At 43.0% G+C, this 72,089-nt stretch overlaps 1 protein-coding gene across 1 annotated transcript; it reads left to right on the forward strand.

Annotated features, from left to right (window-relative positions):
- Window positions 1-4,370: 4,370 nt before the first annotated feature.
- Window positions 4,371-40,032, forward strand: TGFBI (transforming growth factor beta induced). Its single transcript, XM_032776093.2, has 17 exons — window positions 4,371-4,532; window positions 9,617-9,715; window positions 20,509-20,573; window positions 22,570-22,727; window positions 23,815-23,979; window positions 25,324-25,470; window positions 26,278-26,419; window positions 28,150-28,362; window positions 29,102-29,239; window positions 29,533-29,678; window positions 30,101-30,237; window positions 31,070-31,200; window positions 34,222-34,346; window positions 34,706-34,808; window positions 36,625-36,704; window positions 37,857-37,881; window positions 39,232-40,032. Exons 1-17 carry the CDS (start codon window positions 4,411-4,413, stop codon window positions 39,270-39,272), a joined length of 2,037 nt encoding a protein of 678 aa, XP_032631984.1. The 5' UTR covers window positions 4,371-4,410; the 3' UTR covers window positions 39,273-40,032.
- The last annotated feature ends 32,057 nt before the right edge of the window (window positions 40,033-72,089 follow it).

Here is a 72,089-nt window from a genome sequence, read left to right on the forward strand (position 1 = left end):
TAAACTTACTGAGCATTTATGTTTTGAGTCCTGGGCAGGCAAACTGCAGCCTTACTCTAGCCAGCCTGTGGGCATCTATCTCCAGCCTAAGCATGTGCAATGCTGCCTCACTCTTGGCATCTGGGTGTCTACTTCCCGCCTAAGCCCCAGAGCAATTCACAAACCAGGAAAGATAGGCATAAGGCTATCCGATCCAACTGGTATGTGTAGAGGCCTCATGCTGGATCGGGCCCAAAAGCACCAGGATGGTTGGGGATCCTCCCTTATAACATTTAGCCTTGTAGATAAGGTATTCACCAAAGATGTGAGAGACCCCTTGTTCAAGTCCCCCAACCTGAGAGGGAGAAAGGATTTGAATAGGGATTGGCCACTTCTCAGGTGTGGGCTCCCATGACAAGCTACGGTAGAGTCTGATGTGGGGCTCCTTCAATCTCGTCTATTGAAGTTCCCCTTTAATTAAATAATTAAATAGTGATTGGGCCAGTGACAAACTCAGATTAACGTCATCGCCTTGTGGTTAGGGCACTTACCTGAGAGGTGGCGGATCACCATTCAAATCAGGAAGAAGGGGGAACTTGGACTGGAGGGTCTGCCACAACCTGCAGCCTCCGCCTCTTTTATGGAGGTAGGTGGTCTCAGAGCACACCTTCTGGGTCAGGCCCCACCAAGCACCTACCTTCCTCCAATTCATGAATTACAAGCAGAGGTGGGTGCCCCCATGCACCCTAGACTTAGGTGCCTGTCTCCCTGAGGGGAAGGCGGCTTAACACACACCACTCTGGTTGGTGACTCCCACTGATTAGCTTAGGTGGCTCCCCAGTCTATGGGACCTAACTCTCCCCATTCATTCATAGATGCCTATGTGCCTCACGCAGGCTTTTGGTGGATGGTGGTGGTGTTCATGTGATTTTTCCAGCTGCCGTGATGCTCAGCATCACAATTCCTCAGTCCCATTGTGGAGCTGGGCCCCGGGAAGTGCTAGCTGTCTGTAGTGTCTTTGCTCATGATGTTTCTGTTCTGTTAGAGGGTTTAACTTCTCAGGGCTTTATGCAGGCATCTTTCACTGGCGTTAAATTAACTAAACAAAATGTGCTGCAGTTTGGTTTGTGTTCTGGGTTTGGTTTTATTCCCCATTTTTCATTCTACTATTACATACGTGTCTGACCAAAACTGTGAATGGCTTTATTTAGTCCGTAACATTTTGTTAACGCTATTAACTATAAATGTATATTTCAAATACTTCCTAAGAACAGGTTGCATTTTCTATAAATGACATTATTCTGCAGACTTTTCAGAGTTTGTAAAGAAAGCTAATATTGCTACAACATCCATACTGAACAGATATCTGATCTCAGTATTACTCTATGTAATTACACTTTACACTTTACACTTGCTTTACACTTACATGGTGCTTTATAGCCATGGATCTGAAAGACATGGGGCATAAAGCTAGTCAAGTCCCCATTTGCAGCAGGCTGTGTGTGTCAGGCGCTTGCAAAAGGAAATTAGGATTAGCTAGTTTCCTCCTTCAGCAAACTCTGGATACATCATAGGGAGCTGTCTGGAAAGGGAAATTTACTAGGATTATATGATCCTAATCAGTTTCCTTTTATAGCTTGATCCAGGTGTGAAAGCAAGAGTTTGCTGCAGAAGGGCATCTGCAATATCTTTAACATATGGAGCCAGGAAAATAGGCGCAAAGGGTGAGTGTGTGTGTGTGTGTGTGTGTACATGTTAAAAAAGACATAAAAAGGAAAGGAAACAAAAAGGAAAAGGGGCGGGGGCCCCAGAAGAGGGATATTAATAAGGAAAACAGGAGAGAGAGAAAGGAGCAGGGAGAGTAAGAGGATAAGACATTAAATATCAAATACTGAATATAAATATTACCAATGTGAATATTGTACTTAACCTTCATCAGTGTAATAATATCTGTGGTCTAGAATTTTAAAGAGAGAGCCAAATACGGTTCATCTCACTCTTGCAAGTGGTCTGATTGATGTCTCTGGCTCACATCCTCAAATATATTTAGGCATTTCAATGGAAGTTAGGCACTTAAATACCTTTGAAGATATGGGTCTCAAAGGCCACCTCAGTCAATGGGGAGTCTTCCCATTGACTTTAAGGGGCTTTGGATCAGGCCTCATTACACCCGTCAAATGGGTAGGGGAGTAGGTATGTGTGTGGTGAGTGCGTAAGAAAGTAGAGTGCCAGCCCTTTTGGTCCACTTCACCCTGCTTGGTGCAATATCACAGTATATGAATCATCAAACACTAAAGTGGTTTAGAGCCCAATCCAGCAAACCCTAGCAAGCCTACAGCCATGAGTTGTCCCACTGACTTGGAACTAACTATGTGCAGGATGAGGCCCACGGCACATTGTGATCTTCTGCCACCCACAAGACTTTGTCTTGTTAAGGGAACATGCCCGGGAACTAGAATTTGAACAACTGCTTTGTGTTTCCTGAAATAACAAAATAAATCAGTCTTGACTTGTGGCTGGCATCATCTGTCTCCAGCTCATGCATTTTGACAGCATGAGGACATACACAGTCAGTTCCCTATGGAATGGTGAATGGTCTCCTGTATCACCATCTCTAAGGGGACCATCTCTAAGCTGAAAAAGATTGATGAAACTAAGAAACAAGGGTAGAAGGGATGAGGAATTGGCAGGGGACAAACTTAGCCCCAAATTCCATTTGCATCCTCTGCCTGTGCTGCTTCCTGCAGCTCCCATTGGCCTGGAGTTGCGAACCGCGGCCAGTGGGTGCTGTGATCGGCCAGACCTGTGGACGTGGCAGGTAAACAAACCAGCCCAGCCCACCAGGGGCTTTCCCTACACAAGCAGTATCCCAAGTTTGGGAACCACTGCTCTATGGTTTCATTTGGCTGGTTCGATTTTTGGTTTTACCTTGTTTGTTTAGTCTGCAAAGGTACTAAGGTGTTTTCTAATTTCCATTGTCACCTGTTGATGGTGATGGGAATTTTCCATGATCTTACAAATGTCCAAAGAATAAAATAAATGAATGACTATTTAATGGCCTTCCACATCAATTTGTTCATTTGTTAGACTGTACTCCACTGAAGTTAAAACAAGCAGAGGCTGAAAAGTCCTCAAAAATTCTTCGGTGCCACTATATGGAATGAGCTCTGTATAAATGAAAGTTGAGGGTAATCTGGGAAAACATAGCACTTGATGTCAGCACTACTCCCAACAAAGATTAAAGTTAAAGGGAGATTAAATACTTTCTGGAAATGAATGTGGCTATATTGACTGCATGTACTTTATAATTACCGGATTACTGGACAATAATTATGGCCAACCATGTATTACTTGTTAATTCTAGGCTGTTGATCCTAATTAAGTGTTTTCCATTCTACTTCTCCAGAAATCGGTTGGAATCGTTTTTCAGAAATTCTCCTGAAGTGGCCACCAACCTCCTGCTCATCCTACGCAGCTCACACAAAAATGTCAACAATATTTATGATCTAAACAGTTCAATCCTTCCAGCCTTGAGATTTGTTTACCACAGAAAAAGCTCTCCAAATAATGTTTTTATTGCTGAAAGCTTGTTCTGTTTGGCTTGGTGATACCTCTTGAGCCGCACCAAATTCCTCTCTTCTTTTAAGCAGCTGCCGTTTCTGGCCATTGCTTAGCTGAAAAATGTGTATGAAAGCCTTTGTATGAGTGCAGGTTCATATAGGACTGTTTCTAGAGTATTCATATATGAGTGCATGGAAAGTCGATTGGGAATGTATTTCCATTCAACCTTAACATCTATCTGCTATGGCTAAAAGCAAAGGGTAAAAGGAGTGCAAGACAGAATGATGGTAATTCAAAAATAACCCCCCAGGGGTGGTTCTGGCAGCTGGGGCTCAGTGGGCAGGGAGGGGGGTGCTGGCCATTCCTTTGTGCTGAGGGCCCAGGAGTGGACGGGTGGGAGAAGCTGGGTGGCAGCGACAGAAAGGGGGACAAGCTTTAGGAGGGATGGAAGAGTAGCTTGGGGAAACGTGGGCTGGAGGAGCCGATCCAGAGGGAGAGGGCAGGGGCTGAAGGGAGGGAGACGGGCTAGATCAGCATTCCCCCCTCTCCGCTGGCTTCGGGGAGCAGGACTCCCTCCTCGCTGGCTGCTGTGTGAACGCTCCCGCTCCGGTTTCAGTGGGCTGCCAGAGGCGGAGGGCGCAGCCTGCTTCCCTGCCCGGGGCTCTGCCAGAGCAGTTCCCTCTGGCCGCGGCGGGGATGGGGATGGGAGCTGCGCTCCCCGGCCCTGGGGAAGCGGGGGCAGCGCGATCCCAATGCCTGGCCCGGCCCCGCCCCCAGCCCGGCCCTGCTCGGTCCCGTATTTAACCGCGGCTGGCCGCCCCGCCGGGCTCTCACTTCCCCGCCTGCTCGGTACGGTCCTCGCGGCGCGCCATGGAGCGCGGCGTGCTGCTGCTGGCGCTGGCCTGGGCTCTGGGGGTCTCCCTGTCCGGGGCAGCCAGGAGCCCCTACCAGCAGGTCCTGCACCACAGCCGGCTGCGCGGCCGGCAGCACGGGTAAGGCGGCACCCGGGCCGGGGGACGCGCGTCTGCAGCCCGGGATGCGGGAGCTCCGCACTTCGCTCCTCTGCCGGCCCCGAGCGGGGGGACTGGGTGGGCTGGAGAGTCCCGGGGCGCCAGGTTCCGCCAGGCGGTCGATGGGTGGGCTGGAGGCCCGTGCTCATTGATTCATCCCTGCAGGGCAGGGCAGCCTCCGTCCCAGGTGCAGGTAGTTGCCTCTGTCCCTGAGACAGGACTAGCCGCAAGACAGCGCGACTCTAAGGGAAACGATCCGCCTTCGACAGTTAAGGGGGCAAGGTTTATTTATCCCCCTGTGTTTGCAAGGACTGGGGTAGATGCTGCTTAGTCTGTTTAATCATTTGTGTTGATACAATCAGACTTAGAAATATACAACGAAATCTACTCGAATGCGATGCTACCTGTCATCAATCAGGACTCTCAAGTGAGTGTATGCACACCCATACGTAACATTTCCTGTATATGTGTGTGTGTGTGTATGCACACTTTTTGAAACTTAGAGTGTGGTAGGATGAACACATCATCTACAACCTGGAACAATGGCAGAGACACCAAAAGTCAGCTCATCTCCAGTAGAGTTAACCACTTAAATACTGCAGGATGTACTGTTGTCACCTATAGACAAGTTTAATCTTTCTGTGCCCCCAAAGTAGGAAATAATTTGTTGAAAAATATTGACCATAACATTTTAATGGGAAATCAGAAATTCCAAATGTGTAAGCCACCTCTATTTGCCACCTAATATGTCTCAGAGGGGTTTCAGTAGCTTTATTAATGGTTGTAAGGCATCCTGAACTGCTAAGAGGAAAGGTACTTACATACAAGTAAAGTTACATGGATGCTGTTATGCTGAACAAATGTTTGCAAAACTAAATAATATGATACTGTATATTTAAATATAAACAGTAGTGAGACTGTGTCACAAAATAACAACAACAGCAACAGATTGTATGCATGACTTATTTTTCCCTGTGGTGCCTTGGTATTGCATGAGTCATTTTAGACCAGTTTACATTGTTATATTTATGTATCACTCATAAAATAATTTCTGTTTAGAATGGCCCTTCGTGGCTGGGACTTTATTGTCAGTTCTTGTCTATAAAGACTTTGGCACAGTTCTGACGCTAGGCTACTCGCTCCTTGGAGCAGGGACAATCTTTTAGATTTGTGCCTGCAGACCACCAAGAATGTTATCCACACTAACATCATGTAAAATCAGCACTACAGGATCTAGACAAAGCATGAGAAAGAGAAGGTGTTTGTAGTGAATTTTACGTGGAGTGTTTACATGATCTTTTAATTTGTCTTACATTTTGTTGATCTGCAGAGTTGAAGTTCTCCATGTCTAATTTTGGTTTAATTTTATTTTTACATATTCTGCAGTAATGTCAGGCAGATTTTAAAGGGCTTTTTTTCTCTCTAATCAACTGTTGTGTTTCATGCAAACATTTTCAATAGATCTTGAAAGCATTCTTGACAAAAGTAATCCGTTCTTTAGTTGTATTTCTCCTATGACTCTTCATTCATGGAGACAGAGGAGAATGTTGCCAGTACAATCAATAGAAGTTGAAAGAACAGGAGTACTTGTGGCACCTTAGGGACTAACAAATTTATTTGAGTATAAGCTTTCGTGGGCTACAGCCCACTTCATCGGATGCATAGAATGGAACATATAGTGAGGAGATATATATACATACAGAGAATATGAAAAGGTGGGAGTTGAACACTTCTGCCACTGCTTTCCTAGCAGCACTGGCATCTCCAGGGGAGAACAAGAAGCAAGTGTTTATGAATGAAGTGAATAACATGCTGCTGTCAGTTACCCTGATGTAAGTGGGGCTAGGGCTAGGGATAGCTCAGTGGTTTGAGCATTAGCCTATTAAACCCAGGGTTGTGAGCTAAATCCTTGAGGGAGCTATTTAGGGATCTGGGCCCAAAAAAATAGTTGGGGATTGGTCCTGCTTTGAGCAGGGGGCTGGACTAGATGACCTCCTGAGATCCCTTCCAACTCTGATATTCTATGAAATTCTGCATAACTGAAAGCAGAATTGGGCCCACAAGTCCCTTTCTCAGGGACAGAGCTTTATAAAAACAATTGAGTTTTATCAGCATCAAGTAGGAGCAAAGTAAGTATTTGGATGCCAACGTATGGCTGTGTCAAACATGTAGCAATAGAGAAACAACCAAAGGTTTCTTGGCTGTAAAGTGCATTCATGTATCATTAGCAGAGAACTTAAAAGGGCCAGATTCTGTTACCCTTACTCATGTTGTATATCACCTTGCTCCAGGAGTAGTTCTATTGAAGCCAATAGTACTCATTGCATAGGGAGATACTTCTCAACAGGAGTAAGAGAGACAGAATCTGGAGCTATAGAAATAAGTGACAATTTATGCACATTTTAAAAAAAGTGAATGGGAGCAGATCTGTCAGTGGGGCTGCGGTTAAGAATTGCAGAAGGTAAAGTAACACCAACATAGAAATATTTGCTTGGGAAAAGTATTATGTAAAATAGGCAGTGACTTACTCCATTGAAGGCAGGTAGGTAAATCATATATTTTTTGGAAGCATCCACTGTGTACTAGGCTCCTTCCAAACTTTTAAGGACAGTCCCTACTCCAAGGATATCAGTTAAGGACCGACTGGCGAGCAGCACGTGATCGATGAAAGGAAACAATTTATGTATGTCCACTTGTTTCACTGTAAATTGTTGCACAGCTGAAGTAAGGGTAGACAGAGTAGGGTACTGACAGATTCATTTAAATCTAAACTGGGCAGAACAGTATAATATACACTGCATCTACTCCAGCATTATGGGAATCACTGAAAACACAGAGCAGTATTTTTTATTTCTTTACTGAGGCTTGAGCTGCATGGCATTGTACTGATAAATCAAAACTTGAACAGCAGCGGCATGTAGCTTCAGTATTTTAGCTTAAAAAAGGTTATTGGTTAATATGAAAACAGTACAGTACAAAGTATTTCTTCATCAGCCTCTTAACAAGTAGGAGACCATTCCAAAGGATGCAGAAGACACAATTAAGCAAGTTCTCCAGTAGCCAGACACACAAAGGATGAATCCTGGAGGGATTGTCCAGTCAAATAGACGCTGAAATCTAGGAGCTCTTTGGCTGGCATGTGTTAGTAACCAGACTTGCTCACTGAAGTGTGAGAGTAGTCAAGAGAGGCTGAGTCAGAAGGTGCAGGAATGTCTGTGGGTTGTACTTTTGGGGCAGGATCCTTCACTGGTGTCTGTTGGCATAGCTGCACTGAAGTCAATGAGGCTAGGCCTGGCTACCCCAACTGAAGAACCAGCAGTCTGATTTATTTTTAGTTGCTTTTAATTTTTTCCCCTGCATGCCACATTTTGCACGTAAAATGCAATGAACACTTTCAAGCAGAAATGCATTGTTTTTAATTGGAAATGGCAGAAATTATGGAAACTGTGAGTGTGAGCTCAATACTGTGTGGCACTGAGAGCCCTCACCTTCAATTGACTTCAGTGGGTGGCAAAAGTGCCCGGCACCTAGCAGGGCTGGGCTCTCTCTATAGATGAAAGCTGCTGGGAGATTAACAAAGACTTTCTGAAGAGAAGCCAAATTCCCACTGAGACTGGCAGTGGATTTAGCAAACGTAGTAGAACCTCGCTAATTCATATACTAATGACTGGGAGACCAACCACTGGAGAACTGAGCTTTTGTGCAATAGTGAGAACATGAAGCACACAGGTGGATGAGGATGAATCCATACTACACCACAAAATCTCCTGTGTTTATTTGGACAAGGAAGCATTGTTCGTGATACCTCAGAACATATGTGCAAACAGGCTGTAGTAGTATATTTTGCCTGAGTAAATGTAAGTAACAGGAGACCACTGTGATTTGTTTCTCCCCCTGCCCGGAGGTTTATGGCTCAGTGAATTACAGCTCAGCTGATTCCTGTAAGGTGCAGAGCACCTCTTAGGGGAAAGTGCTGGCAGTCGGTGTTCCACAGGAGTAGGCCATTAGTGACCTGGTGCTGGAATTGTTGGCAACTGATTGAGGCAAGCAAACAACGTACTGGAGCCAAGCTACATTCAGAGCTTGACACCCTGCATGTGCTGAGCTTCCACAGCTCCTGCTAACTTAGCTCTGAGTTGTGGGTGTTGACCATGTCTACGTATCAGGACCCGGGGCAGAAGTTTGTGCGGGCGACAGCCCATCCCTAAAGGCAACAAACTGTACTGCCAGCATTCACCATCCTTTTGTCCATGCCTTGCTACTCCTGAAATCAGCATAGCTTAATGTACAGACCTAGATATGGACCCTATTCATCAGTTAGCAGGGACGCTTTTTGGAATGTGCTCGATCCTGTCAGATGCTGAGCACTTTGGCCCTGAGCCATTGACTTCCGTGGGATTAGTCATGTGCTTAAAGTTAAGCACATGCTTAAGTGATTTTCAGGATTGTGGCCGGAATGCTCGGCCCCTTGCAGGATAACGGATGCATGCTATCAACGTGCTCGTATTAATCCATCGTTTAGAGTCTATGAAAAAGTTGCTGGGTTGAAACAGTAGCACACGTTAACCATTAGTAATGCAACAATTCTCATTTCATGTACAAAATAGTTCTAGTCTAATCTTTAGCTAAGGATCCTGATATTTTTAATTAAAAAGTTATTTTTTTTGTTACATTTATTTAAATATCTTCACCCTGTTATCTACTCTGTCAAGTCTTTATCCAGAGCTTATTTTCCTTTGAGTTTGGTGTCCATAGTGGAACCCCTGATGCAACTGTGATTTTTAGCTGTAATTTTTTTATTGTTGAGGGGATAGAAAAGGTCAGGTTTTTGCATTCAGGGAAGAAAAATCCTGGCTTGATGAAGGGAGAACACTTTCTCGGTTTAATTTGTAGTAGTCATTATGCATTCTGATCTCTTAGAAAGGTAAATTGCAGCTATAAAATATTCCTCCTTCATAAAAATCAAAGTGCTGCTTTCAGACCTACTGTCAATGGGGTCTCTTAATGTTATAGGTCTGAATGAAGGAGAAACTTACAGTATCTTTTCTGTCTTTCTTTATCTATAGCCCCAATGTGTGTGCTGTACAGAAGCTTCTTGGAACAAACAGGAAATACTACACAAACTGCAAACAGTGGTACCAGAGAAAAGTCTGTGGAAAATCAACGTAAGTACTGGAGTATCTAGAAATCTCACTAAAAAGCTTCAGTATGGATACACACATCAGGATTTTTTTTTGGCTCAAAACAAAGTGTTTTTATGAAAAAGAAACTGCTGTTGTTAAACATGCTGGGCATGAGATTACAGTGTAGGGCTTCTTGTTGAAATGTACTTCAGATCAGTTCAATTAAATGCTATTGTCAGCATTTTAATTGATTTTTTTAAACAGTGCATTTTGGGGGAAGGCACTCACACTTATCAGCCATCTTATCATGTGCTAATTGGAACGACTGGTCAGACAAACTCCTGCTAGACTCCCAAGAGTTGAGAAATCATTGCACAGGTAAGGGCCACTTGTGCTGAGGCCTTAAATGGGATTTAAGTAGTGTCATATTCTTGGCAGTGATGTGTTAATTTCACTCTTTGTGAATAAAAACATGAGGAGCCTTCTTTTTCCTTACGCATTATACGTTGAGTCTTCAGCATCCATTCCCAAATAAATCTTTCTGTCTCATGATTGCCCATCTGTAAAATTTTGATGGTGATCCTCAAGCACTTTGGTATGTTAAGGATGGAAAGGGCTGTATATATCCAAAGCCCAATTATTTATTATAAATTGGGATGTGTTTTTCTGCACTTACAGAGCTCTCAGTGCTGTATTGAAGTATGTACAGGTGTTATCTGGTACCTAACTGTTCATCTCCCAGATCTAGACCTCAGAGCTGATGGATATTGGGAACAATATAAAATGCATCTACATATGTAGATTTTTGGGTGAAGGAGACAAAACATAGTGAGAGGGTTCGGTCAGATTAAGACAATAATTTTCCAATGACTCTTTCAGGAAAAATGAATTAGGCTTTCAGATCAGTTCTGTGCCCAAACCTGCAAATATTTATTTTCAAGTAACCGTTGCATAAAGTAATCTATGGAACTAGCTTCAGCACTTTCTTTTGAAAGGTGCAGTCATCACATAATTAATAATGTGTATGCCATGCTTGCTGCTGGGCTTGAGATGAAGTCTGTCTGTCTCTTCCAAGAGACACAAGCCTTTGCAAGGTCACGCAAGCCCCCAAAATCATCATTTGGGTCTGAGAAAGCTTCACAAGCTTCTGAGAGACAGATTCCAGTTGGAGGATTTTATATGAGCTAGTTCTGTGTTTTCTAGGACCAATGTTAAAGGTTTCTATGCAAATTAAAAAAAAAAAAAAGCAGGAGTTGAAATGAAAGGATTAGCAATTTCTACTTGACTGAGCTTGTGTAGAAAATCATTTAATCAAGAGAACTGACATCAAATCACACAGATGTTTGTGAGAACAGTTGGGAGAGTATTTTACTGCCCAGTCCAGTATGGAACCAAGTCTTTTGGGATGTCTTAACCGTTTCGAGTTCAAATGAAATAAGCTCTTTCTTTGCTAAACAGCAAACTGAGAGATCTTTCACAGTGTCTACCTGAACGGACAAACTGGAGTTTAAGTTGGCTTCTAAAGAAAACAGTAGATTGGCTCAACTGGATGTACTGAGCCTCAGTTCAGTTCCCTATGTTAATTGTATAGTTAAGAGGTAGGAAAAGCAGAAATCGCCACGTAGCACAGTTTCTGGACTTTCAGCATATTTCCAGTTGATTCATCTAAAGGAGTGGATTCCTTAGTCTTTACATGGAGGTGCTATAACTCATTAAAACTGGAGGAAGACTATATTGGTGCATAGGAGGCTAAGAGCCCATCCCCCAGTTTGCTCACTCCTCCGCTGACCCATCCTATCTCCTCCCTTCTTCCCACTCTCGCTGTGGATGCTGGATGAGTGGAGACTGTTCCACCAGCTTTGCAGAAGTGGCTGAGACCCCTTGATGCGTGGGGTGGAGGGCAAGTCTGATCTGGCCCGTAATTAGGAGATATAGAATTATACATTTAAAAGGAAATACTCATTTTGGTTTCCCTTCCCCTTTTTTCCACATAGTAGATGTGACCTCCACAGGGAAGTATCTCCAGCAACCATCTCTGATTAAAGCTGCAGTACTGAAGCCAGCTGGGAGTGTATCAGGGAAGTAGGCCTCATGCTGTAGGCAAATTGCATTAGGTGCTTGGATTTTTACCAAACATTGAAATAAGATCCCTGTACCCATCTTGCCAAGCATGTACTTACGAGAGATGTCAGTGGAAGACCATGTTTCCTGGAGAAAGCAGAGTCAAGATCCTCCATGTGGATCAGAGAGGAGATTGTCGTCAGAATGAGAGAGGTAGACAAGTTGTTATAGCCCTGAAGCAATAGTAACTTCCACTCCCAGTAGGATCAGCAGGTTTACTTGCTTAGGTCCTGTGTAATGCAATGAAAGGACCTGATTCTGCCACCCTTGCTTGCATTCAGTAATACCTGAATTCATGAGCTGTTCCACTGATTTCAGTGAGCCTATTTGCAAGAGAGCCAGGCGTAACTCTTTAGAGTGGCAAAATCCATCTTCTAGGATTACCCTGACAGTCCATTCATTGCAACACACACACACACACAAAACATCTTTGCGAATGCTACAGCAACTGGACAGGAAGAATGCTGTATGTATTTTAAGGCCATATTAAATGGCTCTTATTAACTTAAATGCTGAGTAATATTAGTTTATCTTTGATTTCTATGTAACTTGTTTGTGATCTTGAGCATTAGGAGCTGAGTGGCTCATTTTTCTAGCCAAGCTTCCTTTTTTACATTTACAACTTGTACGTATTTTTGAAGCTGCAATTCCCAGTGGGTAGACTTAGCGTTTACACATGATTTGGTGGAGTAGTTACATCCCTGAAAGATCTACATTATTTCTGCACATCATTGCAGGCACAAAGGGGGAATCCAGGTTTTAAAAAAATCTGGCCTAAAAACTTTTTGATATATGTATGTTGCCCCTCCTTCATTTTAGAAATCACATGATTCTACCTTGATGGTTTAAAACACAGCAGTAGTACTATGTTAGGGTCCACTCATGCAAATGCTGCTGTGGATTGTCTCATAGATATCAACAGACGACTAATGGTAGTAAGCACCTGCCTGGTAGTAAATTTTTGCAGGCTTTCATCCTTAATTCATATCAATTTGGACCATTGCTGTAGAATACTTGAGCATATATGCAATACGTTGTATCTGATGAATAATGGACACTTCAACAGATGTATCAAATGTGACTCCAACCATCTTGTCTGCTTCTTTGGCGTTCTACTCTTTGCTAAAGAATTGAGTTGTGGTGTTTGGAAGAAATGAGATGATGTGGGATAAGACACTGGGCAAGATGTCTGATATTACTTTGACTTAATGAGCAAGGTCTTTGTGTTGACAATTAAGCAATTTTCCGCTTTTGGTTATGTAGTTAATCCAAAGGCAAAGGGGTATTTTATTTATCTATCTATTTATATTTTCCTAAATCCAATGGCAGCACTATTAGAGCCTTATGCTTTTTGAATCATGGACATAATTAAACTCCATAGTTTTCTGTTAAGAACAAAGAGAGCACGCCTAGATAACTTCACTTTTTTAAATCCTTCAAAAATCATTGATCATATGAAGCTGCCCCTTAATGCTTTCCCTTGTTTTCATGCTGATTTAACATTCTTCTTTTGGCTGACGTGATTTCTTCAGCTCAGGAAAAGAACAAGTCTCTGGTTCTGGTTCTGGTTCTCGTTATGAAACAAAACATACGAGTTTAATTACAGAAAATTATTATAAATGGATCTTTATTTGGTAGTGTATGCTTGAGCTTATTTTTATTACCTTGAAAAATGCACTTAAATTTTCATTTTGGACCCGAAGAACACAACAGTGTGAAACAATGACTAATAAAAATGAGGAAGCTCTGTGTAAGTTTTACTGCGTATTGAATTTTACAGCAAACCCTTTGGAAACTAACATCTGATTTAATAACTATAAAGATTGTACTTGAAACTACTTGATTGGGAGGGCAGGAAATTGCGGTCAGAAGGCATTACAGAACGTATGACAAATGCTCTTTGTAGGAGGGCGTTCTGACGGGTTTGCTTATTTAACCTGCATAGCTGGCACCAGCCTTGCTGAGACGTAATGATCTGTAACCAACGATCAGACATCATAAACCTGTACTGTATTTGGCAAATTCAGGTGCTGTCAAATCGCATACCACTGGCTTGTTCTGTAAGTTGTGAAGTGTATTTCATGATTTTTGTTGTAAACTATGCAACATGTAGCCGTATAAGAATAAAACTGAACTGAATGCTTACACTGACTATAAACGCTCATATGGGACTATGTACAGAAGGCAGAATTTGGTCCTGTATTTGGAACCTTCCATTTGCTAGAAATATCGCTAAAACCCCTTGTTTCACACTTAACTTTCTACAGTTTCATCTGCCTTGACATTAACAGTACAGCTACTAACAACTGCTGCATTGGCACTTTTTTTCACTCTTAGCCAATGTCTCCTTTTGTTGTGTACTGTGATATACTACAGTCTTCTTCCTGCCGGCCTGACATACCATAGTTTCATTCTCAGTGGCATCATGCCAGGGTGACCTTTTACTCCACGATAGACCTCTAGCAGGGTTAGGAGCACTGCAGAGCCCATCCAGTGTATGACACTGAATGGGTTAAAACCCTATCCCTGACTAGGAGTAGTTTCATCAGGTATTTGCTCTACCTGGGTCACAACTGACTGTAGGAGAACATGGCTGACTTAAGTGAGTTAGCAGGTCCTAGCTGGGAGATTGCCCAGGCATTTGAAAATACAGCTGAGCTGAGGTGGAAGCAAATGACCTCATTGTGTTGAGCAACGGGGAGGTTTTGGGAAGCCCTTATCCTCTAAGCACTCATCAGTGTTGTGCATAGGCAGAGCATGATTTTTTTGTGACAAGCCCAGGAGGGTGTAAGGTTATTTTCAGGTCCAGCCACAAAAGACCAAAGATCAATGGGTGTAATTCATCCCTGGGGTAACTCCACTGAGATCAGTAGTGTTACTCCAGGGTTGGATTGAGCCCACAGTTCTGTACTGGCTTTTAAAATGTACTTATGTGGCAAGCTCCAAGCAGAGGCACAAAAATTTAGATTGAAGATTTCATTAACAAGCAGACTCCCTCCCCTGAACAGCTCCATGCCCTCCCTGTCATCTCCACTCCTCACCCCAAAGGCAAAAGCTGGAGCAGGCAGATGAGTCTTATTCCATGCCCTGAAGCACTGAATCTGGCTCTGATGGACAGAGAGCCAATTTCACAGCCAGAGTCTTCCTCCTAATAATACCTTCCCTGCTTGTGTAATCCACACACCTCCTGGGTCTGATGTTCTGTCCCACCTAGTGGCAACAAGACCACTTAAGGTATGCCCACATTACCTGCCGGATCAGTGGGTAGCAATCAGTCTATTGGGGATCGATTTATTGCGTCTCGTCTGGATGCGATAAATCGATTTCCGCCGCGCTCCCCGTTGACTCGGGAACTCCACCAGAATGAGAGGCAGAAGCGGAGTCAACGGGAGAGCTGCGGCTGTCCATCCTGCACCATGAGGACGAGAGGAAAGTCGAAATAAGATACATTGACTTCAGCTATGCTATTCTTATAGCTGAAGTTGCATATCTCACATCGACACCCGCCCCCCGCCCCAGTGTAGAGCAGCCCTTAGAGAGAGATTAGTGAGTCTGCTCTACAGCCTTAGCCTAAGAGGCAGTTGGCTCTTAGCTCATGCGGTAGAGGCTCATGCACTAAGCTTCAGAGGTCCCTGGTTCGATCCCACCTGCTGACAAGCTGGGTCTGTTGGTGTTACACTTGCAGCACCTAGCTGTTTAAAGCCAGGGCCCACTAGTTGATCTCAACTGCTACAGTGATGATCTACCCCAGTTGAACAATTCATATGGTCTAGAGGCAGTTGCTCAGATAGCCAGTATTTCAACCATTTAGGGCTTTTATGGATGAAAATCAACATGTTGGATTGTCCCCAGAAACTAACAGGAAGTTAGGGGAGGCTCTGCAAAAGAAGTGCTTCATCCAACAGCTTTGAACAGCCCACCTTCTGTACTGACTGAAGCATCTAAGAAGGTATTGCAGGAATCCAGCTGAGAGGTCATTGTGGCATAGCTACCACAGATATGAACATCCTATAAAGACCTAGATAGACCGATATGGCTACAGCAAATTCTGTATTGGAGAGGAGGAATGTACAGCATTTTTTTCTTTTCCAGTTGATATGGAACTGGCCACTCTGCAACAGAAGGTCAAAACTCTGTCCCTGGTGGTTGGACATCGATATCATGCTCTAGTCTGTCGCCAGTTCCATTGGCCAGTGAAAGTATTTGGTGTCCTCTTACTGGCTGCTGATGTCCCAACCCTGCCTCCCCAGGAATGTTGTAACAGCAGCAGTTTTAATGTTCAATATTTTACACAGCTGTAACTTTTGCATGGTGCCTTACAGAAGTGAAAAAAGGATGACATTTGCCTGGAAGAGCTGACCCTCCACATAGGCCGGACACAAGAGAGGATGGCTGCAGGTGACAGAAAGGGAGGAGAGAGGGAAGAGAGATAAAAAGATGGGAATTATGTTAGGATACATCATGTTTTTTTAAAAAAACAGAAAATGAGGTAGTGAAGAAAAGGAGTTTGGAGAAAGACAGCCAGGTGGGAGGACAATGGACATCTTTGGTGCACAGGGTGGCTGGTCCAGGCACATAGGTCTGGTAAGTGACACCTTCCTGTAACTGCAAGGAGGAGAGATTCACGCAGGGCAAAGGCAGGCAGTGGTGCTATAGGAGCTGACACTAAAGCCATTACCACATTCCAGTTAGCATCTCCCTCTGTTGAGGGGCACAGTGGTCCTCCCCTTTGTGGGAAAGAGGCTCCAGCCTTTACCTGCTGATATAACTTCACCATCCTCAGCGGTCTTTTCATCGCTGGGGGCAGCCTCCAGTGGTGTTACCCTGGAATGAGTTTAGACCACATTCTGTGATGTGTATCAGCAGCTTCCTGCTCTGTTAGTCATAGCTCATTAATCTCCAGTCAATCTGTAAATGAACCTTTTAACGACGACATCAGAACTCAAGAATTAATTATGCTGAGCTTTGGAATGATTTCTGTTTAATCAGCTCCCTGCCTTTGATTATGGTTCTGAACTGAAGAACTGTCTAGACTTGAATTAGTGTCTTTGGTGGAAAAAGGGAAATTAGAGTTACAGGGGTGGGAAAGCGGCGAGGCAAAAGTGTATGTTACTACTAATGAACATGGAAAGTAGGAGAGCTGAGAAAAGTGGACCAGCAGGGTGTTAAGATTCCAAGTCCTCAAAGGAAAGGATTGCTTTAAGCAAATTCTTTCCCATGTGGCATATATAACGTCTAGACATTCAGTCTGAATTTGCTTTGTAATTTTGTTAGGAAACCATGACAGTTATTTGCTGCTGTCACAGAAGTGCAGGTATTTGTTTCACTTACTGACTCCTAATTACCCAGAGAAATTCTGTTTAAATTCAAGGCATTTTCACTGTTTTTTTTTGTTTTGTGTTTTTTTAACAGTGTTCAAATGATGGCAAATATCTGAGGGCTTTGGGTTTTGCTTTCTTTTTTTAACCCAGCTCCCTGAAAGTCAGCTCTTGGGGGTGGGATGTTAGACCTGCCTCCAATCCAATTATACACTAAAATTCTGCAGAGAGGGAAAGGGTACATTGTAAGAAGAGTGTCTGTTCTTCACTATGGTGACACAAGATCAAATTGTTTTGTCCCCTTTTAACAGCTGTAAAGGTGACCAGCAAAACAAACTTCAGAGAAAAATAAACTGTTCTGATTTTTTCTCCCTGTTAATATAGACATGTATTTTCATAAGGAGAGCAGATCTGAAAACGCTTCTGCCTGCACTTATTTCTTAAACTATAAAATGGCACATGCAATGGGCTAGTTCCTCAGTTGATGTACTTTGCTATAAGTCAAAACAACTACATTGATTGACAACACATGAGGATCTGGTGGGTTGTTTTGTTATAACAGACAAGGCGGGGGAATAAGTGGATAGTGGTTCTGTAATCAATCAGTGGTTCAGTCCTCGCTATAAATCTTTGGGACTTACTAATTGCTATTGGTGACCAGTTCACAAATAGCAGTAATTTACACAGCTGCTGTAGATGTAAGTTTGCCACTTCCAATGATTTTTCTGGCCCCTTATGTCAGTGTGTATGAGATATTGCAGACTCCCTTCCCACTCATCGTAAATAACTGCAGTTGAACTAATCTGCTGTAGCAATTAATAAAGTTGCAAAGCTTTGGGTGTGAAGGAGCTAATAGCTTTTCTAAAGGGAAGGCTTGGGCTGACAACAGGGCTGAAAGAAAACATGAGGCTGCTTTGTTAAGGGAAACCTGACAGAATTGCAGCCTGTTCTCCAAGCAGTGATTACATGTGGTTTACAAGCCCAGGAGATATCAGAATAGCTTGTTTTAATGTGCCAAAGTAAACTGGCGCTTGCAGCTTCATTCCTTACCAAGTAGACACAAGGGACTGTTACTGAGTGTTCCAGACATTGTTTGAGACATTGTAACTCCAAGCCAAACAAAGTAATTAAAACTACTAAAATTTAATAAAAGGAGTTTCTTCTGCCTCATGTGTCATAATATTAATGTACAGTGTCAATCAATTTATACATTTACTCCCCACCCACAGAATTCAGTTCTTGGCTTTATAGAAGAGAAACAGTGTCTGAACAATTATTCCTAGTTCTAGAACATATGGTTGCACCTCCTGTGAGGAAGCAACATTGCATGGAGACCATGCTTGAATCCTGTCTGTAGGCTTTTGGTGCCCTAGTGTAGTATAGTTGTAAGTATCTTGGGGTTTGTTATTTAATGACCCCCACAGTGAATGGGAAAGGAATAAAACTTTAATAAAACAAACTGGCAAGTGGCTCTGGTGAACTGCTGCATGCAGCCATGTGCAGTGTTCTCAATCCCTGCCTTCAGGGTACATCTCCAAATTCTGTGTTCATAATACTGTCCCTTATGAGGGAGCGTCTCCAAAAGTATAATCTTCTACAAACATCTCTCTACAATAGTTATCCTTGCATGTATCAACCACCATTGTGCTATTCACTAGGTGGTGGTTTAGGATGTGATATCTTGCTCTAAAATGAGGTGTCATGTATACTGCACAGTGATTAATTTTATGGGATTGCATGAGTAAGGAGTGAAGGACTTGCTAGAGGAGGAGGGAGGTGACCAGGTAAGGGCTATAGAGGTGTGATCTGTTTGTATTAGGGGGCACTGACTCCCCTTCACAGGAAATGAAATACACAATGAAGCCTGTGGCCTTAATGAATATGAGGGGAACAACTAGCTATTAAAGTGTAAGCAAAAGATCAATCAGTGCCTGTTTACCATCCTTCCTTTTTCCTTTAGTAATTCTATTGTTATGACTATTGAAACTGAGACTTCTTAACAATGAGCAATTCAGAGAAGGAATTTTGTCAATTTCAGTTCCCTGGTGTGGGCCGGGGGAGCCCAGTGGTGGAGCTGGCAGGGAGACCAGATGGAGTATACAGTGTGAACGCATGTGCTTCCAACTTGTGGACATACACCTGCTGTGTTGCAGACTAAGCAAAATCCAGTTGGTCAGTAGACTGGGATAGACCAAACCCAGGTCTGGTCAAGTGAAATATAATTACTTGGTTCCAACCAGACAAACTGCTTACCTGTGTTATTAGGCATGTTGACCTGCCTTAAGCCAGAAGAAAATGGCTTCTCACCTCTATTTTTGTGTTTCACCAATTGTCTACTTGGCTAGAATTCTTCTTTGGGAATAGAGTGCACTTGGCTAATTAGATGATTAGGTGAAATGGATTCACCAGTATATTTTGTCACTCCTCTCTCGGGGACAAACTGATGTGACCAGCACTTAAAGTCTGGGTGCACTGTCAGCATGGATGTGCTGAATATTAAGACTGAGTCTCTTCATTTTCTTGCAAATACCATTGAATTGCACTTGTGCTCTGTAGCACGCTTCAGGGAAACATAGCCAAGACCAAATTTAGGCAGGCCTCTTATTGCTATATCTCTTTGAAAACTCATGTCTAAATTGCCATCCACTGTCACTCATAGATCTCTTTTAGGGGTCCCTACATACAGTATAAGTATGATTTGCATCCTACACGCTTTACTTTTTTAAAATGAATCAGTGTGACTTTTGAGTTCCAGGCTGTTTTTAGACAAGTCACCTTATTTGTATTTTAAATAAATAAAAATCTTCATCTTGTGATAATAGTTACGAATCAGTCACCTTCCTACTCTGTCAACTGACATTGTAAGATTGTTTTCAGCCCTCTATTTGGATATATAGTGAACAAATTCTCAAGGGAAATTTTGTTTGCTTTATGCCGAGGTAGAAGCTTGCAGTCCTGAAAGATAATGGTCAGGTCTACGCTATAGATTTATATTGGAAAAATCCACCCCCCGAGCCACGTAGTTATACCGACCTCACCCCCGGTGTAGAGAGCACTATGTCAGCAGGAGAGCTTCTCCCATCAATGTAGCTACCGCCTCTCACGCTGATGGGAGAAGCTCTCCCCTCAGAGTAGGAGCAGCTTCATTTAAGCGCTACAATGGCCCAACCTCATCAGTGAGCTGCACTGGTCCAGTATTTTAAGTGTAGACCCGCCCAAAGAGTAGCTAGTTATTTAGCCAGGAAGGATTTGCTTTATGCCAAACCTACATAGGAACTGTTGTCAAATGAAGAGTACAGCCATTGTCCCTCCATGATGATCTTGGGCTGCCTGAGTAGAAGTGGCATGGATTGAAAAACGGTTTATCTTATCTGCGTTATCTATGTCCTATTACAGAGTGATCAGCTATGAGTGCTGCCCTGGATATGAAAAGGTGCCTGGAGAAAAAGGCTGCCCAGCTGGTAAAAATATGTTCTATTTCTATAGATGCTTTATAATTCTATAGCTCTAGCATAGACAGTTGTTCAGACTGAATTTGATTCTTGGGCATTGTGTATGATTTTTGTACTCTCCTGTCCATGGAAGGGCAAACCCACCAAGCGGAGCACTAAGTTATGGGGCACATCAGCCCCAGTACATGCAAAGTTTTGACAGAAATGTTCTATCCACTTAAAACTATTAAACGCAATTATTCTAAGTTAAGATGGTTTGGCTGTTAGAAAATACTCATGCCAGTGGGTAATATAACTCAACTGGAAATTTAATATAAAACTATCTACTGTAACACACAGTTTTTCCAGAGCATGCTTATTGTTTTAGTGAGTATGAATTTAGCAAAATATATTTGATTAGAGGATACAGTTTAGTGATCTCAAAAAAGGTGGGAAAATCCCTGGATACAGTGTAAAAGTTTGTGCTTTGTCATTGTCTTTGAATCTTTCCCTACCCAATCTTTTTGCTACTGTGGGGGTTGCAATATTTCATTTTAAACGCTGCACATCAAATTCTTGTCTGGTACCCATTGGTGAAGCTCCCCTGAGATCAAGGTACGGTGCAGATTTATACCAGCTGACGATCTAGCCCTGTGGAATTTGGGGTTCATGAAAGGGGGAGGCTGCTCGCATTGGATTTGGTCAGGCGTATTCATTAGTGTGTCCTGCAGGAGGCAAGTTTACCTGGTGGGATGTTGTGGCAGCACAAGGTTCCGCAGTCTCTGTACAGGGCCGCCCAGAGGAACCCCCGCTTTGGTGGTAATTTGGCTGCAGAGGGTCCTTCCGCTCTGGGACCCGCCACCAAAGTGCCCCAAAGATCTGCGGCAGGCCCCCCCCCCCCCACCGAATTACCACCGTAGCAGGACCCACCGCCGAAGTGCAGCCGCGTCTTTGGTGGTAACTTGGCAGCGATGGGGCCCTGGCACTTCGGCAGCAGGTCCCGTAACGGAAGGATCCCCTGCCGGCGAAGACCGAGAGCAGAAGAAGCTCCAGGGGCCTGGGCCTCACAAGAGTTTTCCAGGGCCCCTGGAGCGAGTGAAGGGCACTGCTCCAGGGCCCCCAAAAACTTTTGTGGGGGTACCTGCAGGGCCTGGGGCAAATTGCCACACTTGTCCGCCACTCCCGCCCTCTGGGTGGCCCTGTCTCTGTACTAGTGAGGTGCCTGCAGCTAGTCAGGTCTGGAAATGGACAGTGCTTGCCCAGAGTTGGTGTGGTTGGAGTAGCAGGGGATGCATTGATTCAATATATCCCACAGGCAGCTTCTATGAGGGTGAAGGGGTCCCAAGGGAGTCAAGGGAGATTAGACCAACCCAAAGGGAAGGTGATACCACCACTGGCCAGGGAGATTCCACCTGGGACACAGTGTACCCGCCAGTTTACATCTCCTAGTACCAAAATGTACAAATCTAAACCTCAAAATGTGAGCCCCCATCTCTAAATGTGAATAATCAGGGAGAAATGTAAAACCTCAGGTCTAATGACAGACCATGAGAAACTAATAAACCTCTTTGGTTCTTGAGTTTCTAACCCTAGTTATATGGGGCCCAATCTGGACTGTTGTTTTACACAAGTATAAATCCAAAGTGACTCCATTTAAAGTTGTTGATTCTGGATTTATACTGGTGTAATTGTGATCAGAATCTCACCCAGCCTTAGGCCAGCAGCGAAGGATAAACTAGTATTCTAATACCAACAAATATACATATGAGAGGGGGGCCATTTCAGAAGAATTCAGGGCTGGGGGATGAAGTTGTCAGCATACAGAACATTGTGTGATTGTATTACATCCTGCTATGTCTTGTGGGAGGTGGGAAATCGACCTTTGGCTGAGTTCGCTGATGTGTTTCATTTCCAGATACGTTTTTGCCAGCAGCTCTATTTTCATTCAGCGAAGTGCAGGGAGATAGGAATAGCTGCAGGCTGGAACTGCTACCGTGTTATCAAATTTGATATTTTCTTCTTTCAGCATTGCCACTTGCAAACATCTACGATACGCTGGGGATTGTTGGAGCCTCCACCACACAATTGTACTCTCTCAGCTCTAACCTGAAACCAGAAATTGAAGCACCTGGAAGTTTTACAATCTTTGCCCCAAACAATGAGGCTTGGGCTGCTTTGCCTGCTGTAAGATTAAATCCATCTTCCTTCTTGTTTCTCCCCGACTCTTCTAGATTCACAGCACTGAGTCCTCATAATAGGTACAGCCCTGCCAGAGGCAGTGTAAGCTTCCAGCATAGGAATTGCCCTGCTTGATCAGAGTTAGGTCCATATAGTCCAACATCATATCTCTGACAGCCTCAGATGCTTCAGAGGAAGGTGCAAGAACCCTGGAGTAACAGATCTGCTTCCTACGCCATCTTAGGCCTCATGACAATTTCTAACAGTTAGAGGATGTCTGAAGCTCTGAAGCATGAGTGTTAATGTCCCTCCCACAATTTTTTTATGGATCTTTAATTAAGATCACTCTGGATATTCTTGTTAGCCATATAAATGTCAAGTCTCTTTTTGAGTTCTTGGCCTCAATGACTTCATGTGACAGTGAGTTCCATAGTTCAATTACACATTATTGGGAAAAAGCATTCACTGCAAGTCACAGCAGTGCGCCTCAGCCCTGAGCCGGAGAGACCATTCCTGGGAATGGGAGAGAATTCAGACTCGTTCACCTAGTGTGCTGAGACTACACCAGATAGGTACATTTTAATAGTAAATAAACAGATATTGGGCCAGGGACAATCTTTTCATTATACGTGCACCTGCTGTGCCTAGCACAATGGCACTCCGATCCTTGTTTGTAGACTTTCTAGGAGCTACTGCAATATAAATGATTGTAAATTAAAGTTCATGGCTAGACGCATACAAAGTTATGGCTAGTTATATATGAAAGTATGGCTTTAAAGTCCAAGGCAATCGTGTCCCTTAGGTTTGCCCAACTTTCATTTTAAAACAGACATTTGAAGCATTGGTTCGCTGGCGTCTATTTAGAGCAATAGTTTTCCTCAGCAAAATTTCGATAGACAGATTATTGAAAAATGTTGCCAGGGAACTTTACGGTGGTATGGAGTGTTGTAGAATCCATTTGGGAGTCAAGATCCATGCTGGAAGATCCCTGTGCAATATCAGGGCTCCGGCTATTGAAGGAATTCTATTTATACTAGATTTAATGGCACTAAGTAATTTTCTGGCAAAATTTTGATTTTTTGCTTATTTTCAGGAAATGTTGGATTCATTGGTCAGTAATGTTAACATTGAACTGCTAAATGCTCTTCGCTACCATATGGTGAACAGACGGGTCCTAACAGATGACCTGAAACATGGAATATCTCTTCCTTCAATGTACCAGAATATTGATCTCCAGATCCATCACTATCCTAATGGAGTAAGTTAATTACTTGTACTGCTGTAACAATGGGGACCAGATCATCAAATGGAGTAAATTGATGCAAGTCAATGGATCTTTGCTAGTGACCCCAGACTTCTTGTACTGTATCTTTTTTTGGTAAAATATTAATGATAAAAAGACCAAAAACTCTGAGGAAGAGGGTCTGATGCAGGAAGGTGATCGGTGCCCATTGACCTCAATGAGAATTGAAGGTACTCTGCATGTCTCAGGATTGAGCCCCAAATTAGCTGAGAAGATATTGGCACAACACTGTAGACTCAGCTTAAGTCTCTTCTCTCGCGGAGCTCTACTTAGTGCAGCTTGGGGTGGAGCGTCTGAAGGAGCTGATTCTCAGCAGAATATAGATGCGTGGATATACATAAGAAATAGATATAACATTGTTCTGTATATATAAATACCTGGTTCAGTATATAGGTGCACAAAGAGCTTGTATACAATTTTTATACACAGATGATGTTGCAGTAATGTTACACTCAGGTAAGCACGCTGATGTTACCTATTTCCTTATACTTCATACTATAGTGAGAATAGTTTTTCTGCAGTATAATTATGTCAAATGGGTTTTAAGCTTCTGATTACAGAACTATATAGTAGTAGCATTTATCGAAAAGTATAACTTCAGAGTCATTACAGTATTAAGTATAAAGCAGCAAAGAGTCCTGTGGCACCTTATAGACTAACAGATGTATTAGAGCATAAGCTTTTGTGGGTAAATACCCACTTCATCAGATGCATGAGTATTAAGTATGAAACTAAAAGGCAATTAGATTCATTATGTTGCTAGTCTTCTAACGTATATGATTTAGAGGTATCATAAAGCATAATCACACTGTAGTTTGTCACTCTGATAAAGGGTAATCACTTCTTTAGAATATATATGAATGGCATCTTTCTAGATATAGGGCCTAAGCCTGCAACCCTTACTTACGTGAGTAATTCTTATTTACAGGTACACTGAAGTCAGTGGATTACTCATTCGAGTAAGGGTGGGGCCTATAGTACAGTACAACTTTAGCATGGCCAGTAATTTTTTTTATTATTATTTCCTGTATATTAGGACTGGTTAACCAAGCTGCATGCTGTTGAGTTTCAGATGCAGTGAACAGTAGTTACCTATAGAGGAATGGTTTGTAAAAGAGCTCCTGAGAGCAGATCCACAGAGACACTGTTGCTTCCTGATGGTTAATAGCATCGCATCCTCTCTCCACCGATTTCTTTAACTTCTCCTTGTACTAATGCAGTTTGTGGATTGTGGGTTTTTTGGTTTTTTTGTTTTTTTATTAATGGAACTCAATCCCCTCTGGATCGTTTCCTCTGCAGATCGTGACTGTGAACTGTGCCAGACTTTTGAAAGCAGACCATCATGCCACCAATGGAGTGGTCCATCTGATAGATAAAGTCATCGCCACCACAACGAACAGTATCCAGCAAATTGTTGAGACCGACGAAAATCTTGAAACTCTTAGGGTGAGTTCATCTCAAGGGTTTACAAGTGTGTTAGTTCATGCTTTCATTCATGATTTTCAAAGGTGTCCAACTCCCACTGAATTTCATTAGGATGTGTGTAACCAAGGACTTGTCTGCACTTTAAAGTTTTGCTGCTTTGTCTTTGCCAGCAAAGTGCCTATGTTGATATAGCTTATTCTGATTTGAAATCTGTATCAGTATAAAGCATCTCATACTGGTATAACTGTCTACACAAAGGCTTTTACTGGTTTAACTCTGTCAATAGAAAAAAATCACACTGGTTACTGACTGTTATTTTGGTAAAACTTTTTAAATGTACACCAGGCCTCGCTCCCTTATTTCCTTTTGAAAATCCAGGCATTAGATGTTACTGTTCAGAAACATTGACCCAATTGATTTAATAAATAAAGTATTAATTGTTAATGCACATCTTATATATTGAACTTTAACATCTAAACATAAACTGGCATTTCCCAGTTAACCAGGCTAAGGAGCTGAGCCAGTGCTGTTTGAAGTCACTCGGATCCTTTTCATTGACTTCAATAGGTATTGGAGCAAGCCCTAAACCACTGGTTAGGAAGTCGCACCACCATCCCCCCGCTGTGTTCCAAAGATTGCCTGCCTGAAGGGTGAGGCACTGCTAAGTACATAAGGCCAGATTTTTAAGAAAAGATATTTTGGTGCCTATGGATGCAGATAAGCACCAGATGCTTTTAAAGGTCTGCTCCTTAGCCCTTGCCTGGGGGTGGGGGGAGAAATATTTTTCCTTCTTTGTGTTCTAGCCTCTCTCCTCCCATTTCTTTAAAGGCTGCTGTGGCTGCATCTGGTCTTAATACCTTGTTAGAAAATGATGGTCAGTTCACACTCCTGGCTCCAACCAATGAAGCTTTTGAGAAGATCCCATCAGAAACACTGAACAGGATCCTTGGGGACCCAGAAGCTCTCAAAGGTAAATGACAGTTTACCAAGTGTGTTGAAAGGAAAAGTGTTTTTTGCAGCTCAGGTAGATAGGTAAGAGAACTGACCCTTGATACGCTCTGACATAGGCTGGAATAATCCACTTGACATTATCTTTTTTTTATGCTAGATGGCACATCCTTTTCTTTAGGACAAAACATGGGGAACTTAAGGTCCACATGCTGCCCCAAGCTCTGTGTGTGTGTGTGTTAGCTGGGTATAGGAGAACTCCACAGGGGAAAGAGAGGAAGCCATGCACTCCCCAGAGCACACAGTGATTCGTGGAGGACTTGAGGCTGGGATTTTCAAAGGCATTGGGGAGTTTCTCCAACTCCTTTAGAAATCTGTGCCTCAATGGGCAAAAAAATCATAAGACACACAAAGCAACCAATCCTTCAGCTCTACCTTACTGCTGCAGAGCCAGTGTGTGCGATTGTACTGGGAACTCTGCTCTATGGCATGAAGAGGGCCAAGGTTCCTTGCACAAACAGCCTGTGCCCACACTGTGAAGTGGAACTACAGCTCTTCTGCTGTGCAGGACAGCCTTTGCACCCAGAGAGGGATGGGGCAGGATGTGAGCCAAAAGAAATTACTATCTTCAGATCAAAACGAATGCACTTCTTAGGCTGCTGTGTAAAGAGGGGAAAGTGTTTCTCCTGCTATAAACATCCAGGCAGCTTAATGATTTTTTAGAGTAAAAATATGGGCCATGCTACCTTGCTCATGTGATCGGTCCCACAGCTACCAGTCCATCTGAATGGCCATCTGGACACAGACCCTTGTATCCAGCCAAGTCCTGCTTATTGTAGGACCTTGAGAGTGGGCTAAGATCCACCTTTGCTCTCCCTTCAGCCAGTGACCACTTCAAGTTCCAAATATAAGTTGCAACAGTCTCTGAGATGCTGGTGGTGGCCCCCTAGGAGCTGTTATGCAGCCTGGGATTGCATGCCATCCAACCCCAAGCTCTGAGATTGAGAGGAAGTAATGCTGAGCCTACGAGGGGGGGGAATCCCTAGTTGTATCCCTTTGGGTTACTGGATTAGCACAGAGGGGAGTTTGTTGGGGCTTGTATCTGGCCTTTATCTATCACCAGCGGAAGGTTGTTAATTTTTACTAGAGAAGTTAAATATCTCAGGCCGAAACCTACCCTCAACTATAGCAGAGTAAATCTGGAGAAACTCAGTGATGTCAATATAACTCCTTCTGGTATCCAGAGAGTTACATCAATGGAAAGCATTTAGACCCATATCTTGGAATAGAATGGAGCATCTATTCACATTTCACTACTTCCTCGGCAGCTTTGAGTGAAGCGTGGCGTCCAAAGGAGGATGGCTGCTATTACACTGAATTATGGTCTTCTGCATCTTGTGGAGTGAAGATTCCGCTACTAAAACCCATAATAACATCTGCCTGTTTACGCGAGTGTAGAGAGAGAATTCGATTCTAAATATTTACTACTGTAGCAAAAACTAGATTTTATTCTGTATAAAAACTCAAGTACTGTAAATTACTCCTTTTGTGCAGGTTTTGTCACTTGCAGGAGTCTTAGTCCATAGCCTATAAAATCTTATCAATTGTTGTAAGCTCTTTTGGGGCAGGTCTTTGTATGTTGCCTAGCACAGTTGGGTTCTGGTCCTTGACTAGGGCTCCTGGGCACTACAAATAATTTCTAAGCTGACTTTTTCCACGCTTCCATTTACCATGTGCGTTTCTCTCTTCTAGACCTGTTAAACCATCACATATTGAAATCAGCCATGTGTGCTGAGGCCATTATTGCTGGCTTGTCAATGGAGACTCTGGAAGGTACCATGTTGGAAGTAGGCTGTATTGGTGATGAACTCACCCTGAATGGAAGGTCTATCATTGCTGAAAAGGATATCCTAGCTACCAATGGTGTAGTCCATTTTGTGAATGAGCTTCTGATTCCAGACTCAGGTAAAATCATTGATCCGTATCCTGGATTTTTTGTTGTTTGGAGCAGTACATTTAGTGGGGTTTCATATATTTTGAGATAGAATATTTGCTGGGCAATGTAACAAGCATGCCTGTGCACACACCAATATGTCTGCCCACCTAAGCTAGTATTTGTGCATACAAATTAGGTAATTATGTATGTCATTAGGTTCCCAATTACCTGACCTGTATGTGCAAATACAGGGTTTTTCATGATCCTTTAGGGAGGCTAACATGCACCTTTACACTGATGTCCTTATGCTCCTCCTCTCCAACCCTGCTTTGGAAATCTTTTTTTTTTTTTTTTTTCAGTAGAATGTTGTATCGTTACAGTTTAACAGAGTGTCTAATTTAAAATTCTAAGGTTCTTTAATGAAGGACTCATTGGAAATAATTCAACAGGAGGCAAAGAGAGGATGGGTGTTGTAGTCAGTCAAAAAAAAAAAAATCAAAGCTGGGACTTTCAGAGAAACCTAAGAAAGTTGGGACATCAAACTCCCTTTGAAATTCAGTGTCTGCTTTGAAAATCCCAGGATGACTGCCTTGGAAATAAGTAGTGCTCATGATTGATCATTTTTGCATCCATTTGCTTTCCAGCAGTATGCATTGCTCCTTAATATGTATTTCTAATTACAAATAGATGGTTCTCCAGGGTGAAACAAATTAGTTGAAGCATTTAATATGGTTTTAACAAGTGATTTCTGTTCTTTTTTTTCTTTAGCTAAAACTTTGTTTGAGTTAGGTAAAGAATCTGATGTTTCAACGTCTATTGACCTGTTTAGACAAGCTGATCTCAGCTCTCATCTCACTGGAAATGAGCGTGTGACACTTCTTGCCCCAATAAACACTGTGTTCAAAGGTAAACTTTGGAAATCTTCTAAATGTTCCATGGGTTCTGATCATAGACCTGCTTCTGGGAGGAACCAGAGTTGCATGTCAGATTTTTACTGTTAATGATTGCGTTCTTCATTGAGCACATATATATGCCCGCACGCGTGCTCTCTCTCACATAAGCTGGTTCTACTAGGGGAACAGATTGGTTTTGAAACTGAAAGGCGACATAGATACCATATTTATTATTTAGATCCTTGTGGAGTCTTAATGATAGTGTTAAAATCAATCACTGTGTGTTGAAATGCTTTTTTGCTGCAGATGGGACTCCTCCTATGAATCAGAACACAAAGAGTTTGCTTCTAGATCACATTCTTAAAGAACAGCTTTCTTCTAAATATCTTTACCATGGACAGACGCTAGAAACTCTGGGTGGCAAAGAACTGAGAGTTTTTGTGTACCGTAATGTGAGTGTCTATTTAACTTTCTTAGTCTGATACCGTATTATTGCTCTAGCAGGGCTGTTGCTCTGTATTAGTGTCTCACTGATAACGCATCAGGGGTGAAATACTGGCCCCAGTGAAGTCAATGGGATTTCTTCCATTGAATTCAATGGGGCCAGGATTTCAAAGCAGATCTGCAAACTCAGTGTGGGATCTGAGAGTCAGGCTGCATTCTTTCTTATTCATCATCATCTGTAGCAAAGATTCTGGAGGCCAAATGGTACCCTCAGTTATACATGTGCAAGCCTGCTAAGGGCTAATTTACATAATATAAAAAATTAGCTTGAATGAAGTATCAAAGTGAAAAATACAAACAATGTAACAATTACAATATTCTGTCCCTTGAAGTGTATTTTAATTTATTTTGTCTGTGTTTATATTTGCAGAACCTCTGCATTGAAAACGTCTGTATTGCTGCCCATGACAGGAGAGGAAGGTTTGGCACCTTGTTTACGGTGGACAAAATGTTGACTCCACCAGTTGGAACAGTCATGGATGTTCTAAAGGCAGACCAACGTTTCAGGTGTGCAGTCCCATTGCTTAATGCACCTAGTGGAAAGTGCTCCGATACTGTGGTGGTGAGCACAATATCAGAACCTATAGAGAACAGACAAGGTGACATTTTGTTCTTGCTGTTAGTCTTGCAGTAGCAACAGAGCTGTCAAAGCAATTCCAATTAACTGAGAGTTGAAGTCATTGCTATATATAATTTGTTAATGAAAAAGCATCTCAATGCATGTCTTCCTAAGTTATAAACAGCGTAACTTTAAATAAAAAATGGGGTTTAAAATTCATTTAAGTACCAAGTGAATCCAGAATATCTCATGTCTCCCAATTTGTTTCCAATTATCAAAGGGCCATAGACCAACTCATTGGGAGCTGGACTGGGATTTAAAAAGAATCATTTGTAGGTGAATGCAGTCAGAATGTGATTCAAAGCCCCAGGGAAAGACTGCCATTGACTTCAGTGGACTTTGGATTAGGCCTTAACTTCTTGTCCGTCAACTTTTCAATTAAATTATTTGCCAGAACCTATTGTATTTTGTAGCTTTAAAATTATAATTCTTCTTGGAAATAACCTACAGCAGTTACTCTTCCACTGAATGTATCTTCCATTAGAATGATGATGATGTGGGCTTAAACAAATGAAGCCTACAGCCAGTGTTTAATTTGTGCCAAGGCTGAGCCGTGGCACCTTTAGGCTGGGTAGCTTCTAACCCTGGCACCTCTGGGCTTGCTGCATCAGTTATGAATGTAAAAAAATTGCTTGAGCCCCTGCATGTAACTGCTTCAGTCCCAGCACCTCTTTCATTACAAATTAAGCACTGCCTACAACTGTGTGTTGTGTCTTGCAGTACATTGGTGGCTGCCATCCAGTCTGCAGGTCTAATGGAGACATTAAATAGGCCAGGTACCTTCACAGTGTTTGCTCCAACAAACGAAGCTTTCCAAGCTATGCCACAAGGGGAACTGAACAAACTTATGGGTAAATATCCATAGATCTGATTTTTAATGTTGTGTAATGTTGAAGGACTGACAAGGGTAAATATGCCTTCAATATCGCATTCTTTGATCCTTAAAATTCGTGCGTCTCCCTGTCCATTGAAAGCTCTCCTCCTACATAACCAACTCATATGCCATGCCCCAACAGAAAGCTTGTGATCTGTACAGCAAGCATCAAAAAGTGGCCTTAAATTTTCCTGTGAGGCAGATATAAGGTCTCTGGGAACATTGGGGATACAATGGCATCTGTATGATTGTTCAGAATATGCAGTGAACACTCCCCTGCCTGGGCTTAGCTCTGCTGGCAAGTGTAGACTGGTTGAGAGCATGGAACCACAATTGCTTCACCTGACCATGGTGTTTCTAGCAATGCTGTTGGCACTTGTGGTCTCTGGTCCTCATATGCCAGCAGTGCAAGAACTTTGAACCAGCCTGCAGGGAAAGAAGAAAACAAATCTGGCTATAAGAAAGAGACCAATATTTTGGACTAGGAAAAGATAAAGACCAGGAGGAGACTGATGTTCTGTAAAGCAGGGGTTCTCAACCTTTTTCTTTCTGAGGCCCCACTCAACATGTTGTAACAACTGTTACAACAACTGTGTTTTCTGCATATAAAAGCCAAGGCCGGCATTAGGGGTGGCAAACAGGCCAATTGCCTGGGGCCTCTGTGTAGCAGGGCCCCCCCCAGAAGCTACATTGCTCAGGCTTCAACTTCAATCCCAGGTGACAGGGCTAAAGGCCTCAGGCTTCAGACCCATGCGGTGGGGCTTCAGCTTTCCACTCTGGTTCCCAGCGAGTCCAGCACTGGCCTTGCTTGGCAGACCCTGAAACCTGCTTTGTGCCCCCCCCCCCCTTAATGGCCCTGGACCCCTGGTTGAGAACCACTGTGGTAAAGCAAGGCTTGCAGACATGACATGGAAAAAGTATGGAAACTTTTTTTACAGCCATCTTCTATATAAGCAACAGAATGTTGTCCCTTTGTTTTGAGTTAAAATGGATGTGGTTTGGAAAGAATGCTGGGTATTCATTTAAAACCCAACCAAACACTGACCTCATAGTCTGTAAAGTGTCTGTATATGGTAGCTGGCTATCCTTTTAAGTGCATGGAGCAGTAATCTATTACATCAGCCTGTGCAGTCATTCTAGTGTTTATACGTATAAATATTTCACAAGTGTTTCTGCAACTACTGTAACCAGCTCCACGGGTGAAATATCCCAGATGTGAGTCCTTGAAATGTTCTTGGTTTTTTCTAAGCAAATATTTAGCTGATGGTTCTGAAGGCGAAGTGAATCATGCTGGTGAGGATATGCAGTGTGAACTGACTCACACAGACCACAGAGGAAAAGACTTGCAACTTCATCTCAATAAGCTACTGAAATAAAATATACATCTTGTTAAATCGGCTGCTTCCATTTTGGACAAAGGCCCAGATTTTTAAATGGATTTAGGTGCCTACCTCTCATTAAAATCAGTGGAAGTTAGGTGCCCGAATACCTTGACAAATCTGACCCTCAGCATCACATGTTCTGTCTGACCTAGAGTTTAGTTGTTGGCACTGCATCTCTAAGGAGAAAATGAGAGATTGACGTCCACTATTGCCCCAGTCTGTGGCTAACCAGGGAACAGATTGCAAGGAATACATCAACTTGGTTCTTCCAGGGCCTGATCCAAAGCCTAGTGAATTCAATAGAGATTCCTGTTTGACGTCAGTGGGGTTTGGATCAGACTCTGATACCAATGTCTGTGAACTCTGATGGTTCCATGAAAATAGTGACTTTTCACCTGGTTCACCTAATGCCACAATTTAGCTCATTATGAGAAAGCTTTGCATCTATTTTAAAGTAATATTAATATCAGCAACTCTGGTGATATGTGAACTAGCAGACGAGATTCTGAGTTCCTCCTTTTTTTTTTTTTATTTTAAACCTAATCAATACCAGGAAATAAAGCAAATAATATAAAGAAACACTTAATTTTGGAGAGAGAAGACGAGGGGCACGTTCAAAAACGAAGTGACTGGGAGTGGTTCTGTGTTGTCATCTTGTTAGATTTCATAAACTAAGCAGGGTCGGGACTGATCTGTACTAGAATGGGAAACCAGCTGGAAGCAGTAGGAAATATCTACGAGTGACTATTGACCCAATACTCAGCATGGGGTTTGAGGGCACTGCACTACTGACATAGCTATCTTTTGGACCATAAACTGGTCTTGACTACAGTTGGGTGATGTTTTCCAGATAAAACTGCCCCCCCCCCCCAAAGATGCAGATTTGGGTCGACTGAAACATTTTGTGAATTTGTGTCGATTCCTTGAATTGTTTAGGTTGAAATGTTTTTCTCCTCTTTAAAAATAAAATATCTCAATTTTTCAACTCAGAACAAAACAATGTTTTGCTTAGAATTTTACTTCAGTTTTATTTTTAAAATTTTAGAAAAACTCAATTACACACTTGGTTTTGGGTCAAGTAAAACACTACTTTTGATCTGGAATTTAATTTTTTTTTTAATTTGTTTAAATTGCGTTGAAGTTTTTGGTATTGGCTCAAACTGAAACAAACTTTATTTGATTCTCCCACCCCACTTTGGCCAGCAAACAGGGAAAAATTGGTTATTTGCACAGCTCTAGTCCTGCCTGTTTGTGGTTAAAGATCCCAGGGCACTTTCTGTACAGATAAGTGTTAACTGTCATGTTCTATCTATCCAGCTAGGATATTTCCATTTTACCTCCCTAAATTATCTCTGTACTTTGAACTATCTATGATATTTTCCATTTGATGCCAGAGGTGATTGGATTTCAGTAGAGAGTAAAGTAACTTTATATGCATATGCAGTGGTCCCATGTTGGTCCTGGGATATTAGAGAGACCAGGTAGTGAGATAATCTTTTAATAAAAGATATTACCTCACTCACTTATATATGCATATGGCATTTATTTCTTAAAACTAAGCCAGTCTATAGGGAATAAGCTGTAACATTATCCTGTAAATATGTTTCTTCTGCCAGGTAATGCTAAAGAACTTGCTACCATTCTGAAGTACCATATTGGGGATGAAATCTTGGTCAGTGGAGCAATTGGAGCTCTTGTGAGATTGAAGTCTCTGCAGGGTGATAAAATTGAAGTTAGCGCTGTAAGTTTGTGTGTGGTTTTGGGGGGGAAGGGGGATTTCCTTTTGTCTTTGTTTGTTTGCTTTTTCTGGTTTGTTTGTTTGTTTTTGTTTTTTCTGGTTTGTTTTCAACAGTATGGTTATGCTAACTTGGACAGTGTCAAAACAGCTTCCAAATGGACATATGCTCTCACTAAATGGCATCACTGGTTCCTAGCAGAGAGATGTGTAACCTCAGGAAGCCAACGGTCTTAACAGAGGCTACTATTTCTTGAGATCTCATGAAAAGCCTTCTAGGGAGAAAACAGGCTAACTTTATTGTAGAAGATTGGAGTTTTTTGCCCTATCCATTAAATGATGGTTTTACTTTTTTCCACTTCCAGAAAAACAATGTAGTAAATGTTAACAAGGAACCTGTTGCTGAAACTGATATCATGGCCACTAATGGTGTGATTTATGCTGTGAATGCTGTCTTACAACCTCCAGGTAGGTCAACATTTCTAAATATATAAAGCTGCTGACTAGGAATTTCAGTGATGTTTTGCACTGTTTATAAAAGGAAATCTTTTCTCTGCAGAACGTAAGAGAAGGGGTATTCTGTGCAGGTTTAGTATGAAGCAAAATTTGTATAGCTGTATTTGCTATAGCAAATAGACTAGTTCTTTAAGTTCTACTAGCAGAATAGGTACAATTTTTGATATTTTTGTGAGCAGCTGTGCAAAATACCATCAGTCATACAGTCTGTTCATTTTACACAATGCAGTTACACTATAAAATATCAGTATCCAGTGATTTTTAATCTATTTTACCACATATGGTGTCAGAGTTGAAACTGTTCATTTGGGTTCTATTCAGGTTCACACTCAAGTTTGATCCCAGTTCAGCAAGCTACATAAACATGTGCCTAGCTTTAAACATGTAAGCAGTCCTGCTGAAGCCAGTGGAACTTAAGATTGTGCTTATCTTTAAGCACATTTCAAGAGTGGTCCTGTGGTAAACGTCTGTCCCAAATCTGGACTTTAGCGTACAAAATCTGGGTGCTTACTGTGAACCTTCCCAAGCTTATACCCAGCTTTGGACTATGTCACTGCCACCTAGCCGATTTCCAGGGTTTCGGCCTCCCTCCTCTGGGCCCCAAACCTGTCCTTGGGACCCCTCCAAGACCAGAGAACCCTGGGCTCCTCTTAATATCATCCAAGCCAGCTTCCCCCCACTGTCCTGGGTGTAGCCGGTGCGATGCTGTCCTATCGCCTTTGAATTCAAGCAGAGAGGCAATCTACTTCCCCGAGCTATGCCGTCAAGACCTCAGTCATAGCTCACACAAGAGAGGACCCCTCCCTTTGTCCCGTACCTTTCCCGCCTGGGACAAATAGAAAGTAAAGACACAGAGCTTGGGCTTTTCCCTCCCCTAGCCTGGCTACAGAAAATCCTCTCTCCGTCTGCCGCTCACAGGAAAAGAACTCGCCACAAGTTTAAAAGAGAAACATATAAAAAGAAAGAAAATACAGGACAATAAACTGCATTAAGAGATCAATACAGGCTCTGCTTATAAGAAAAATATGAAATAATACAGTGCGATTTAAAAGATAGCCGCAAATTAAACAGTCCAGCAAAATAACACCATGTAAATACAATCAAAGCACATCACAGCCGATTACTTGTTCCTGCACTCACACTTAATAGATAGAGATCATGAAAAAAAGAAATGGAGTTAGAAGAAAAGATGTACGTCACAGCCGGAGAAAACAAAAAGACCCCGAGTTTCCAGTTCCCTCCCAGACTTTAAAAAAAAATCCAGGTCTCTGATTGGTCCTCTGGTCAGGTGTTTGGTTCCCCCTTTGTTCACCCTTTACAGGTAAAAGAAAATTAACCCTTACCTATCTACTTATGACAGGTCCTGACCAGGGATGAATCAGGGCCTTCGTATGTTGTGCTCCTGCTCTGAAGGAGCTAATGGTAGCGTAGTGACTCTGTATAGCTATCGGCTACAGTGAGCAATTTGTAAAGGACAGTGGGACTATCTGACTATTATGTATTCATCAATTAAAGTACGATAGAGAATAGGCTGTCACATGAATATTTCAAATCAACCCAAGTTACTCAGAACCAGCTGTGGGACCACTGCACACTTCGCTCTCTGAGGAAGGGGGATGACCTAGTAAGTATTCTAATTCAGTGGGTGCTGTTGTATTCACGTGTGATGTTGTACTGACCTGTGATTTCATGCCTAGCTACAAAACACTAGTAGAGAGAAGCAGGAAATATTTTAAATATATTAATGATGTTTGAATTATACCTTCAGCTTTTAGACCTCAAGAAAGAGGAGATGAGCCTGCAGATCCTGCACTAGAAATCTTCAAACAGGCATCTGCATTATCCAAGGTAAAACAAAATTTTACCTGAAATTAGACCTATTAATTTTTAAGCATCATTATATTTATTCAGTTTTTGATTTTTGAAAATACTAATTACATAACACTCTGGACCCTGAGCAGTCGTCTTTCTTGCTTACAGTTTAAAAAAATACATTTGATAACATATTGCAGATAAAATCCTGGTGCTGCAAGACAGGTGCCAAACCTCAACAGCATATGTTGTATTCAAATGTCATTTACATCACTTTCCCTGCTCCTTTGTTCAGATCCAGCAAGTTCTCTGTTGCAGGGATCTTCCCCTCTGCATTTGTTTGTAATGTGCCAGGCACTCCTAGATAATTGTAACTGTAGAAGTAAAAACCAGGAAGTAACATGTTTAACTTGTTGACCGATGGGAGAAGTAGAAGATTCTTATCCACCATTAAACTATATATCATACCCCATAACTATCTCAGACCTTCCCTCAGGAAAATGCCTTGGAGAGGAGAAGGACCTGACACTGATCCTGGATCTGTAGTGGCAAAGGTCTTTTAGTGCACTGGGGCAAAGAGTTCCATAATCGTGGGACCTTCCACTGAGAATGCCTTTCCATCAGCCTCTTGATGGCACACACTAAAAAGCTCTAACTCCCCAGCTGATCTCTTTGGACCTGGTGGTAGATGGAGGGGAGTTGTCTCAGGTAACCAGAACCCCAATCATATAGGACTTTAGAGCTTGATTCTTCAAAGGCAGGTGCTTAACACTTGTGAACAATCATCCATTGAAGTCCGTGTGTAAAGTTTAAGTACATACATACAGAAGCCTGTTCAGGATTGTGACCTTAGCCATCATAGTCAATACTTTCACTTGCCCTCAAACACAACTGGGAAGTCAGCGTTTGTCTTTAACGTGCTAGTGTAATATGCTTCCTGCAGCTCACATCACTAAACGCAGGATGCAGTTGTATTCTGCTCAAGCTATTGCTGCTGAGGCTTTAATATTAAAGCCGGTTTAAAAAAAAAAAGGCTTGTATTTTTCAACAAATCCTTTTTTGCTGATAGCTTTGAAATATTTTGACTAGCTCTGTTCAGTTATACATGGAAAATATTGATAAATTAGTTGCTATCCAATATAGATAAGCGTCAGAATTATTTTAGTTTTAAACATTCTTTTCTTACAGGTTTCCCAGAGGAGCGCTCGGCTAGGTAAATAACACATCTTACTTCCTCTCTTGTATTCTCTGGGATGTTTCCAATTTTACTAGCACTTTGTCACCTCTGCTTTCCCTTTTAGGAGTAAAATTCAAATAGGTCTGTTTGCTATTGTGCTCATGGAACTCTGCATATCATCAACTTCCATTCATCACTTTAAATCAATCCCTTCCCCAATAGACTTGTTCTGTTAGGCTGCCTTCAACCTATTTCATAAGTGCTGAATAAAAAAAAAAATCCATGTGGAACCTGCAGTTGGAGTTGCACTATGATTCTCTAAAGCAGGGATCGGCAACCTTTGGCATGCGGCCCATCAGGGAAAGCTGCTGGTGGGCTGGGACGCTTTGTTTACCTGCTGTGTCTGCAGGTTCTGCCGATCGCAGCTCCCGCTGGCCGTGGTTCGCCATTCCAGGCCAATGAGGGCTATGGGAAGCAGCACAGGCTGGGCTACCTCTTCCCCCAGCCTCCCTTGGCCTGGAATGGTGAACCACAGCCAGTGGGAGCTGCGATCAGCCAAACATGCAGAAGCTGCAGGTAAACAAGCTGTCCCGGCCCGCCAGCGGCTTTCCCTGATGGCCTGCGTGCCAAAGGTTGCTGATCCCTGCTCGAAAGGGATCCTTAGTATTTTCCTACCCACCCTGATGCTGGTGTGCAGTCACATATTGTAGGTGTTACAAGGCCAGACCATCAGTTAGCATAAGTTTGTTTGTTCGTTTGTTTTTGTTTTTGTTTTCATAGAGTTCAAGGTCAGATGGAACCACTAGATCATCTCATCTGACTTCTGTATATCATAGGCCATTTAAATTTCACCTAGTTGCCGTTATATTGAGCCTAATAACTTGGGTTAGACTAAAGCATTGCAGGCCTCTGGAGATGTAACTATTTGTGTGCCAGAGGAGAGACCAAGGTGCAACCATACAACTGCAAGCTTAGTATTAATGATGTTCCAATAAACAGGAAATGCAGACCAGAAATAAAACTGTTGCCTCCTCTTATTGGACTTAAAGAACCAGATCCTTGAGAGGCTTTGAACACCTGCAACTCCCTGTGCAGTCAGTGGAAGTTATAAGTGCTCACTGCCCCTCAGGAATGAGCCCAAAACAGGCACTGCGAGCATACCCAAGAGCCCATTAAAATCAGTGGGAATCCTTCCACTGACTTTAGTAAGAATTGCTTTTGCTTTGTGCTCAATGGTTCTAGGCAACAGCAAATGTATATGGCTGGCTACTGACTTCTTCTGTCCAAGTGAGAATTATTATATTGTGTGAATCCAGGGGAAATGGAATTAAATGTTGCTGTGCATTGTATTTTTCACATCTGTGTCTTCTTCCTTTCCCTTTTCAGCGCCTGTATATTCCAGGTTATTAGCAAGGATGAAACAGTAAAGTGAAGAACAATCAGCTTTTGCTGTGGTTTTAAGGGAAGGACAGAATTTGTTTTTTAAAACCAAATATCACACTTAAGTTTATTTTGTTTCCATTTGAATGGATAGGAGGAAAAAAAAGCCATATTTTTTTAAACCATTTTTGCTTTTTTTTTTTTTTACCTTTTTAGGAGCTGTACATTAAGGCTAACACTTTTCAGAAGTAACCCCTGATTCTGGATGCTTCAAGTTTAGGTATCCAACCTGTGGTAGTTGTGGGCCTTATTTTTCAGAAGAACAAGTACTGATTACAGCTCTGGTTGAGGAAAGCACTTAAGCGTGTACTTAGGTCCGTCCCTGTTCAGGACAGTTAAGGGCTATCCTGAACAGGGACACTTTCCTGAATCAAGACTTACCTTCATCTGACTTCAACTGCAGTTGTAGATTCTAAGCACCCCTGAAAATCAAGATCAAAAGTATGGTCTTACTTTGTGCACCCACCCTCTCCCCCAAAAAAGCATCCGAAGTCTGCCACCTTTTGAAAACATTCACCCTAATGACCAGGCCATGATTGTACATGATCACTTTTCAAGTCAATAGATCACCTAGGTGCCAATCTTATTGATTACACAGTGATTGTTTTAACTTATCCTTTTGTTGAACTCACTAAATGTTTTCTGAGCAATATTGTGTTTTAAACCAAAGAATACATCTTCCCCCCGTCCTGCCCATGTTTTGAAAGTCTTCCATGCAAGTCTGAGTTGAGGCTCTTTTTTTTTTTTTTTTTTTAAAAAAGCCTTCTGTTGATATTAGGGGATTTGCATGATATAAACTACGGTCTGAACTGTTCTAGTTTTGTTTGATTTTGTTTATGCATATGGATTTGACTTTGCTGTCTTGGTTCACAAGAAGACTGAAAATACATATCTGCAATGAGATTTCTCCCTCTCAGAAACCTTCAAATAAATGATTCATTTGTAATAACTTTTTTAAAAAAAAAAAAAACAGTAAAATAAAAAACATATGACCAACGATAGCAGCATGATTTTTATTGCTTGAGGGTACAGTTTGACTTTGGACTTGCTGCGAATCTAGGTTATATTTGGCCTGGTAGATACTGTGGGCCAAATCATGTCTGCATTAGAGTGGGGCTCAAAACAAGAGACCCCTTCCTCTTTTGTTTTCTCTTGCTGCAGTTCTCTCCCCAAATCCTGAGCAGCCATAATTTGGCTGGTTGCACCGCAGAATGGACTGGAAGGTGAGAGTAGTCCTGGCTGCTTGTAGGAGTAATGGTCCCTCTGAGTGAGGCTGGAGCTTGATTCCCCAATCATCAACTGGCAGGGCAGAATTATTTAGCTCTGAATGTAAAAAGAGAGGAGAAAAACCAATCGGTTTGGAAACTCCCACTTGTTTCTGTTTTGAGATCTTGTTCCTGTTTACAAGTGGCTTGTTGAAAGGGATCATCTCTAACCTTGCACTGTACTCCTGAAGAGATCACCTTGCAGGGTTCTCACTCCAGGGTCTCAACACTCCACCGGGTGACTGGCTCCATTTTCCAAAGCAACAGCATTTTGTGGTTTTTAATTTTTGAAGGGCTGCAGTTCCATGCACAGGAAGTGGGACATCCAGCCCCTGCAGTCAGAGTGGTACAGCTCACCTCCACCCCTGAGATTTCGTAGCAGTTTATACACCAAGGCTAGCCCTACATGGGACTAGGGCAGCTGGCTTGAGGTTCGGTGGGTGGCTTCAGGTGCTAGTGTAACTCACATCTCCTGGGTGGGGTGTTCTGTCCCATCTAGTGGCATCGAGACCACTTAGAGCTGCAGCCTTAGCTAAGGGCTATATGGCTTTTAGCTCATGCAGTACAGATTCATTCACTAAGCTCCAGATGCCCCAGGTTCGATCCTGGCCGCCAATGACCAGGGTCTGTCCAGTGTTATACTAGCCTTCTACAGTGCCACCAGGTGTCAATGCTGAGGGTTATATTCAATCGCTCCACAAGCCTCGGAGGATCCTGAGACACCTGCAAGCTCTGACAGGGACACACCAGTGGTGATCACATTGCATCTGAGTTTTAAGTCTCTGGAGTCAGCTCAACAGGTGAGGTGGGTGGAGGCTTAAATCACTAATTCCTGCTACCAAGTGTTCAGGCATGTCCAAAGACCATCTAAAAGGCAAAACTCTCTGACCTCCCTGTGTACCAGCCAGAAAACAGCCCCTGGACCTCTCCACTGATTTGTAGTAGCCCCAGTGTCTTCACACTCCAACCAATAACCTATTGGAAGAAATATGAAAAATGAATATAATTAGCAGAGAAATTAACTCTAATGCTTGGAGGCCTCTAGGAGCTTAATGAGCATCAAATCAATCTCCTTATACGGTGAAGACTTGGAAAGCAGACATGTGACTGCCTGTCCTCCTGGAGTTCTGCTGCATTTTCTAAACAGCTGGAGTTAAGCTTTTGTTATTAGGATGCCAGGAATGTTCCTTCACTGAGTTATAGTTTTTATATTCACTGTTGGGCCCATCTGTTAGCCTGTATAAAACAAATAAGGCAAATATATAAACATCTCACTTCAGAAATATTAAATCTAACCTTGTTTTCCAAGCTGAGAAAAACGCCGATTTATTTTTCTTCTATTAAATGCAAAACAAGATTCCACCCTATCTGAGCCACGTGTACAATAACTCCTCACTTAACAATGTAGTTATGTTCCTGAAAAATACAACTTTAAGCGAAACGATGTTAAGCAAATCCAATTTCCCCATAAGAATTGATGTAAATGAGGGGAGTTAGGTTCCTGGGGAAAAAATTTTTCACCACACTATATGTATATACAGTATAAGTTTTAAACAATTTAATACTCCACACAATGATGAGTGTGAAGCTTGGTTGAGGTGGTGAAGTAAGAGGGTGGGATATTTCCCAGGGAATGCCTTACATTGTTAATATAGCCTCACACTCTACAAGGCAACACGAATGGAGGGAGGGGAGACAGAATGGCGGAGTGTGTGTGTGTGTGATGCTCATTGCCCCTTTAAGTTTACTGACCTGTCCCCCTTAGTACATTGCCTTTAAAAAAAAAAATCAGGAAGTTGAGACTGCAGAGGCCAGGATGCTCCCTCCATCCTGAGCCCTGTCATGTCCCCACCCTCCTCTATATGGAATGGGGGGGAGGGGACACGCTGACATGAGTCCCCCTCTTCCCTCCTCCCCTACATAGCAAACAGGAGGCTCTGGGGAGCAGCTCCAGGGCAGAAGCAGCACATGGCAGTGGTGGGAGGGACTGCTGGCAGTTGATAGCCTGCTGGGTGGCTGCTGCACAGGGAACTCAGAGGAGTGGGGAACTGATAGGGGGGCTGCTGCTCCACCTTGGTTCCAAGCCCCCGGCTGCAACAGGCTGCTCTTCCTGCAAACAGTGGACAAAGCAGGCGGCTGCCAAACAATGTTATAAGGGGGCATTGCACAACTTTAAATAAGCATGTTCCTTAATTGATCAGCAACGTAACATTAACTGGGATGACTTTAAGTGAGGAATTACTGTATAATGGGAATCTGAAAAACAGCCTCTTTTTGCCTGAGTTCTTGCACTTCTTACTTTTCTGCACGATGAACTTGATTTTGAGATCTGAGTCTTCTGAAAACAGAGCGGTGACATGGAGCTTTTCAACCCTCTATTCACAGTAGCCTGAGACAACTGCACATGGGGGCCCTGAGCCCACCGCATGCTCTGCACCACATGCACTTTTACCTTAGTATGAATGGAGGAATCACAGGAGGAGGCCCAAATTTTACTGCGGGTAGGGGTGGCATTTGTCATCAAATTTTGTTGCAGAAAGAAGGCTTGAAAATCAGCCAGTGATAGGCAAGGCTCATGGAGGCTCCTGACCTCTCTAAAGTGGGTAGGCCAACCTGGCCCACAGTTTGAGACTGAGGTCACTAATTCTAGGGAGGCCAAGGAAAATGCTGCTCAGCATAAAACAGGGCCACGGGGGTGGGGAGCTCATTTTAACTTGTTTTAATCTATGCACAGCTCGCTTATGCTAATACCAGCATTTCAATTAGAAATACTCATATTTTATTACTTATATTGCAGTAGTGCCTAGGTCACATCCCCAGTCCTGGTCCTGGTCCCACAGTATACCACATCCTGTACAAACACTGAACAAAAAGACAATCCACACTCCAAAGAGTTTTCAGTCTAAGATAAAAGGTAGTAACAGAATCAAAAGTGGGAGCAAAAGGAAATGGTGAGATGATACTGGATAGTAGGAGAGGGAGTGATCTCAGCCCACTGAGGGTCTAGCCACTGGGTTTTTTGTAGGCATCGAGGCAAAGAAGAAATCTAAGGGGCTGATTTGAAGGACGGCAGTGAGGTGGTTTTGTGGATGTTTGAGGTGCTTCTCCCATGCACGCAAAGCAAAATGGAAGAAAGCACAACGGTACTTGTTTGAAAATGTAACAAGTGGGCAATGAAGGCCAGCAATGTTGGTTGATCGGAGGTGGGAATTAGCAGCTTGATAGTGCACGAGAAATGATGGGTAGGGTGGAGATAGGCTGTGAAGGATACTGAAAATGAAGACAAGTCATTTGTGCTTGATGTGATGGGGAGCCAGCAGAATGATGCAAAGATGGGTGTGGCGAGTTCAAAGCAACACAAGCCCATTTTCTACAGAATCAAAAATATTAAAGTTAATTTTCAGTCTTTCCATTTCAGATCTTGCCTTTCCCATCACTGACCTGGCCTGCTTTTGTGATTGCTTTATATCAGATGGCATCTTTGAAGACTCCTGTGCCCCTAAATGACCAACTTTCCATTCAAAATCAAAGGGACTTGTGCTTCTAGGTTTACCGAGGCCCTTTGGGAATTCCCACCCATTCATTCTTATTCCTTCACTTTGCTTTGCTTTTTCTTGTCCCTTAACCATGGATACCTCCTCCTCTTTCACATCTTTTTTGTCATCTTTCTCTTCTCTTTCTCCCCCTTCCTGCCACTCAATCTTTTCTTTCACTCGTCAACTGTTCTTTCTCCTCTCCATCCCCTCTAAGCCTTGTGACCCCACATTTCCATACTCCTGCTGTAGCCTCTTCACCCCTTCCGCTGCCTAGCCATAAAGCACCCCTGGGCCACACCATTGTGCCTTGCTCTTCTAGGGCTGAAGGTGGCCTGAAGGAAATAAAGACTCTGCTCTGATCAGCACTGGTATCAGAGACGGGCATGCTCCTTTCTTCTTGTTTCTCCTGTCGGCTCAGCTGTGAGCAGGCATGCTCTTAGCTAAGAGCTGAGGGCTGCAACTAAGAATGGGAAATATTTTCTCTGGCAGTGCTTTTGGAAGCACCGCAGTGCTGTTGTGTGCTTGTGCGTCTTTGGAAATTTTACAGGGGAGCTGCTCCCTTGCTTCCCTGGCCAGTGCTATCTTACTTGTTCTCTCCCTACAACTGGAGAGAGCTTACAGAGATAGCTCGGGCTAGAGACAGCTAAAGCATTGGCTGACCTGAGTTTTACCCGTATTCCATTAACATTATTTCTGATTTTTTTAATCAGTTACATTTTGCGGGTGTAGGAGTGTGTTGCTTAGGTTTTTGAGGAGTTAAGGGGGACAGCACAGCAGCCGGAGACACAGGGAGAACTGAGCTGAGAATGTTGAACTTGCTCTTTGTTTCCTAAAGGGAAATCATTACATAATCTGGCTAAATAAGGAAGAGAAAGGAAGATCCTTCAAAGAAGGAACTGACCCTTGCTGAGAAAAAACATAACTCTCCTAGGGAAGTACAAGTTTAAGAGCAGAGGATTCCCACAGAGATATGGTCAAGTGACTGACCCTAATAAGTGACATTGGAAAAACAAATTTACCAACTGAGAAAGATACTGGAATATAAAAATTAGGCCTGTCCAATGTAAACACTCTATATTGTAATCAGCTAAGCAACAGGAAACCAATTTGGTAGCTTATGTACTAGCTGTAGGGGTTTCCAGATACAAGCTGTTTTATAGAAGTACAGCTAATTTATACTATATAGCATAACCAGGTATGTTCACTGCAGTACTAGGTGATGGGACAATGAGTCTGCAAAGTTAACCACAGACTCTTACCAGGTGTTGTCCTAAACACCCTCCCATCCACACACTCAAACTTCTCACCTGAGTTTGGTGGTGCTTTTAGCCTAGGCTAGTTCCACCTGGCTGGGGGTGTGGGTTAGAGCCCAAGATCCACATTCACTCTGGCTGATAATTCATCCACTTTGCAGGGAGGATGCAGACTAAATCACTCAAGTGCTGCTAGTCATCCAATGCCTTCCCTCTGAGTGCTTGGAAGGACAGAAAAATTCTCCCACAATTCACTGGGAAAGAATCATAGAGCAGCTGAAGTTACTGCAGTATAAAGAGCCATGGGCTGAGGCATCCGAAGGCCTAGCAACACACACAGGTGAGTACAGCACTGGTGAGGACACAGTACCTGAGGTGTAGCTGAGCAGTGTGGCTGTTCACACCTGAGCTAGGTTAACCCAGATGCTGTGACAGACATACTCATCGAGGCTAGAGCCAAATAACAGGGGAACAGATAAAGAAGAGAAACAGGCACAACTATATAACATTTCAAGCAAAAAACTTGCTGAAAGAGTCAACCAAACAAAAGTGAACAATGGTAAAGAAAGAAGGGTGAGTATCTGGACCCCCATATGTCAATGGGAGTGGAGTTTTGTTATGGATGTCAATCAGACTAGGATTTCACCCCTAGTTTTGAAATATATATTTTACCCTCATTTGGCTTTAAACTAGTCTCAGCTAAATGAATCTCAAACAGTGGATTCCTTCAAGTGATGAGGTAGTTATGCAGCCGGATGTAAGTTACAAGTCTTTTGTCTTTTAGAACACTGGTTCAAATCCAGACCAGAGCTGGAGTGAGTAAAAACTATCAGCTAATTGCTGTTGATTAGCCTATGTGGAATAGAATGATGGTTTCAGTCCAGTTTCCAGAGAAAAGTTCCATCAAAAAAACAAAACAAAACCCTGTTCTAACACCAATATTTGGTCCTGTGATGGGCAGTGTTAGGAGAAAGCCAAAGGGAAATTCACTCACTCCCTTAAATCTAGAGCTGGTCACTCCAGTCAAGGTTAATTGTCTACTGTAAGTTTTTGTGCACCTCCTCTGAAGCAGCTGGTGCTGGCCCCTGCTGAAGACAGGATACTGAATTAGGTGGACCATAGGTCTCATGCAATGTGATATTTCCTAAGGTCAAAACACATTGGTAGGGCAATGTGGAGAAATTGGTTTGGCTGCTGCATATGTTCTTCCCATTGTGTGAATAAACTGAGGACTTTGCTCTTCAAGACAACAATAAACTAAGCCAATATGATCTCAAGAGTTATTAGTCACAGTAGCCAATAGGGTATTTCAGGATAATTGGGAAACAGGCTGAAACTTCAAATCTAAGCTCCATTGGTTTCAGGCTGATACTTTGTAGACCAGGAATCTTGGACTGACACTTTAACACATACCCCAGCAGCAATGATTGTGACATCTACAGAAGCTCCAAATTTCACCACTGAGAGATGCGATAAATCCACTTTCACCTTAGTGTATGTGATGAGCTCTCTACCATTATCCTTGTGTCATAGTCCTTACCTAAATTGGCATCAGTGGAAGTTACGTACACGTCAAGGCTTAACCAACTGGAAAAAATGCAATTTGCTCAGACAGCCTCTGCTATTCTCTTCTCCATTAAAGGAGTTCAACTATTTCCCAGGGATCACTCCGTGCCAAGTTCAGCACTACTCCCGGCTCAATGCTCATGAAATATTTCTCGCCTGGCAAGGTTACCTGTGACTGCTGTCCATCAGAACACTGTGCTGGAATCTGTTTAATCTCCAGAAAAGCATTAACTTCCACAGTCACCATATTGGCCTCAGGTGTAGCAATATATTGCATATTGCCTTGCATGTGTTCTTTTAAGACAATTGTTTGGAGCTTAACCTTAACACAGTAAGCTTTGGCATGTGACCTAGATAGAAGATACCTAGTTTAACTCTTCGGGGCTTAATTGGAGAGGTTCTTCATGAGAGAGGGCAGAACATACCATAACTCAGTGGTGTTTGGCTTGTGGTTTCTTGCACACTTAAGTAAGGTTTGATGATACAGTGCATTAAATTTTCAGCACCTGTATTTAGGCATCTTTATTGTCTCTGCAATGATTATTGTGCAATAATAGTGACTGTGCATGTTAAAATGTCCTTGCATGATGTTATTTATCAATGATCATGGATGCATCCACGGAGTGAAAAGTGAAAATCATCAGCTAGAATTTGCGTTCCCCTCCAGAAGTTAATGAGATGTTGCACCAATAAGCAGTCTGAGGTTTTTCATTTCTCTGGTGTGAAATATTTTTAACAAATAAAAGATCACTCAGAATTCAAGGTTTCCCTCTCACCAGTTCATTATGTGCTCTAAAATGGGCCAGTTTCAGCTGAAAAAAATCTCAGTACTTTGAAATACCTCAGTGAAAATAGGTCAATTGATGAGCAAAGATGGGTCTTTTGGGGAGCCCACTTTTTATTTTAGGGAAAGTATTTTCACAGTGAAAACATGCAAAAATGTGCAGTTTCACTTTACCCATCTTCTCTGTAATAACAGCCTTCCAATTAAGAAAAACACTTAAGTGCATGCCCTTGCCCATCTGTATTCAAGGACAGCTCTTTGGCTTAACTGTAAGCATGCTAACCCCCATGAACTGCCATGAGATTTAAGCATGTATTAAGTGCTGTCCAGAATAGGGATGATTTCCTATGTCAAGACCATGGAAAATATGCAAAGCGTTGGAAATTATACAAAACAGCAAACATTTTTATATGAAATGATTCATACAGGGAAAGCAAATGTGGTGGTTTTGCCCATTTGGATTTTGAAACAATGTCATAAAAATAGCAGCTTCAGAGACACTATTTCCTTCTAGAAAATTCTTTCCATTAAGCCCAGTCTTCTGCAAATATGTTTTATGTAAGGGAAAAAACAACAACATTGTGCTTTATTCCGAGAAAAATTCTGCATGTACTGGAAAATGAGTGCTCACTCAACAGCACAGAAATCTTGGAGCATTGTTTCACTAGTTTACAAAGAAAACTTGGAGTTGATTTGACCCATCTGCTCATATCCGTGTAGTCAGTCGAACAAAACATGCATCAGACAAATGCAGAACCTCTAGTGACCTGTATGTGCATCTCTTTAAGAACTTTCACAGATACACTATGGAAGGGTGACACGTGAGGCCTTTTGATAGCCATGGACAAAGGTAGAAGTGAAGTCACTCATATGCCATCACTGGGAAAAATTATATTCCATAGTTTAACTATATATGTATTTGTAATTGCTACAAATGACCTATATCAAACAATTACACTTGTTAGAGAAAAATTTAAGGGAGTAAGAAAAAGGTTGGAGTTAGTTATTGGAAAAGAGCAATGAGCGCCTCTTGTGCTGTTTAGCTGTAGTGCAGCAATGCCTTGGTCTGTTTTAGTTTTTTTTTAGTGACAAAATGGAAAGGTTTGCAGAAAGTTATAAATTCCCAGGGAAAGGTACGTGAGCTGAAGTTTCTTTCAACTTGGGTCAAAGCTGTATTAATGTTGTAGAATTTCATACAAGCAAGTGTTTTGCAAAGACTCCAAGTGGTGTGTTTTTTTGGGTTTTTTTGGGTTTTTTTTTCTACATAAGAACATAACAGCCATATTGGCTCAGACCAAAGGTCCATCTAGCCCAGTATCCTGTCTTCCAACAGTGACCAATGCCAGGTGCCCCAGAGGAAGTAAACAGAACAGGTCATCATCAAATGATCCATCCCCCGTTGCCCATTCCCAGCTTCTGGCAAACAGAGGCTAAGGTCACCATTCCTGTCCACTCTGGCTAATAGCCATTGATGGACCTGTTCTCCATGAACTTATCTAGTTCTTTCTTGAACCCAAATTAGAAAGATAAAGATGTTATTTGTCAAAGGAAGAAGAAGGTATTAGACATTTAGAAAATCATGCAGCAAGGAGTAAAGCAGGCTCTCTATCCTTTTAAGTTATAGTAACTTTCTTGAGGGTCAGTCATGTCCTCCTGGAAAGAATGAGAAGGGGGTAAGGGGGCATGGTTGTCGGTCCCCAGCTGCTTTATCAGCCCCTGAAATCCATGAGCAGCTGGATGCATGTTGCAGCAGACTTCAGGCTTAAAGCCACCTTTTGTGACTCATTTTGTGGATGCTCTTTATGCTCCCAAGCAGCAACCAAGAAGCAGGGCCATGGACTCTCAAACTTAGCTTGAGCTGAATGGGTGTTTTGTATCTGTACAACTTTGTAATGAGGCTGTATAAGAATGTTCCTGTTTGTATTCAGTCCCTGGTGGGGGGAATCAGTTGAGTTAGGGCAAGGAGGAAAAAAAGAAATTGACCCATAATAGGGCAAAATGATTTATTTTTTTTAAACCAAGCACTCGTAGACTTTTTCTGGATGAATCCTACCCAGTAAATGTACAGGCTGTAAGCCTGCTTTGCAACTGAGAACGAGAAAAGGGCCAGGATTTATTGCCTATCAGCCTTATTTAGGATATAAACTGGAGAGTGCTAAGAGAGAAACATTTCCAAACTCACCCCTCCAGGAAGGCAAATTAAGTGTTTGATCCTGCAAGCTTTACTTACATGAATAATTGCTACTCCCACTCTTTGTCCATTGACTCCAGTGGAAGTCATGGGGCTACTCAGAAGAGTGCCGGTTACTTATGGGCATATGAGTTGCAGGATTGTGCCCTTATAGTGTTACTGATGATGAGAAACAGCCAAATAAATAAATCAAAGCTGTGCATTACTCATGCTGCGCAAAGGTCACCCTGCTGTTGGGCAACATTCACTAGTATTGATGCAAAAGTTTCTTTTGAAACCATCTAAAAAAACCCTCTGAGGAACAAGGAATATTAGCAGAAGATGGTCAGGGTAAGACCAGCTGTTAGCATTTTAAGTACAGGAAATCTAATCTGAGCTTTTATAAACGAGCTAAGTGAGTATAGCAGGAAACAGATGGGGGATGTGCCTGCATGGTTATTGGGGGTTGCTAGTTATTCACTCAGCAATTTCTTTTTCTACCACATGATAACTGCAAATTAGGAACTTGTAAAACGGTTGTTTTAAACCTGAGTTTTTTCCAATGCAAAATTAATTGTGTGTCCAGGACTGGCGCTAGGGGTTTGAATGCCCTAGGCGGACGGTAATTTCGCCGTCCCACGGCTCCGGTGGAGTTGCCGCAGTCGTGCCTGCGGGCGGACCACCTCAGCCACGCGAGCAGCCGAGTGTCCACAGGCACGACTGCGGCAGCTCCACCAGAGCCGCGGACCAGCGGACCCTCCATAGGCATGACTGCGGCCGCTCCACCGGAGCCACGGACCAGCGGACCCTCCGTAGGCACCACTGCGGCAGCTCCACTGGAGCCGCCTGCCACCCCCTCCGCCAAAATGCCACCCACCAAAAATTCTGGTGCCCTAGGCGATTGCCTAGGCTGCCTAAATGGTAGCGCCGGCCCTGTGTGTTTCTTTCCTCTGTGCCCATTTCTCCCTAGCTCCTTGGTTCTGTTTCACTAAAGCATATGGGGCAGCAGGAAAATAACCTTTCCCCAGACTTTTCTGAATCAATAACCCTGAGCCAAGTTTTCATGATGAAGTTTTTTGAATTGTGTTAGATAGTATAACACTAACATTGTGACCTGGGCTTGCACCTACAAATTGAGGACATACAAAGTTGCTGCACTGAGTGTGTCCGTCTGACTATAGAAGCCCATGTGAGTGGGTATATGGGGTTCTATAGTCCCTTGGCAATGGTGGAATGACCTGGCTTTGTCTGAGTGATCCTTAGCATCATACTGGATTTTATTTATATTAGTGACTTTTTAAATTATTTTTGAGGTGTTTCTAATATTAGTAACACAATGGCCTAGATAGCCCACTTATTCGGGGAGGTGGGGGGAACAGCAGGAGAGCATCATTTGGGGAGGTTTCCCTGACTGGCACACCACAACCCTAGCTGCTGCCCTTAGGAAGGGGTGTGGATTTCTGAGACAACACTGCCTCTCCTCCCTGCAGACCTCAGGGGCAGGAAGCAGAGTCTACCATACAGCCAGTCCCTGGGCAATCTAATGCCCACAGCAGGCCTGTAGGAGGCGCCTTATTGGCTACCCAGCCCGATTGATTGGATGAGTCAGCAGATGGCTCTTAAGTCCAGAAGGAGCAGTCAGGGCCATCCCTAGGTGAGCGTGGGGCCTGGGACATAGGCGCTGAGTTTCTAATCTGCCCGGGGTGCTCCCCCTAGCTCTGCATAGGGCCTGCCCCCACTCCACCCCTTTCTCCAAGGCCTCACCCCCATCTCACCTCTTCCCTGCCCAATGCTACCCCCCTGAAGATCCACTCAATGAGTGCCCAGTCAGATCTCAGGTCTTCAGCTGTCACCTGTCTCTGGGTAGGGACCTTGACCCACTCTCCTCTGACCAGAGGATTTTAAGGCTGCACAGCTCCCTGCCTTACAGTGTGATCTCCCCAACAAGCCAGTCTGCCTAGCAGCCAGCACCAGCACTTTGCTTTCTCTCTGGGGGTTATGAACAATGTGTTTCCAGTGGTCACACGTTATCCCACAGTGCTTTCTAAGCAAGCATGTTTATTCTGAAGGCAAAAGCATTACAGAGAACACATAAAAACAATAAATAGACTTAAACACACACAACATACCAGGAGTCACCCATCAGTCTTATGGAGCCCTAGCAAGCCAAAGGCCCTAGCAAGCAACACTTCCACCCTGAATGAAGCTTCCTCTTTGCTGCATCAGAAAGGCAGCTCCAAGTCATTTAAATCCAGCCTCTTTATATCAAAAGTTCTTTTTTTTTCTGTTGGTCTCTGGAAAACTGAGTTTGAACCAGTATTTGCAAGCCTCCCCATCTCTTTGGAGGGGTTTTCAACCTAAGTGATTTACTTTAATCACCCCACATGCACTGTTTTTGGAAGAGCTGTGATAACCTTCGCTCCTCACGGTGCATACAACCCTGGCCCACAGTGATACATGCACTTAAGAAATATGGCCCCCAAAGATATGGCATGTGGTTACAATATCTGTCCCAGCTGTGTCAATGCCCAAGCTCACTGATAAACATTTTTCATTCCAGTAATATCCCAGACAGAACTTCACACAAGTGTTTCTATGAGGCTACAAGAGTCCCATTTTACAGCCTGAGGGTCAACTCCCTCTCAAAGAGGAGAATGCAGCAATGGGCAGTTAAAAATCAGACTGTCTGGGGGAAGCTAGCTGAGCAGCAAGTGTTTTCTCTCTACCTGACATTCCCATTCTTCAATCAGTCTCTTCCTTAGTTGCTTAGTGTAAAAAGAGTAACCTCTGTCTCAGGTTAGCTGTATCTGAGGCAATATCATAAACTGTATTATTTGATTGTTCCACAGGTCCTCTAGAGAAAGCATGTGCATCTGGCACTTTCATTCATTCGCTTCTCCCCGTCCCTCATTTATATGATAGTGCAGAGAGTCCTAAGGGCATCTGAGCACAACAGATATGGTCTGAAGTAACTAGGATGAAATTCAATCAGGACAAATGCAAAAGACTCCATTTAGGAAGGAACAATCAGTTGCACAAATACAAAATGAGAAATGACTGCCTAGGAAGGCGTACTGTGGAAAGGGATTTGGGGGTCATAGTGGATCACAAGCTAAATATGAGTCAACAGTGTAACGCTGTTGCAAAAATAGCAAACATCATCCTGGGTTGATTAGCAGGAGTGTTGTAACCAAGACACGAGAAGTCATTCTTCCGTTCTACTCCGTGCTGGTTAGGCCTCAACTGGAGTATTGTGTCCAGTTCTGGGTACCACATTTCAGGAAAGACGTGAACAAATTGGAGAAAGTCCAGAGAAGAGCAACAAAAATGATTAAAGATCTAGAAAACATGAATTATGAGGGAAGATAGAAAAAACTGGGTTTGCTTTGTCTGGAAAAGAGAAGACTAAGAGGGGACATAACTGTTTTGAAGTACATAAAAGGTTGTTACAAGGAGAAGGGAGAAAAATTGTTCTTAACCTCTGAGGATAGGACAAGAAGCAATGGATTTAAATTGCAGCAAGGGTGGTTTAGGTTGGACTGTCAGGGTGGTTAAGCACTCGAATAAGTTGCCTAGGGAGGTTGCAGGAAGGGCACCTAGCATGTTCCTCAGCCTGCACCAGGGCTGCCCGGGGCAGGGAGGAAAGGTGGGGCAAGTGGGGCAATTTGCTCCAGGCCCTCCTCAATGAGAATATAGTATTCTATGGTATTGCAACTTCTTTTATGGAAGGGGCCCCCGAAATTGCTTTGTCCCAGCACCCTGAATCCTCTGGGCAGCCCTGGCCTGCTCCACTTTCTGCAGCCCCCACTGGCTTGGAGCAGTGAACCGCGGCCAGTGGGAGCCACAATCGGCTGAACCTGCGGACGCGGCAGGTAAACAAACCGGCCCAGCCCACCAGGGGCTCTCTCTGAACAAGCAGTGGCCCTAGTCTGAGAACCACTGGTCTAGATAATACTTAGTCCTACCTTGAGTGAAGGGAACTGGACTAGATGACCTTGCGAGGTCCCCCGTCCCTCCCACATCTTTTCTTTTCCTGACTAATATAGTTGTCAATAGGGGACCTCAGCCTTGAACAGTTTCAAATCTCAGCACTGAGCTGTGCATGGTTCTTCTACCCCCTGGATCACGTGGCTGAAAGCGCCGATAATTGAGAGCAGGTAGTCCACTCTCAGCAAGGAAGCTGAGCAGTGCTAGGAGGCTCTGCAGGAACGGGCAAGGACCTGTGGCAGTGGCTCCTTGCTGAGCGGGAACCTGAGAAGTGCTGTGTGGAAGGAGCTGGATGCTAAGGATTGTAGAAAGTGACTCTCATTAACAGTGTGGAAGGGCAGTCTGCTGCCCACAGTTCAGTCTGGGGCCTGCAGTAGAGGGCTAATTGTAGTGCCATGCAAAGAGGTGCTGCAGGAATCCTGGATGCTGGGACTGTTGAGCATAGAGAAACACTGAAGGGTTGTTTTTGTTGGGGATCTTGCTTTGCCCTCAAGGGTTTTCTTTTTTGTCTTTTGGTTGGAGGCCAAATCACCAACAAACTCCAAATCCACTATCTAGCTAGTGGGGAGACTGAAGCATTAGGAGCATCCAAACACCAGATCAGGTAAGCTGCTGTCTCAGTAATGAATGAGGCTTAGTCTGAGCCCAAGGCTGCAGGCTAAGAAGTCCAGAGCTCTGACACTAACTTCCCAGGGTGCTTTGGGCAAAGCACTTAACCTCTGTCCCTCAGTTTCTATATTTGTCAAATGGGCATATCTGTCCCCACTTCCTAGGAGGGCTGATGAGGGTTTGTTAGCTACGGCCTGTAAAACACTTTGCAAATGGAAACTATTCTGCGTTTTTATTTGAAGTGATGACAGTAGCAGTGAGACAGCTGGCTGAAGGGTTACAGAGAGCTCTATCTTTGCTGTGTTGACAGAAGCCTCACGCGTGGGGCTGTTGTTCCTGACAGACTCTTGTTCCTGCCCTGTAACTAATGTTCAATGACAGATGAGGCAGGGGCAAAAGGAAGAACTGAGCAGGACAGCTTTTTTCTTTTAAAGAGAGAACAGAGCCCCCTCAGCTGTGTCTTGCTCCTCTCACATGCTTTCTTGCATGGCTAGATGTGTGACTTGGAGGCCTGTACATAAAGGCCAAACAGCAGGGAAAAGGGCCAATGAACATCCCCATACAGCTTCAACTGTGCCAGCTGTCTGCAATGGGTGCAGTCAGCAGATCTGGAAGATGTGATGCACTGTGGACTGGGGCAAGGGAGCCATTGGGAGTAGAATGAATGAAGCACCCCGGGATCCATCTCCTAAGGCACCCCTATATACCTTTACCACAAAAAGCACAGACTGAGAGCAGCCATTCTCTCATCTTATAGTCTGTAATAGCAGGCGTGGAGGGGGTCTTCAGTTTCTTAGTGTTCCCCGTATAAATCCCAGTGACTCAGGCTTTCAGCAAGGAGAAGTAGATTTCACTCGCAGGGCCAGCACTATACTAGGATTAAGGTTTGCTGTGCAGATTTGAGGACCGCTCTGCCACTGGGTAAAAACTAGAACTCTCCTACTGAATGAATGCTAGATTGTTTGCACACCTGGGATATAATGAGGGGAAAGGATACGCAGAGGCACAGAGGATGCAGTGAACAAAAGGGAGGGAAAGGAGTGGCCAGCACTAAGAAGGAAACATAGAGAATACAAGACATGTAAAGCACTGGAAGGGGAGTGGAATGACTAACACGCAGAGTAGGTGGTCCTTTCCATTCCTACCAAATGTTCTTCCACAACTACTATCTCTGGATACTACACGAGCTCTGTAACTTTCCTGGTTAAAATTTGCCTCTTAAACCACTGTCTGTTAAAGCATATTTTCCAATGCCGTGCACTAAACTGAGCCCCTCTGTTCCCTTGAGCAATCCTTTCTCATGGGAATGCTCCACAAACAAGGATCACTCCTGGGAGTGAGGGTTTTCAGGCTCAAACCCATCCCCCTTTAATTTTTTGTTAAGTGCAACCAGATTTCCTTCAGAGAGTCTGTTGAAATATTTATAAATATCATCATGAACAGCTGTTCATGCCAAACAGGAAATTTTAAAATGAGCAAACTTTGCTGTCTAAGTGGTGAATGTAAACTGTAGTATGGAATCAGTAAAGAAAATTAAAAAGCGTTTCAGTTCAGATATTCCATGTTACAACGTTACACAGTCTGTAGCTTTTCTATATGAACAGCATGTCTGGACAGTGATAAGAAAAGGGCTCGTAGTGTAAATGGGATGAATTCTGAATTTAGGAGGTTTTGAGAGATCAGTGGGCTGCTACATGGAATGTGCAGTAGATTTTAAGTTAGGGCATGTTAGCGGAGAAGCACAGGGAAGCTTTCATTGCCAGTGATCGTGCTGTACCAGTTCTGAGGATGGATGCATAGATTCTAAGCTGTGTGTCTCAGGAAGTCTGCACTTTGAACTGTTTGCTATTTTAAACAGGCAAAAAACAGAACGAAATCCAGTGAAAACTGAAGGTCAAATTCAGCCTTTGTGTAAGCAGAGTGGAGCTGCATCCATTGCACCAGGAATGAATTTGCACCAGCATGTCTGGAATTCTGTGCAACGTTTTGCTAAAGGTTTTTTCCCTAGAATTCCTTGTTTCTGATGAGACAGTATTCTTGGAGAAGAGGGTGACTGAAATATGACACGTCAAAATTACATCCCAGCAGAGAAAAATACTGTTGTTTAATTTATTCCTAAACATAAACTATAGGTTGCTACGCGTCTTAGGCTGGGATTTTCAGGGGAGTCCAAGGGAATTAGGCACCAAACTATCACCTGACTAGAATTTGGGTAACTAAAATCCAATAGGCGCTTTGAAAGAAATAAAATAAAACCTTCTGTGGCCCCAGTTTGGGATTTTCAAATGGTTCTAGGAAGTTATATAACAGCTGGAAAAACCCACTGCAATGTCTGATTTTGCTGTTTTGAATATGTAATCAAGAACATCTTAAAGATGCAAGCGCACCAGAAAAAGGAGCTGAGGTAAACATTCAAAATCAAGTCTTAGTCCTGTATGAGGGAGCGAGTCTAGTAACAAGGCTCAGATATGAATTGAAAGACCTAATAGGACAACAATTTGCTCTGTCTGAACAGTCTCTGTCCTGTGTAAATAGAGAGAAAGAACCGGTATCCTAGGATCAAGATCCAATTGATGACTCTTGCTATCATATTCTGTTTTTCCCCTTTTTCCCTGGTGTTGAGGGATCCTATGTCACATATTTTAAATCCATACACACACAACTCAGGTTGCCACTCTATAACTCTTAGACAGTGGAAAAATATTTAAGGCCTCATTATGCTCTTCCGCCCCAGTGTGAATAAGGAGTAAGGCCTCATTCTAGAGTCTTTCCTCTGATTTCCATGGATTTAGCCCTATGAGCAAGGGGAAGGCTCTGGCCATGCTCTGCTCAGCCCTTTCTGTAGGGTTTTTCTGAGTTAATAACTCAATCCTGAAAGGCGAAATTGAGGTACAGCAAAACAGCTGGAAGAACCAGTGACTCACGAGGGGATTGTAGCACTCTGCTAATTGCCAAATACAAGCTCACAGATGGCTTTAAGCGAGTGTTTATTCAATCTGCTCACCAACGTAACATGCAAGAGAGGAAGGAGATAAAGATTTGATTTTACAAATGCCCATAATAGCTTAGGTTATTTGTGGTAGAAGCAAAATGGAACATTTGGAAATAGTTGGAGAAACTTAGCTGGCCAAAATACTGAGAACCAAATCCTCAGCTGTAGTCAAAGGCCTGACTGAACTTCAGATACATAATGTCTGCTGCTTCCCACCATCCCCCTAGGCCAGTAACCCTGTCAAAGAAGTAAATTAGGTTGTTTGGTATGATTTGTTCTTGATTAAACCCATGTTGGTAATTACATATCACCCTATTATCCTTTAGGTCAAGGACGGCAACCTTTGGCACGCGGCCCCTCAGGGAAAGCCACTGGTGGGCCAGGACAATTTGTTTACCTGCAGCATCCACAGGTTCGGCTAATTGCAGCTCCCACTGGCCTCAGTTTGCTGCTCCAGGCCAATGGGGGCTGCAGGAAGCAACGACCAGCACATTCCTCGGCCTGCGCTGCTTCCTGAAGCCCCCATTGGCCTGGAGCGGCAAACCGCGGCCAGTGGGAGCTGTGATCAGCCGAACCTGCAGACGCTGCAGATAAACAAACCGTCCTGGCCCACCAACGGCTTTCCCTGAGGGGCCGTGTGCCAGAGGTTGCTGATCCCTGCTTTAAGTGCTTACAAACAGTTAAGAGTTTGTTAAAATCTCTTTTTTCAAAGTTTGTTGTTCTTATTCTGCTGCTCACACTCCTGCTTTTCCTTAGAATCATGAAGTCATTCATTTTATGATCACTTTCACCCAAGTGTCTGTCTTTGAATGAGATAGTCATTAAGAGCTTCAACAAGTAAACAGGCTGTGCCCAAACAGAGCAATGGATTGGCTGAAGCCAGCGCGCTCTTCCTCTTTCTAGAGTGGAAAGAATGGAAAATAGCCAGGAGGGGAAAAAAATACTGAGGTGATGGGGGTGTTTTTTGTTTTTTAAAGACAAACCCTACAACAGCTGAGCCGTTGGGGTGGGAATTGCAGAGGAACACAAAGGGGTATGTTTTTGGAGCAAGGAGGAGCCTTTTTGAATGCTTGCCCAGTCAAGTGCTGAAGGACAAGGACTCCAGGAATGATACCCAGAGAGTAAGACTCCATGTTCCAGAGGAGGCACCATGTGCAGGAGGGAAGTTGGCAGAGGAAGGATCTTGGATTTCTTAGAACACTTTGCCCAAAGCCCAAAGAATGCCCAAGAGTGGTGAGGAAACTGAGGCATGAAAAGGCATACAGGTGCTTATTGCTTGGTCTAGATCTGTATAGCTCTTGTGCTATTTAAAGTGTGATTGTTTTTAGAAATCTTCTTGCAAGTCTGTCTTTTTGCTTCAGTGAGCATATGCCCTTCCCACTCCCCCAAGGAAAAACTACAAACCAGAGTACCTACAGATTGGGGATCTGGGAATAGATATGGTTAAGCTAGGAGGGTGATTTGGGATTAGTGGAGGGTCAGCACTGGTTCGGGGGGGCTCTGGCAGCTGGGCTGTGAGGTCCTACTTCCATTAAGGGGTAATGGACAGAAAGTCTGTGCCTGGGAAGTGTGCCAGAGAGGCTGGAGCTCACTCACACCAAGGGAAGCTTAAAAGCACATGGGTTCAGGACTGGGATACTAACCTAGCAGCCAGTGAGTATCCAGCAGGGGGAGCTTGACCAGGGCTGTGACAGGCCCAGTGTCTTGAAATGTAGGGTGCTAGTTTTTGTTTTTGTTTTGTTTTGTTTTTTAAAGCATATCACTAGGTGCTCCATAAGGCAGTCACATGTCATTGAACAGTCCAAAGGAACAGAATCCTGATCAGGAGCCTCAAAATTGTGAACCTAATTAGCCTTATCCTCGCCATGTTGCAGGTGAAAGCTGTTGTGGCCAGTGAGAGCAATGTCCCTTGCAGGGTACTGTAAATGTGCCAGTTGATGGTCTCACAGCAAAAGGAGTGGGCTTCCAGCCCTGATCTTACAAAAGGGGTCTGCCCACCTGGAGTCCTGTTTATCTGTGGGTTTTAGGTGGAGCATCAATTTGTCATTCTGTTTCCTCCCCTCCTCATACCCTGTTTTTTGCGTTTTTATTTTTAAAAGGGGGGAAATAAATAAGCAACTTGTAATTTGATGGTAGTGGGGGCACATACCTTCTCAAGATCACTCAAATAACACAACTCTCCCCTTGTATGCACTGTTGTTTGTAGCCATGTTGGTCCCAGGATATTAGAGAGACAAGGCAGGTGAGGTAATATCTTTTATTGGACCAACTTCTGTTGGTGAGAGGGACTAGCTTTTGAGCCACACTCTTTCCCTGTATCTTGCATATGCACAAGAGCCAGTTCTGCTCTTCTATTACTGGAGTGTTATTTTTGGGGGTAGGATTGTAGTCAATGGGATTTTTACTGTTGATGTCAGCAGAATTGACTCCTTGTGCTATTTTAACTGAGAGGCGAGTGGCTCATATATAACGGTAAAAATGACTTCGCTGATGCTGTCAGCATCCAAATTTGTCTGTCCATTAAAGGAAGCTGCCTTTAAAAAAAAAACAACACACAAATACTGCACACAAGCAATAACCAACGATCCTATAAATATCTAACAGTTCTAGTCCTATGCAATCTGTAAATGTATGTCTAATTTAATGTACGTTTTAAAAGCACCATGTAAGCACAATTTCGTGAATGACTGTTTGGGCTAAAACGTGCTTCCTGTTATAACATGCATGTGGGATGCAAATTCTGCCAAGTTTTGATCACTTTTATCCCACTCCATCTAAAGCCTATTGTTCTAGTTTACCATTTTGCTTTTGTTTTTGTCTCCACTTCATCTTACAGCCTTCACGTAATGTTGTATTACATTTTTATGAGTCCTCATAGGATATACATCACCACTGGCGCACGTTAATTATGTCCTTTCTTTGCAATAAAGTCAATCCACATTGTTCTGTTCCTAACCATCTGTTGTTGGAACCCAGGGCTTCACTATTCTACCAGTCCAGTACATCATGACTGTAGAACTTCATCCCGTAAGTTGTGATCGCATCATTTAATTACACTAGAAAGCTGAACTGTTGTTACTTAAAAACAAGCCTGATCTCTGCTATTGTAGGACAAATATAATTAGAACAGCCTGCATAATATTAAACCCAGGAGCCTTTTTTTGGCCTGAGCTGGTTTTGATAGCACTTTTATATAACTTCTTATCTGGACTAATCGTAAAGGCTCTTTTCCATTGTCTTTGTATTAATCATGTTTGCATATTATGTTTGCTAATCATTAATCATGTTTGCTTCTAAGCTAGGAGGGAATGTCAGAAGCAAACATGAGGTTTTGATAAGTTTAGGGGATACTTAGGTATCTTCCTCCTCCTTCTGTATACATGAAATATTAGGCAAAAAGAGATAAAGAATGTTTAAATATAAAGTGTATTGAAAAAGGAAAATGATATGTTGCACTGAAAACTAGGGCACCCAGCAGCTATGTAAAGAGTACACATACATTTTGTTAAAAGTCCTGGAGGGGACCATTCTGCCTGCCCTAACATCCTACAGTCCCAGCTCCCTTCCACTGTGTTAGTTTCTCTCCTGTTTGTGTAGCAGATGGATGCTGGAAAAAGTCCAAGCCACCTCTGACTTTTTGCGCTTTCCATTTTGACATCTCTGAACCACAGAGCCTTTCCTGTGGTGCAATCATACAGTGGATGAACCCCAGTTATCCTAAGATCTGTGGGATACCTGGAACTTTTGGGTAACTGAGGGAGTCAGGCCAGCAGGGTCCCCTGGCCACAGACATCAAAGCTTGCTGGCGACATCTCAGATTATAGAGTCATCTGGTTTCCTCAGCAGAATTCCAGGGAAAGAATTAGAACTGAGATCCAGCACTGAAGCTGAGGCCCTTCTGAATCATGCCAAGTCTGCTATGCCAGTAATCAAAGCTTCACACACATGAACCTAGCTTATAATGAAAACAGGCTCCCGTCCCTAACTGTACTAGGGGCATGGCCCTGTTTTGGATAAGAGTTTCATGTATGGTCAGTGAGGTTAGGCTAACTGTGGAGCAATCCTACAGTGGATGAACCCCGCTTTTAAAATGTACGTTAAATTAGACATGCATTTACAGATTGCATAGGACTAGAACTGATAGATGTTTATAGGATTGTTGGTTATTGCTTGGCTAACTGAGATTGCCCTGTACCAACTTAATTAATTCTACAACTAACAAACTTTTCCTCTCCCTTTGATTAACTTCTCCATCCTCTTTCCTTCTCCTTTGTCCCTGGCTTTCTCTTTAGATCAGAGGTGGGCTCCTGGCTGCTCCCCTGCTATCCCCCTTCCCCTGCAGCCATGCCGCCGCACGGGCAGCACTCTGGGTGGCGGGGTTGCATGCTCCTGCTGAGCAGAGCAACAGCATGCCTAGTTCTGGCCAGGCCGCGCAGCTGCCAGATATGCTGCTCTGAGCAGCATGGTAAGGGGGCTGGGGGATTGGATAAAGGGCAGGGAGTTATGGGGGGGCAGTCAGGGGACAGGGAACAGTTGGATGGGGCAGAGGTTCTGGGGGGCGGTCAGGGGATGGGGAACATTGTGAGGGGTTGGATGAGTGTTGGAGTCTCAGGTGGTGGGGGGTGGATAGGGGTCAGGGGATGGGGAATGGGGGGTTGGATAGGCATGGGGTCCTGGGGGGCCTGTCAGGGAGTGGGGGTGTGGATATGGGTTGGGGAAGTTGGGGGATTGAGAGCAGGGAGTTTGGATAGGAGTAGTGTCTCGGGGTGATTGGGGGGGTCCCGGGAGAGGGCGGTCAGGGGACAAGGAGCAGGGGGGGTTGGATGGATCAGGGGTTCTGGTGGGGGCAGTTAGGGGGCAGGAAGTGGGAGGGGTTGGATACGAGGTGGGGGCCAGGCTGTTTGGGGAGGCACAGCCTTCCCTACCCGGCCCTCCATACAGTTTTGCAACCCCAATGTGTCCCTTGAGCCAGAAAAATTGCCCCCCCGCCACTTTAGATGATTTTGCTTCACTTGTTAATTCTATAATAACTATTCACTTTGCTATGCCCTTCCCTTTCACAGCCTCTTTCTACTGCTTCCTTGCCTACCTTCTTCCTCCCTTTTCCACCGGACACCATTAGATTTTCTACTTCTTCAACGGCCGTACCGGGTCAGACCAAAGGTCCATCTAACCCAGTATCTGTCTACCAACAGTGGCCAATGCCAGGTGCCCCAGAGGGAGTGAACCTAACAGACAATGATCAAAGTGAATCTCTCTCCTGGGCCATCCCATCTCCATCCTCTTGATTGAACAGAGGCTAGGGACACCATTCCTTACCCTTCTTGGCTAATACGCCATTTATGGACTTATGCCACCATGAATTTATCCAGTTCCCTTTTAGAACATTGTTATAGTCCAGCGCTCAGCACAACCTCCTCAGGTAGAGGAGTTCCACAAGTTGCTCTGCGCCTGTGTGAAGAAGAAGCTTTCTTTAATTTGTTTTAAACCTGCTGGCCTATTTAATGTCATTTGGTGACCCCTAAGTTCTTATTATTATGGGAATAAGTAAAGAACCTTTTCCTTATCCACTGGCTCCACCAGGTCCACTCACAATGATTGTTATATACCTCTATCATTATCTCCCCCTAGTCTCCTCTTTTCCAGCTGAAGAGACCTAGCCTCTTACTCCTTTCTCGATGTATGGGACCCTCTTCAAACCCCTAATCATTTTAGTTGCCCTTTTCTGAACCTTTTCTAGTGCTAGAATATCTTTTTTGAGGTGAGGAGACCACATCTGTATGCAGTATTCGAGATGTGGGCGTACCATGGATTTATATAAGGGCATGTGCACCCATTGTCCTCTTACTTGTTTCTTGTTTTAGACCCAGAGTTTCAAATGTTTAAAACGTGGATCTCTATATGCACAACTTCTGCATGTGAAACACCTGAGTGTGCTGTTTTGGAAGACTGTCAGGCTTGAGCACAAGATACAGAATTCACACATCTGTTTGAGCAAATAAGTTTCACATATGGAGGCTGAGATTTTCAGATGGGATTGGGCTCCCAATATCTGTTAAAATGAATGGGAATTGTGAAGCCAAATCACCAATGTAGTTTTGAAAAGCTCAGCCATAAATCCTGTTTTCATTGGAGGTGCAGGCAATAGCATTGAAGATTTGCAGAAGCAAAGCTGTCCATGTACAGAGGTTGAGGTAAGACTTTTTTAAAAAAATTTTTGCTTCCATATGTCAAGTTTCAAGTAGCCATCTGGGGTTACATCCTTCTGTAATCCAGTCTAAAATGGCATTTACTGGATGACCTTTGGCTATTAGCAAAACCACATTCCTTTTCAAATGCCAGTTTCCGCTAGCTAATGCTTTTTCCTGGCCCTAGATATTCCTAGGTCCTTTTAAAGATTTAAGTGGCTTTCCTCCCCCCTTACACTAATGTCCTTGAACATCATCTTTATAATGGGTCTTTGACAATGTTAATGGTTCCTTCCAGATAAATGTCTCCTGCTAATAGCAAGAAATTTTTTGGACAAAGGATATCCAGTCAAAATTCTTTTGAGAAGAGATTGGGTATATTATGGAATCGGACAGGCTCACCGATTTATCACACCACTATAGATCAGACATCCAGATACACAAGGTAAAATTAATATTGAATAGGACGGCCACTTTCCATGATAAAGGCATGTCATGCTTCTGGACAGCATGGGCAACTCGGATCTAGCTTTGACTGTAGTTTTCACCTTTGATATTGAAACTCAGACTTTTTTCTTTCTCTTCCATAATCTTTCTGTCTGCTATTTCACTAGGGGGCCAAATACTTTCTTAAAATTAACCTAGACAAAACAGATTTTCTTTATATTTTCCTCCTCGTCTCTCTCCCACCACATCTTTCTCTGGCTTCCTGCCTGTCAATATCAAAACAGATTCCTTTAAACTGATTCCTGTAACTTCTGCCTGAAATCTTTGGCCTCTCACTATATTTATTACCAGTGCATCTCATCTTGTCAGTTTCAACTTCTTAATATTTGCAGAATTCACCCTCCTTTCTCTCCAATAAGGACCTTGTCATCTCCCATCTCTGGCTGTTTCCTGTCTGGACTTCTATAATTCTCCTGGCTGTTCTCTTTGCTGCTTCTCTTAAATCATCCCAGCATGTTCAGAACAAGGATGGAGTACTTATTTATCAAACTGCTTGTCTCTGCAATGTATTCCCTCCACCCCCACACCACACGCACTTCTTCATCAGCCTCACTGACTCCCAGGTGAAGTTTGAATTGTTTAAGATCTTAGTTCTGTCCTCCACATCACTGGTCTGATATGGTTTCCTATCAAAAATGTATTTATCTTGTTTTCCTCTCATGTCCTCCATTCTTAAAACTAGTGTTGCCTTTGGTATATTCCCATTTCCTGCTCTCTTTGTGTCTTTTATACTCTTTTGCTCATCAATGGACCTGTGGCTTCTAAGCCACCTTCATGCAACTATCTTCCTTCAAATCTCTCCTAAATACTCTTTAACAAATATTTTCTATCCACTTCTTATTTCTCATGAATCTCTCCCCTGTGCAAATCCAGCGCTGAGCACTCTTATGAGATGCTTGGTTTCCCCAGCCCCCTAAAACTCCCAATGGAGTCACAATCCCTGAATCTCTTACTTTATGGTGTCTCTTCTTATCTATTCCCTTTCTTTTCCTATCCCCCCTCATTTTTTTTAAGCAAAGAATTATTTATTGTAACCCTTTTTAATTGTAAAAGCGCCCTAATGAAAGGCGTTCTTGTTAAATAAAACATCAGCAATAAAATAAGATTCTGCAATGTAAAGTTTCTTGTCCATTATTTCAAGCGAGCTGTTTCCACAACTGTTTTAAGAGCTTCAGACTGGATTCAGACAGTCTAGGGATTTCAGAAATCATTTCCTTGCATTTACTGCCTTTCTAAGCTTCCAGTCTGTCTGTAGGTTTCTGTCCTGGGTTTTTCTTTGCAGCCTGCTCTCATCTGCAGAGTTATTTAAATGTGGCTACTATGCCTTATCCCATTTCCTCAATAAAGAATGTTTTGTATTAAGTAGAAAAAGTGCCTTGACCAAGCCCTATAGAACCAGAACTGATTTTCACTGGGCTTTGATCCAAGAGCTTTCAATCCCAAACCACGCTGCCCTTTAGAGAGCTCTGGCTGTCATTTAAAATATTTTCACTTTACATGAAGGAAGTATCCAGACCAGCTCTTATGATTGCGCTGAATGACCCGGCAAGTTTCTATAGGAGTCTTCTCAGATGCAACACGTACATGATGCGCCAGTGGCTGAAGGGGTTGGCTTGCTTTATTATTAAAGGGATATTAGGATAGCTTGTGGACTGCTTGTCCTGACTCAGCCATGGTTTGTGTGGCTTTGGGCAAGACCTTTAACTTCTTTGCACAATGGAGATCATTGTAGTCCTATACAATACTTGCCTCCTGGGGGTGTGTTTTGAAGATTAATTAGCTAATGTTTGTACATGTCTTTGAAGAAGTAATTATGTGTGCTGCTGTATAGTAGATGAGCTGGGCCAAATAAACTATTCCCTTTCCTCAAGCATCTATGACCTAAGGCTCTGAACCTGCAAAGTCTACTGCATTCTTGCTCTTCCCTATCCTCTCATGGGGTCACCCAACTCTGCTAGCCAGTACATAAGAAAACATGAAGCCGTGACTCCACTTACTTTCTGTCGTCTTATCCTCTTTGGGATGCTACGTGCCCTGTGGGAATCAGCTTGGTAACATCCCTGTACTCCCTCGTAAGGAATTCCTTACTCCTTCCCCTGACCACTGAGAGGCCCCGTGAGGACTGGCCAGAATCTCACCTTAAGTGACTGAGAGTTCCATGTGTATGCAAGCTTGTGGGATTGGACCCTCGGAGCACAATACAGAAATCAGTCAAACCATGTTGCGTGGTCATTATAATTTCCTCCATCATACCTACAAACTACAGCAGAGTGCAGTGTTGGGAGGGCGGGGGAAGGAATTCTTGCATTGCTTTTGCAATGTTTATAACTTTATTTTCCAGTTTAATAGGAAAAAAATCTAAAACTTTATTTTGAGACCAAAAGTGATTGTTGAATAATCAAGTCAGTAAAATCCCAACAATAAAGGTCCTAAACTAGATTCCTCCCAGTTGATGAAGACCATGTGCTTATATCTCTCTTGGTGGTAGTCAAAATGTTTACATTCTTCAGAGAACTAGATCAGGTCTTAAATCTACCTGTCTCTGTTTTTACCTGCATAACTTTCTGTTTTTGTTGTCTGTTGAGTCTCTCTTTAGGAACTGCAGTGGCCCCAGGAAGTAAAATGCTGTTCCGTATTAGTACCATAGACTCACTTCAAGCTTCAGATGTGCTGCAAAGAATGCTAATACTGTATATAAGAAACATCCATGACCGTGTGTGTATGCAAAGCCACAGTAACGTCTATTTCAACATTTCTAGAAATGTATGCCCTTGACTGTAAGGTTTGAATCGCATCTCATATGCTACAGCATACGCATGTTTGAACCTGCAGTCTTTTCATGTTTGAAATTCCTCTTCCCTATGGTCAGGATCTATGTCTTAGTTATGAGCTTTTCTACAGTGACTCCAAATAACTTTCTATCAGTTGTTAAACATCACTGTTAATATGCTTATCCTCTACCATGTCATTAGTTTGATTTGTTTATTTAAAGCTGTCAGGAAGTGGTAGATATCCTGCTAAATAGCTGAAAAGTGGAAGAAAGTGGCCTTTTTCCCCCCATTGTCATTAAATCTAAAAAACTTTTAAATTTTATTTCCTCTGGGAGAAGCCAATTCCATTGCACTTCACAAACACCAGGGGACAAATTGAGTTCTGGTATGAATGGATGCAGCTCCACTGACTTCCATGGAGTTGTTCCTATTTACACCAAGGCTGACTTGGACCCCTGGAGATTACCCCTGAGGTGGGTGTCTCAGGTTGTCTTGTACATATGGCTGAGAAAATTGCTCCTGAGAAGTGTGTATTGGTAAAAATGAATGGATGAATAAAAACTCACAGTTGTATTGCACACTGCAGAGAACATGCAGTAATCAAAATTGGAATGATAATACTTAGTTTCACACATCTGGCCTGACTGTACAGTAATTGTAAAGGTGAGATAAATGATTTTTGCTAGGTCATTGCAAACTACAGTGTGTTCTGCTCTGACACAGAACCTCTTTCTCTCTCACACACACACGCACACACGAGACTCAATAGACTCACTAGAGTTGACAACATTGCAGATGCTGCGCAGAAGTGCTGGAGTACACCAGCAAATCTGGACCTCTGTCACTAAGGCTTCTTTTCTGTTGCTCGGGTCTTTAATAGCCGCTTCATCAGCACGGCAGGACTCCTTGCAGAACTGCTTTGCATAGTAAAGACCTGCTTCTACTGAAACACAGGGAGAGGTTGGCATTGATTTCAGTCTGAATGAGACTTGAAATCCTGGCTTATTTCTGCATGTTGAGCCTGATCCAAAGCCAACAGATGTCAGTGGAAAGATGCTCTTTGACTTAAGTGGACTTAGAGAGACTGTGGGCCTGGTTCAAACTTTCTGCAGTTTGCTCCTATGCCTTATTTTATGAAATTGTAGCTTCTAAGTGCCTGGGTGACCAAGACACCCTCTCTCCAACCCTGCCTTTCCTAGTAACATGATTCCAGATTTTATAATGTGCTTGAATTGTCCAAATTCTTTCAAATCTTCTCTCTATGATGTGAAAAACACACTGACAGCAATGAAATCTGCTTAGTTTCTAGAGGAGTTATTACTTCAGCCTTGTGCCATAGTACATTCTGGCATGCTCTTGAAGTGAAGGTGTCTGGAGTTTGGTTTATAGAACAAAAATAACACTGACTATAAGTGACTGATAAGAAAGGCTCTGCTTTCTTCAGATCCAAACAAATGGAAGGGAAAAAAATCCTCTTAAATGAAAGGACATTTCCCTAGTCACCTAGAATCTATTTTATAGCATTATAAAACCAACCTGTTTGATTAGAAAGAAGCAGTAAGAAGAGAGGATTAAAATATAACTCTAAATGAGGTATTTTTAAAAAATCCACCTCTGTTTGCCAAGTAGATTATTTTTAGATAGAATGCTGCATAAGTGTTGAGATTTTAATCTCTATTCCTATAAACTTAGGGGGCCAGAAATCTGCTTTCCCTCCCCCTGCTCCCTCCTTATATACCCTTATCAATAAACATTCCCTAGTGGGATTTTCAAAAGTACCTGCAACTTTAGGCACCTAAATACCTTTAAAAATCTGACACTCAGTTCTTATCAACTTCATTGAGTTGTATTGATGGCTTCATGCTGGGCACCTTTCTGGGCTCCTGAGCTTTCTGGGTGCTAAGCATCTTCCAAAATTAGGCCCTGAAGTTCTGACCCAAAGCCTCCTGAAGACAATATGAGTCGCTTTGGCTCAGGGCCTAATTGATAGCATCTTTATTTAACACAATAGCGACCTGTTTCCCCAGTTCCTGAATGTTCATTTTTCTTTCACACTTAATTTATCCTTGATTAAAACACAACTCTCGGAGCAGTTTTTAAAATGCTGTGGTAAACACACCTCTTTCCAGCTGTAACATTCCAGCTTTAAAAGTTCATTGGTGAAGGGCTAAGGTTGCTATGGCAAGAGGAGGGGAGTTACCCTCTCAGTGATAAAATAAGTAGCTAGCCAGCGAGGACTCGAATGCCAGGACCTGAACTACCGAGAGTGAGGTTCACCTCTCAGGCCAGCCCTGGATGGGATAGATTGCAGGTTACTTAAGTTCTCTGGGTAACAGTTCCATCTTGGGAACCAGTTGGGGTCTTGAACCCCTTGAGCCAATGTAGAAAGTCTGTGAGGAATGAAGTGCAGTGGTGTGGACTAGTAGGGTGGACTGATCTTCAACCAGAGGGTAGTTTAGTTAACCACATATCTCCAGGTACCTCTGCCATCCATGTAGCCACCTCAGGCCAAGAGGATCTCATGCCCTCAAGGAAACCTCCCAGAAAGCTGAGGAAGTCTGTGGGGAAAATGTATTCCACAATCCAGGGATATCACTGGGAGCAGGCATCTCCTTACTGAGGGAGGCATGACCTTGTGGACCCAGCTGCTATGAAGGCTATTTCTGAGAGAAGATCTCTTCCTGGGACAGAGCCATGTGGCTTTGGGTCCATTACTGGAAGCGAGCTACTTAAAGGTGGTGGGTATGGGAGTTCAAAATGTTGGCACCAAAGATCCTTTGCTCTTTAAAGGCACAAAGGAAATGTCCATGTCTAGGTAAATAACATGGCATTATTCCCTAATGTATTGAAAAAATCAGCACAGGCTTTCAGCTTAGCAAGAGTCCCTAAAAACAGGTGCTACTCCAGAAAGATCTGAAAGAGCCTTGCTTCTAGCAGAACATCTCCATTTGTTTATATATAAAACCAGCTTAGTAAGGCACCAAATGGTTGCTTGTGCCTAAGACCGCTCAGTACATTTATTTTAACTGGATAATTGTTGGCTTTGGAAATGTCTCCTTCCTTGCCCTAGTAACTACAGCTTTTCTCTCACACACGTTTTCAATTGTATTATGTCTAGAGTCAGAAATAGGGGTGGTTTCCTGCCACTCAAAGTCCTTTCCTCTGTATCATCTTGCTACTTTTCTTCGAGATGTCTATGTTTCTAGCAACCCCCTTTAAAATAAATAAATAAAATACCCATAAATGCTGTGTAGAACTACTCCATACTGTCCATGTCTATAAAATCACTCTCTCAAATATAGGAGGTCATGTGACCAAATGAATAAGTGCCAGGACTGTGTCTGAGAGACCTGGGCGGGCTGGCTTCCCAGCTTTGCCACTGTCGTGCTGGGTGACTTTGGGCAACTGGGTTTGCCTCTCTGCCTATGTTTCCCCATCTGTAAAATGGGGAATAACAATAAGTAGTAACTTCCTTTTTAAAGTACTTTGAGACCTAAGGCTGCAAAGTACTATATGAGAGTCATTTTGTACCAATGACTCTTATGTCCAATTCTATCTAAGGAGATGTGGTAGATTAACATCATTGTGTGGTACATGCTGATTTTTGTTTTAATGGTAGCCACAGTGTTATTACTCTTAAAAACATCTTTAATGTGCCATGAGTTCTGCATTCCCTTTCCCATCTTCTCTGTCCTTTGTCATATGTCGGATATAAATCTAGCTGTGAGTTTAAGATGACCAATGGACAGTTTGGAGCTGAGGCCGGAAAAAGCAGCAGGTATTTGGCAGGAAGTGTATTGACATTTCCCTTCAGAAACGATGGTTAGGATAGCATCTTGAAAAGGTGACTGTTATAGTAGGAAACAGTGATGCACAAGCTTCTCCACTGCAGATCATGAAGCACAAGTGCCACTCAAGGTCTTCAGACAGTAGCTGTCCTCTGTGGGGAATAGATTGATTTAGCCATAAGATCATAAGAATGAGAAACTCTGAGTAAACGTGAGAAGTCTCGAGTTTCTCAGATGAACTACAGTGCCAGTAGCATGGACACATAAAGCAGCTGAGCAGAGCGGCATCCTGGATCACCAAACAGTTGAACAAGAAAAAGGCCACATGCTGTTCTTGCTTATGCTGCTCCAGTCCCATTGATGTCAATGCGAGTGGACCACTGTAATGACACACGCATACTGATTATTTTGGGAATTAATTTGATCACTGTAGAGGCCATTGCCTCTCCCCACGATGAACATGGGTACGTAACTGCTGTTCTGGCTAAAAGGTGTTGCATTGTGTGAATACATAGTGAGAATATACTAGTGAATATCAGACCTTTAAAGATGTAGCATACTTGGCCCTTATGGGTAATGTGATGGCATGATTATTTTCACAGGTATCTTTTATCTCATCTACTTACAGGTATTTAACAATGTGCCTATGCAAATTAGTATAATTTAGGCACTGCTTCCCATACTGAATTCTATTCATTTCTGTACATTGTGGTGTCACTCCCCAAATGTTCAGATGACTTTGTTGTTGGAAGCAATATTATGCACTTGAGTGAAGAAGAGAGAGAAACCAAGAGGAAGAGAGAGATGCAGATCCAATTAACTTAAGCATGGTGGGCATGATTCCAGGTGCTCAGATACCATAGTGGTGAGGCCATAGAGAGGTGGAGTTCTTTACATAAACATCAATGGCAAGATAAAAGACTTGCAGGAAAGAAGAAATTAAACCTGGCTACATGTGAAAATGACTCAAGCAGAAATTACATTCATTCATCATCGTCTGGATAGCATAGCCTTGTCTTCCTTGAAGGCCTGATATAGTTCCCACTGCAGTCAGTAGAAAGAGGTTCATTGATTTCAGTGGGAATTGGGTTTGGCACTAAGGGAATAATATTTTTCACTTCTATAATTTAGACTTCTACATATTCCTTTCATCCAAGGCCATTGAGCATTAATCAGTGACGGCTCATGGTGACACCATTGTGAGGAAGACAAATATTATTGTTTATATCATCTTTGCCCTTAATAAGGATTGATGATTCATGAGAAAATCCTAGTTATGAGAAAATCATGTGTTTGGAAATGCGAATGGAGGGTTCTGAAGCAGATGTGAACAGCCTGCTGTGTCTAGGCCTCATTTCAGTGTCCCATTGCTTAATAGTCAATTGACA

This window comes from Chelonoidis abingdonii, chromosome 7 (assembly GCF_003597395.2).
Source record: "Chelonoidis abingdonii isolate Lonesome George chromosome 7, CheloAbing_2.0, whole genome shotgun sequence".
In the NCBI taxonomy this organism is placed as follows: domain Eukaryota; kingdom Metazoa; phylum Chordata; order Testudines; family Testudinidae; genus Chelonoidis; species Chelonoidis abingdonii.

Bases quoted from the DNA above. Each gene is read 5' to 3' on its own strand.
- TGFBI (XM_032776093.2), top strand. From the start codon at position 4,411: ATGGAGCGCGGCGTGCTGCTGCTGGCGCTGGCCTGGGCTCTGGGGGTC. The intron at 28,363-29,101 runs GTAAAATCATTG...TTTTTTCTTTAG, and splicing joins GCTTCTGATTCCAGACTCAG to CTAAAACTTTGTTTGAGTTA. The intron at 30,238-31,069 runs GTGTGCAGTCCC...TGTGTCTTGCAG, and splicing joins AAGGCAGACCAACGTTTCAG to TACATTGGTGGCTGCCATCC.